This window comes from Rutidosis leptorrhynchoides, chromosome 3 (assembly GCF_046630445.1).
Source record: "Rutidosis leptorrhynchoides isolate AG116_Rl617_1_P2 chromosome 3, CSIRO_AGI_Rlap_v1, whole genome shotgun sequence".
Lineage (NCBI taxonomy): Eukaryota > Viridiplantae > Streptophyta > Magnoliopsida > Asterales > Asteraceae > Rutidosis > Rutidosis leptorrhynchoides.
This window is the reverse complement of record NC_092335.1, coordinates 69,791,447-69,863,535: the sequence shown is the minus strand read 5'-3', so window position 1 is coordinate 69,863,535 and position 72,089 is coordinate 69,791,447.

The following is a 72,089-nucleotide window of genomic DNA, read 5'->3' as shown; positions in this document are numbered from 1 at the left end:
GTTAACATCCACCCGAACCACTATAAATCCTTGTGTCTATGTTCTTTACATTACTTCATTTATCATTTTGAACATATACACTACACACATCAAGTTTGAGTTGAGTAGGTTGATCAAAGTTGAATTGAATTTGGTGATCAATCGAAAAAGTGTTAAAAACGTATTAAGTAACTATTCACCCCCTAGTTACTTACAATGTGGGTTAACTAATTAGATACTACAACTTCATAACACCAACAACACCAAAATGTAGAAGATCACATTCACACACCAACACACCAAAACTCAATATAACACCTGATATCACATATTTAATACACATTTTCCTTAGCGATATCGATCACATTTTAGTCCTTTCGGATACGATTTGGCGTTTATTTTGATAAGTGAAAATAAGTTCGAGTTCTAAGACCAAGAAGATGAAATTTGAAGATTATTTGATGGTTTTAGTGATTTTCTATGCAAACGAGTGAAAGAAAGTTGGTTTGATTCGAGTTCGGTTTAGTTACCGAGTTTTCAGCTCCAAATTTAGCAAATTAAGCATTGAGCGCCGCTCAGATACATGGAGCGCCGCTCCATTAGGCGTGAAAATGAGTTCGAGAGTTTTAAAAGTTCACAGATCAGGTTAACAGCATATTGAGCGCCGCTCAACTTATGGAGCGCCGCTCCATTTCCAGCCGGCTTCAGAATCTTGGTATTTAAAGCACGAATTTTTACCCTAATTATCGTATTCTATTCCCAGACGAATTGCAGCAGCTTTTTGACAAAAAAGGTGATTTTTGGGGAATCCCAAGATCATTCTAACGCTTCAATCATTACGGGAACGTGCTTCGATTTTCATCGTTCAAGATTCAATCATCTATTAGGTTAATCTCTTTGTTTCAAACAATGAATTCTTCTATTATTTTGATTGTGATTTTGGTTTTTGCCATGATTGTTGGCTAAGTTCTTTAATGTTTGTCTAGATTGAATATTCGTATGTGTTTGGATGATACTTAAACGTTTAATTTGATTAATACATGATAATTATGAGTTTTGATTAAGAACCATTCTTATAGGATTTGATATTTGTTACTTGGATTGATTAGTGATCTTGTTTGAACAAAGGCAACCCTGTTTGAATTTAGTGAACTAATTTCCAATTGATTTGTCTTAATCAATTGGGTGCTTACTGGACCAAGGGGGTAAACCGGGTAACATAGATTGAACAAAATAGGGGTGAATTGTGAGGAGCGAACGCGTAACCAATTAAATCTTAATCTTATAATTAGTTAATTACTAAGTCACAAATGAAAGAGGTCTTTGGTGAAAGGGAACCCTAAGCCAATAAATCCTAGTTTGACATGTTTGCTAAAAGAGAACTCTGGGTAAACTGACTATGTAGTTGCATGTATTGATAAATTGAACTAGTGCTTAATAAAAAATCATCCGACACTGCGAATAGGATATCTAGGCGAACATTCTTTTATCTATTAAATTCAATTATCTTTATTTTTCGTTGAGTCTGCAATTTGATTTATTTAAACTTAAAAACTAAAAATATTGTCTTTTACTTTTGATCTATCCTTGATTTGGCTAATCGTTAAATAGCCACAAACCAATTATATCGTACTTTCAATTTTAATAGATTAACTTAGTTTATTTTCATTAGCTGCAATCTTAATTCTCACTTTAAACTGTCCTTAGAACGATTTCGGAATTACCAACTTTATACTATTACACGATCGGGTACACTGCCCATTAGTGTGTAGCAATCTTTTAAACCAACATTTTCCAGAGATAATTTATATACTAGATTTTACACATCAAGTTTTTGGCGCCGCTGCCGGGGACAGTTGTGTCAGAAATTAAGATTGTTATCTAATTGTTCTTAGTTTAGCTTAATTGTAGTTTATTCTTATTTTTCTTATATCTTAGTTATTTCTTGAGTCGGTGCATTTAATCGTTTTATCGTTTGTGTTTTGCAAGATAGCAGGTAGTGCATGCCACAGACGCGTTCTTCAGATTCTCCGATTCTTCAACCATTTGACGAACCTGAAAGAGAGTTATTTAGAGTGTTAAGTCAAGAGCAACAATCTACAGTGAATTCACCCGTTTCTTCGAGTGATAATATAATTCATTTGGGTAGTAGTTCTGAGATTGTGGTGCCCGATACACCACCTGAAATCAACGAAGAGGAAGACACTTACGTTTCATTAGATATTTTTTAGACTGAAGAGATGGCTGATCAACCACCTCATCCTTAGACTATGGCAGAAAAGTTGAAGGCCACCTGAGCTGGTCAAGGAAATTCGATTACTCAACGAAACATCACTCAGCCTTTCCAAATCACAGGTCCGATTCTGAGTTTGATTTCTTCTGATTGCCAATTTCATGGTAAGGATAGTGAGGATGCTATCGAGCATCTCCGTGTTTTCAATGATGTTTGCAACTTATTTAAGCTGAATGAGGTTGCTGATACTTCGATCAAGACAAGGCTTTTTCCATGGAATCTTAAGGGAGAAACTAAGATATGGTTAGATAAGCACCCCGAGGGTACGTTTACCTCTTGGGATGTTTGGTAGATAAGTTCTTATCAAAAATTTTCCCTGCATCTCGAGCTGCTAGACCTCAAGCAGAAATTTCCCAATTCAGGCAAAAGAGCAGTGAGACATTATTTGATGCTTGGGACCATTATCCTAATATGTTACGCTCGTGTCTGCAACACGGGTTGAATGATTTACAAAAGGTTCAGATTTTCTACAAAGGTTGTGACATACCAACTCGCAAGATTATTGATCAAGCAGCAGGAGGTACTTTGATGGATAAGACATAAGAGGAAGCATTAGAGATTATTGAAAAGCAAGCTGCCTACACTCATGAGTGGCATCAAGATCATGAGTTACCCCGTTCAGCTTCCGTAAAGAGGACCGAAACCACTGGTGCTTATGATGATTATGGGTCTATAAATGCTAAGTTAGATAAATTTGGTAGGCATTTAGAGAAGTTGGATAAGGATATTCATGGTATGAAGGTTGGATGTGAATATTGTGGGGGATTACATTTAGCAAAAGATTGTGATGCGGGTTTGACTATGAATCAGAAAGAAGAGATCGCTTTTATTAGTCAACAGAACAACAATCAGTTTCAGGGACGTGCTCAGTTTAATAGGAATTTCAACAATCCTTATAATCCTCAAGGTAATCAAGGTTCGAGGTTCCAGCCAGGATCTAGTGGAGGTTATCAACAGCAAGCTCCCGGATATTTTCAGAAGCCCCAAGCCGAAGAGAAAAAGTCCAACCTTGAAGCGATGATCGAAAAGCTTGTGATATCTCAATCCCAGATTGTTACCACTGTCACCCAAAACAATGAGGAGAATGATAAAATGTTTCGAAATCAACAAGCAGCTATTCAGAATTTGGAGAAGCAAATTGGTCAACTAGCTAATCAGAGTAATGAGAGGAAACTGGGGGAATTACCGAGTAAAATGGATACTAACCCGAAGAATGGGCACGTTAATGTTATCACCACCCGAAGTGGTTTAGCATATGATCCACCGAGGAAGCCCAATAAGTATGATTTGCGAGTGTCGTTAGCGTAGGATAGTGAGCCGGTTGTGGTTAGTGAACAAGAGGGGGAAAAGGAGCCAGAACAGATGATTGAGAAGGTTGTGAGAGGGCCAGAAACCGTTACTACGAAACTGGTAGTTAAAGAGTATCAACCACCACTCCCATTTCCGAGGAAGCAGATATTGGAGAAGTTAGAGGTAGAAAAGTCCAAGTTCATGGACTTGATTAAAAAAGTTAACATAAATATGCCTTTTATTGATGTGATTGCAGGTATGCCAAAGTATGCAGGGTTTCTTAAGGATTTGCTAACTAACATGAAGAAGCTGGAGAACGTGTCTTCAGTCAGGTTGAATGGCGCATGCTCAGCGGTAGTGGAAAATAAGCTTCCCGAGAAGCTTGAGGATCCTGGGAGTTTCACCATTCCTTGTTTACTTGGTAATTTGGACTGTGTGATGGCGTTAGCGGATTTGGGGGCTAGCATAAATTTAATGCCTTATTCTATTTATTTACAGCTAGACCCCGGAGAGTTGAAACCCACACGTATGGCTATTCAGCTAGTTGACTGCTCTATTAAATTCCCTCGTGGAATTATAGAGAATATGCTAGTTAAGACCGGGTCATTGGTTTTCCCGGCTGATTTCGTGGTTTTGGATATGGAAGTGGATGAAAGGATTCCACTTATTTTAGGTCGGCCATTTTTTAATACTGCTAGGTGTATCATCGATGTTTATGGCCAAAAGTTGACCCTTAGGATAGATGACTTGAGTGCAACATTTTCAATCGACCATGCTTTAAAATACCCTGCCTACACTGATGATACATGTTATTTTCTTAACACTGTGGATGTCCAGTCTGAGTTTTTGCAGGAATTCCTAGAGTTACAGGGTTCAGGAGAATGCTCATTGGTTGAATTTGATGAAGAGTTGCAGGTTGAGGAGGTGGACATTTTAACCGCCTTGATGGAAAACGGCTATGACCCGACTGAGGAGGAGTTCAAGGAACTCGATCGTGATGATGATTACCGGAGCAAGTTTTTAATTGAAGAACCTCCCGAGTTAGAATTGAAGCCACTTCCAGATCACTTGGAATACGCTTACTTGCAAGAGGAATCTAAGCTCCCGGTAATTATTTCTTCTTCTCTTACTATAGGTCAGAAAACTGAGCTTGTAACCATGCATAAGGCCCATAAACTGGCCATTGCGTGGAAATTCATGACATCAAGGGTATTAGTCCCTCCTATTGCACCCACAAAATCCTAATGGAGGATAACTCCAAACCTGTGGTGCAAAGTCAAAGGAGGTTGAACCCGCACATGCAAGATGTCGTGAAGAAAGAGATCTTGAAACTCCTCAACGCATATCTGATTTAGCCGATTTCTGATAGTCCGTGGATTAGCCCGGTACACTGTGTACCTAAGAAAGGTGGTATGACTGTTACCACCAATGATAAAAATGAGTTAATTTCCACTCGGACTGTCACGGGGTGACGTGTTTGTATTGACTATCGTAAGTTGAACGACGCCACGCAAAGACCACTTCCCGTTACCTTTCATGGATCAAATGCCATATTCTAGGAGCCCAAACTATGTGATTGAATAAATCCTCCTCTATCTGTTGCTGGAGAGAGGTTAGCGGGAAACAGCTTTTATTGTTTTCTTGATGGTTTTTCGGGCTATTTCCAAATTCCTATCTCACCCGATAACCAGGAGAAAACCACTTTCAGGTGCCCGTATGGCACATTCTCATACCATCGCATGCCTTTTGGCCTTTGTAATGCTCCGTCCACTTTTCAAAGGTGCATGATGGCCATATTTCATGATATGATAGAAGATTGCATGGAGGTGTTCATGGATGACTTTTCGGTTTTCGGTGACACTTTCGATTCATGCCTTCTTAATTTAGAGCGGATGTTGGTAAGGTGTGAGAAATCTAATCTTGTGCTCAATTGGGAAAAGTGCCATTTCATGTCCAAGGGGGTATAGTTCTCGGGCACAAGATTTCTAGGAACAGTATTGAGGTGGATCCCGCAAAGGTAACTACTATTAAGAACCTTCCACCTCCCACAGATGTTAAGGGTGTTCGGAGTTTTCTCGGGCACGCCGATTTTTATCGGCGGTTCATTAAGGATTTTTCCAAAATCGCTAACCCGACGAACAAACTCCTCGAAAAGGACACACCTTGGAACTTCTCCGAAGAGTGCCAAAAGGCATTTGAACTTCTTAAGGAGAAACTCATCAATGCACCTATCATAATTGCTCCGAATTGGTCCTTTCCGTTCGAGCTTATGTGTGCTGCATCCGATTTTGCGGTTGGCTATGTTTTGGGCCAAAGAGTCGAGAAACATTTCCGACCCATTTATTATGCAAGCAAGACCTTGCAGGGAGCACAGTTGAATTACACCACCACTGAAAAAGAGCTCCTTGCGGTGGTTTTTTCGTTTGACAAGTTCCGGTCCAACTTAGTCTTATCTAAGACTATTGTCTTTACGGACCATTCTGCTTTAAAGTACCTTTTTGCCAAACCGGATGCCAAACCTCGACTGCTTAGATGGTTCTTGCTTTTACAAGAATTCGATATCGAGATCCAGGATAAGAAGGGTGCTGAAAATCTCGCGGCCGACCACTTATCTAGACTCGAGAATCCAAATCTCGAAGTCCTTCATGAGTCGAGTATCCATGATGATTTTCCTGATGAGTATCTCATGAAGATGGATAAGGTGGACGAGCCATGGTATGTGGACATTGCTAATTATCTCGTTGGGAAATTCTTGGAAAAAGGGTGGTCATATCAAAAGAGGAAGAAATTCTTTAGTGACTTTAAGTACTATTTCTGGGAGGATCCCTATCTTTTTCATTGTTGTCCCGATGGGGTTATCTGCCGGTGTGTTTCTGGTGAAGAGTGTATGCGAATTTTAACTAAGTGCCATAGTGGGCCTATCGGTGGGCATTTTGAACCCCAAATCACGGGGCGTAAGGTCTATGATGCCGGTTTTTTTTTGCCGACAATCTTCAAAGATGCCCACATGATTTGTAAATCGTGCGATTCTTATCAAAGGACGGGTAAAGTCACCAAACGGGATGAGATGCCTCAACAAAGCATCTAAGTATGCGAAGTATTTGACGTTTGGGGAATTGACTTTATGGGGCCATTTCCGAAATCTCATAATTATAGTTACATACTCGTTGCCATTGACTACGTGTCTAAATGGGCCGAGGCGCAAGCTTTATCCACAAACAATGCACGAGTTGTGATTTCTTTCCTTCAGCGTTTATTCTCTCGATTTGGAACTCCTAAAGCATTAATTAGCGATAGGGGTACTCATTTTTGTAACGCCCAAATAGAGAAGGTATTGAAGCGATATGGAGTTCTCCATAAAATTTCTACTTCATACCATCCCCAAACAAGCGGACAAGTTGAGAATACCAATCGAGCTCTTAAAGGAATTCTTGAGAAAACTGTGGGGTCGAATCTGAAGGAGTGGGCGAATAAGCTTGATGAAGCTTTGTGGGCGTTTCGAACCGCCTACAAAACACCGATTGGTACCACTCCTTATCGGTTGGTTTATGAAAAAGCATGCCATCTCCCGTTAGAGATTGAGCATAAGGCGATGTGGGCACTTAAAAAGTGCAATTTGGATTTAAAGGAAGCCGGACGCCTAAGGGCGGGGCAATTGAATGAGCTTGGTGAATTACGCCTTGATGCGTATGAAAATTCGTTGATTTATAAAAAACCAAGCAATGGCATGATAGAAGGTTAAAGGGTCCGAAAGAGTTTAATGAGGGCGATCGAGTGCTTTTGTTTAACTCTAGATTGAAGCTTTTACAGGGAAAACTTAAGTCCCGATGGACGGGACCATTTGAGGTCGTTAAGGTGTATCCATACGGTACGATTGAGTTGAAAAATGCTAGTGGTACTACCATTAAGGTTAACAGACATCGAGTTAAGAAATATTTCGATGGTCCATTTAAGATTATGACGGGGTTCACGTTGAACCCAATCCTAATGTCACTTGAAGTTGGGGACGAGTCGTGTGAATGACTCGGTAATAAACTTCACATTGTTGTAGAGTTTGTGTCTTTTTGTGTTTGTTTGATAATATGTGCAATGTGATCTTGCTCGGCTTTTTGTGTTTGTACCCGAGCGCGAAGCTCGTTGACTTCTTCTATTACTCCGGGATGATCGGTGGTTCGGACGAGCGGATGAATAAGATCTATAATTTGAGATAATATGTAGTCATGATGAGACACTCTGGAAATGAGAGAGAAAATGGTGTCTCGGACAGGTTCGCTGGTAAGTGCTTCAGGTTCTTCACCAAGAGGGCAATGTGGTGGATGGAAGGGATCGCCTTCTTCTTGTCTCCAATGATTAAGTAGGCTATGAACTCATCCCTAATTCATCCAGAATAGATGATGACTAACTGGTTGATCCATTCCGGTCACACTGCTTTTGGAGCTCGAATGAAACTCCATATCAGAATCCGATGAACTTGAACTAGTCGAGGTATCCATCTCGTATGATCAGGGAAATGAATTTTGATATGTAATAGATTATAGGATTTAGTTTGGTATTCTTCAATACATATTGTACATATGTATATATAATACCAAGATCCCATTAGTTACGGAGAAATTTTCGAAAGATGTCAGACAGAGTTTACTGTAATAGATATGTAAAGATATGAATTTGTCTATACACTATCTATGCAATGAATGCAGTAAGACGCGTCTAGACTTAAGATGATAAGCAGTTAATTTCCAACAAAAATGATAAGCAAAACTTTTGATATGCAGACACGGTCGAAGTCCAGACTCACTAATGCATCTTAATAACTATCAGTTAGACACACTAATGCAAGACTTGGTTCGCTAAGACCACTGTTTTGATACCACATGTCAATACAGTGGGGACGTATCCCACTCAGTGCCTTCCCAGTTAACCGTCTGGTGACCACTGAGCGTACGTCAGACACTGATTTTACAGCCCTGCCTCTCGGCAAAGCCAACCATATTCGGACCGCGAGGAGTAAGAGCCAATGCTTCGTCACAGGTAACACTGTGAGAACCCCCTCTATGATTAAGCCGATGAGACAGCTTAAACCAGCTCTGATACCACATGAAGCGACCCGTCCTAATCCATAAGGACTAATACAATAACATATGGTTACATTGCGAGGTATTTGACCTCTATATGATACATTTTACAAACATTGCATTCGTTTTAAAAGACAAACTTTCATTTCATCGAAAGTTGACAGGCATGCATACCATTTCATAATATCCAAACTATGAATGACCTAATCTGTCATTTACTTAATAATAATCTTTATTGAACTCAACGACTTAAATGCAACGTCTTTTGAAATATGCCATGAATGACTCCAAGTAATATCTTTAAAATGAGCGAATGCACAGCGGAAGATTTCTTTAATACCTGAGAATAAACATGCTTTCAAGTGTCAACCAAAAGGTTGGTGAGTTCATTAGTTTATCATAAACATTCATTTCCATCATTTTAATAGACCACAAGATTTCCAGATATTTAATTGTACACGTAACCCGAGTACAAAAATAATACGCGTAACCCGCGAATTAAAAAGCATTCATATGGTAAACACCTGGTAACCGACATTAACAAAAATGCATCTAGAATATCCCCATCATTTCGGGACTCTCATCGGACATGATAAAATCGAAGTACTAAAGCATCCGTATCCCGGATGGGGTTTGTTAGGCCCAATAGATCTATCTTTAGGATTCGCGTCAATTAGGGTTTCTGTTCTCTAATTCTTAGATTACCAGACTAAAAAGGGTGATATTCGGTTTAATAATCCAACAATAGAATGTAGTTTTGAGTACTTGTGTCTATTTCGTCAAACATTTATAAAAACAGCGCATGTATTCTCAGTCCCAAAAATATATATTGCAAAAGCATTTAAAAAGGGAGCAAATGAAACTCACAATACGATATTTTATAGTAAAAATATTCATACGACAAAACTGGACAATGCAAGGTTGGCCTCAGATTCACGAACCTAGATCATTCATATATATATATATATATATATATATATATATATATATATATATATATATATATATATATATATATATATATATATATATATATATTAAAACATATAATCATAATCGAACAAATTTATATATTATTATTAATGATGTAATTTATATATTTAGTATTTTATAAGTTTTATTATTTATTTACATATTTTCATTTCATATATATAAATATTAATATAGTTAAGTTATGCGTATTAAATATACTTATATACAAATATCATTTATTTGTTAAATTAATGATAATATCAAAATAATGATAATAATACTATTAATTAGATTTAATAATGAAGTTGAAAATAATTATTTTGATAATATCATTAGTCACTTTATTAGTAGTGATATTGATAATGATAATTGATGTCTTAGCGTGGGAGTACGAAATATATATATATATATATATATATATATATATATATATATATATATATATATATATATATATATATATATATATATATATATATATATATATATATATATATATATATATATATATTTACTAGGAAATACTATTAAATATGCTACAATTTTAGACAAGTTTTAATTATTTATTTACAAATGGGATATACCTAAACCTTGCTACAACACTATAGGCAGTGTACCTAATCGTAGAGTAGTATAGTTTTTAGTAAGTCCGGTTCGTTCCACAGGGAGCGGGCTTATTGCACACTATATTTTTAAACAACTATATTTGTACAAAATACATATAATTATATAGAATAATATATAAAAGGGGGTTTACCATTTAATGACCGGTTTGTCGATTTATATTTTAAGCGAAGCGTATAGTAAATGACAGTATTTAAATAACAATATAAAATAAATAACAATAATTAAAATGACAATAAATAAAAGTACGAGAAAAAATGAAATATATTATGCTTATTTAAACTTCCGTAATCATGATGTTTGACGTGTTGATTTTAAGTTTTATGCCCATGGGTTAATTGTCCTTTGTCCTGGATTATTTAATATGTCCGTCTAGTTTTTATCCATAACAGTCCATCGGTCATAAATTTAAAGTGCGAGTGTCCTCGTCAAATTATCCTTATACCCGAAGTCAAATATTCCAACTAATTGGGGACTTAAACTGTAACAAGGTTTTAATACTTTGTTTAATAATTACACCAGGTTATCGACTGCATGTAACCCAAGGTTTTAATACTTTGTTATCAATTATGCCAAGTGTCCTTGTACATAATTTCACCCCTGTTTTAATAATTCCATAGACTATTAATCCATTCCCGTATCCGGTTAAATGAACGATTATTCGTACATATAAATATCCCGCCCATCGTGTCCGATCGAGTGTATGTGGTTATTTATAGGTACGTCCAATTCTAAATCTTTATATTAAAATTAACAAACTATCATTTAGTTAAACAAATATAAAGCCCATTAATAGCCCATAGTCTAATTTCCACAAGTGTCGTTCTTTTGTCCAAACCCCAATTATGGTACAAAGCCCAATTACCCCGTCTTTAATATTTAGTCCAACATCATGATTACTTTGGCTCAAATAAGCATAATAATAACTTAAGTACGAGACATTAATTTAAAAAGGAGAACATAACTTACATTGAGTATTTATCGCGTAGTGTTACACGGACAGAATTTCGACTTCAAAAACCCGTAAAAATAACTTTTACATAACCCGAACTAATCTAATATAACACTAATCTATATTATATATATATATATATATATATATATATATATATATATATATATATATATATATATATATATATATATATATATATATATATATATATATTTATTTATATTATACTAGGGAGTATTATTATTATTCTGTTATTTTTACTCGCAGAATTCGTGACCTTTTATAGGAGTTTTGATTTCTGACAGCTCCGCGAGTCGTGGAGTTTTTAGCCTTCAAACTCCGCGAGTCGTGGAGTTTGAAAATCCAGCTCAGGATCATTTGTCTCATAGCTTGTCGACATAATTTTTAAATATATATAATATATAAATAATTTATATAATTATTTAAATATTATATTATATTCTTGTGCATAGTTGACTTGTAATTTTTGGTCCATTGCGTCGGGCGTTGATAGTTGACTCATGTCCCGGTTCCGGATTTTCGAACGTCCTTGCGTACAATTTAATATCTTGTACTTTGCGTTTTGTAACTTGTACTCTTGTCATTTTTAGACGTTTTTCATCAATAAATTGAACCTTTTGAATTGTATCTTGAACATTTGAGCTTTTTGGACGTTTGTGTCTTCAAATCTTCGTTTTCGCCTTTTGTCTTCGCACTTATTTATTTAAACAATTACAATGAAAATATATGCAATTACATATGAAAACCTATTATTTAGGAGGGATATTGCTATGAAATATATGTTCCTTTTTAGCCTTATCAAACATCCCCACACTTGAGCGTTGCTTGTCCTCAAGCAATACAGAACTTGAAATAAAAACATACATGAATCACTTTTTTATTCATCACACTTTGTACATCAGTGATTATGATATGGTGGTATAAACAATGATAGTAACGATAGAACCATGGTTAAAGGTGGGTGTGTCATCCACAGTTGCCTCGGGTTTAGGTCAACGACACTTGCAATCAAATAGCCGATTTACTTTCGGTTTCCAAAGCAAAGTGCACATTTGAAAGGCGGTTTACAGTCCCACATGACTATGAAAATTTAGATCCGTTAGGAAATTGGATCTTTATGAAAACATTTGATCTTTTGAAAATTCAATCTAGCTTTTACCCTAGACAAGTTTTCCGGAATAACCCTTCACCGGTGTTGCAAAATATTTTTGTGGGTTTTGTGGGTTTCAGATTTGAAAATTTTAGCTCAACACTTGTGGTTTTGTGTTACCCACTTGCTAACCTTGTATTAGGAAAGCAACACGTCCAGTTTACTTGTCCCGTATTTTACCTTTCGGCAAACTACCGTCCGGTTGTAAAGGAAAGCGATGAACAAGCAACTGTTAAGGCAATGTCCCGTGACATGCTTTTGATTATGGTCTATAACGTGTCGGACGCAATTACTATCCTTTGTAGGAGCAATAGTAAAGCTCACCCTTATAATTTTTTGGTCTGGCACAAGGTCCTATCTTCGACCATGCTATGCAACCACCGTTCTTACGGTTGACACCCAATTTGGTTCAGGTGACCTAATGAATTCTAGGTGAATTCCTAGGATTTTACATTCAATGGTAATGAACGCATTGAAAATAGGTTTTCAGAAAACAAATCGGTTTTAATTTTGATCAAAATATTTTGTCGTTCAAGCTCGAGTTTAGATATCATTGAATTCCATGAGTTTGTAATTCTCAATCTTTAAAGTCAATCTCAAGAATTGAGTAATATCAGTCTTAAAAGCTGATTTTTAATCTTTAAAAGGAGATTATCCTTTCTGGGGGTCTGATTCATTAGTCTTATCAAGCTAATTTGCACGGCGTCCTCCCCATTTTACGAGACAGATCCTCTCATGGTTAGGATAAGTCTGACCACTTGGCGACCCTGTTTGATGCTGAGGTCCGTGGATTTCCTGCTGATTTTAATGATAACTTTTCTAGATTTTTCGTCAACCTACAGCTGGTCTGGACGACAACTTCCTGACCTAAATCAAGAAGCGCGTGTCTTTTTCGGAAGACTTTACTTCCTTTTAATGATGGAATTGATTCATCGTGTAGATCCATCTTTTCTTTCAAATATATTACAGTAAATCGGGTAAAACAGTTAATTTAGTCCAAAACAAAAGCACCTGCAATAACTTTACAGAAACATGTGATATATAGTTTTTAATTGAATAACTTGGTACATTCTCCCCACACTTAGTTTCTTTCTTTGCCTTTTTATTCTCCTTTATTCCATTTTAAATGAATTCAATCGTTTTAGGGTGTTTCTCAATTTATGTCCTTTCCGAGGTAATGATAATTTCGGTATTAACACCTAGTTTTCACCGTTCATAAATATATATAAACATGATTTTAAATTCATTTAGTTGAATTTTTTTTTAAAATTTTCACAAAATTTGGCAAATAAAACCAAGTGTAAACCCGAGAGAATTTATAACCCTTCCCCACACTTAAGATCATGCAATGCCCTCATTTGCATGAAATCAGACTATAATTATAAATTCATGAGGGTGATTAGTGTAGAAAGTAGTTAAAGATAACATAAAATTGCAGGATGATAGATGGTGCACCTCATCGTTCATTCCTTCTTGTTTTATCACACATGTTTTTCTTCAAAAACGGTTGCTTTTCTGAACTGTTTGATAATTTTTGAAAATGCGTCTTTTACCCTAATCGTGCATTTTTATTAACGAGTTATGCACTAACCCGAACCCCTAATTTAATGTTAAGTGGGGTTAAACTTCCCCACTCTTAGCTGACGACATGTGAAGTCGGTAGAATAAGTTCCACGAATTAGAGTAGTGAGCCAGTTATTTACATCTCGGGTGGTGTATAATATATCAATGGGTTTAAAGTTTAGACTCGCCCGATTGTCACTACTTAATTCTTTTTTAAGTGTAGCTTTTAGTAAATGGATATGTCTCTTTTCTGGTTCTTGGTCAAATGGATCGATATACACCGACATACATATTTCTATAAGGTGGACAATTCCTAACATTTCCTTCCGTTTATTCTCAGGATCAAAGTTTTCACCTCTATTACCCATTTGGGTGAAATCCGAGGTGTCATTATTTATTAAAGCTCGTAGTTCATCTTTGGTAAATGACTCGTCTATTGAGAATATTGGATTGGAAGGTTGTTGAATAGTGAATTTCGGGATCGAAGCAAATTCTTCTTCATTAATCGGTCCCACCATTTTGGTCTCGGGGGTAAAATTTTCAACGTTATCGTTTTTTCAAGAGTACCAATTTGTCACCCTTACTTCTTCTTTATCCATTGATGGATCGATGATTTCGTCAGTAGAGGCTAATGTGTCGATATGTTGTGAAATTGGTAAGACTGAATAAAAAGTATCATCGGGATAGTTGGTGATTTCGGAGCTCTCGAATTCATCAAAATTCTATGATATGAGATTTTCTTGCACACGACTCCTCAGATCAACAGGTGTGTAGTCTGATAGAGTTTCAGCTTGCCGGTTTACAAACTCTCTCATTTGTTCATTTTGAGCATTGAGTTCTTCGAGTTTGATTTTCATATTGTCTAATAAATTTTCAGACACGTAATTTTCCTCGTCTACTGGTTGTTGAGTTTGGATATATTCTTGGGAATAATCCCAATTTGAATTGTATTCTTCATAATCATTCCATTCAGGTTCCGTGGGTGCGTAATTTTTCATAGGAACGTAATAATAACATTCCCATGTTGAGTGATAATCTCCACAGATTTCACAACCAGTTATTGTTTCGTCATTCGTGATCCAAGATTGACCGAACGAATTGTCATAAACACTCGTTTGAGAGTATTGATTTAATTAATTTTGGATATCAAAAAGAGTTTCCATAGCCTTGTTTTCAAAATTTTCTATTTTATTGCGATGGCCAAATTTTAGCTACAATGTGGTGCATTTACTAATTATCCTATTAGTTATAAAAATAGAAAAACTTATATAAGTTGTCCAATTAATAGACTTTTCTGCTTTTGCTCACGTTTCGAAAAGCCAAAAGATGCAGCAGGGAGCCAGAACCCTTTAAATCGGAAGCTCACAACTCAGCCACTAACAAATCCAACTATTACTACGAAGCAGAAAATTATCAACGTCCATTAATTTAACCACTTAAATAATTTTTCTTTCTGTTTGAGATATTAGATAAGAAATAGAGAAAATTTCTAAGTCCTAAAAACTAAAGCGTCGAGAAATAAGAAAGAAAAAGAATGCGCGTCAAAAAACGTCGAAAAATAAAAATAAGAAAATAGCGCGTCGTAACTTAAAAAGGAATGAAAAACTAAGAATTAAAAGTTGCGTCTAAAAATATTAAAGCTTAAAAGAAAAACTATATCCCAAATGGTAATAACTTAAAAAGGTACTAAAATATAAAAACGGCGTCGCAAAATTCTAAAGCACCTAAATCTCAGTCTAAAGAAAAAGCACTTAAGGGATTTTACGGCAAAGCCTAAAAATCTAGAAGTAAAAATAACTATGGCAAAAACTAAGTTTAAAACTAAATATGATCTAAAAATACAAATATTACGCTAAAACGATTAAAAAAGGACAAAATATAAAAATATACAAAAAGTTGTAAAAAGTACAATTTTTATAAAAATATTATTTTTATATTATTTATTTATTAAAACTATTAATTTTACATATAATAAAACTAATTAAAATTTAAAATACAATTTAATTAAAAAAAACTTAAACTAATTATAATAATTAAACTAATTAGGGTTTATTAATAATAATAATAATAATAAAATCCGTAATTAATGTGAAATTAGGGTTCTGTCACGTGTGTCAGAGTGTCTCCGCGAGTCGCGGTATTTCAAGCAGCAAACCCCGCGAGTCGCGGGGTTCCAAAATTCAACTCTGGTACAGTTTTTAATTCGACCTGTTTTTTTTTTTTTTTTTTAAATTTGATATTGTTTTTCTAAAAATATATTTATACAAATATATATTAAAAATATAGCGTTTCGCCAAGTCCCCGGCAGCGGCGCCAAAAACTTGATGTCGTAGCGTGGGAGTACGAAATATATATATATATATATATATATATATATTTACTAGGAAATACTATTAAATATGCTACAATTTTAGACAAGTTTTAATTATTTATTTACAAATGGGATATACCTAAACCTTGCTACAACACTATAGGCAGTGTACCTAATCGTAGAGTAGTATAGTTTTTAGTAAGTCCGGTTCGTTCCACAGGGAGCGGGCTTATTGCACACTATATTTTTAAACAACTATATTTGTACAAAATACATATAATTATATAGAATAATATATAAAAGGGGGTTTACCATTTAATGACCGGTTTGTCGATTTATATTTTAAGCGAAGCGTATAGTAAATGACAGTATTTAAATAACAATATAAAATAAATAACAATAATTAAAATGACAATAAATAAAAGTACGAGAAAAAATGAAATATATTATGCTTATTTAAACTTCCGTAATCATGATGTTTGACGTGTTGATTTTAAGTTTTATGCCCATGGGTTAATTGTCCTTTGTCCTGGATTATTTAATATGTCCGTCTGGTTTTTGTCCATAACAGTCCATCGGTCATAAATTTAAAGTGCGAGTGTCCTCGTCAAATTATCCTTATACCCGAAGTCAAATATTCCAACTAATTGGGGACTTAAACTGTAACAAGGTTTTAATACTTTGTTTAATAATTACACCAGGTTATCGACTGCGTGTAACCCAAGGTTTTAATACTTTGTTATCAATTATGCCAAGTGTCCTTGTACATAATTTCACCCCTGTTTTAATAATTCCATAGACTATTAATCCATTCCCGTATCCGGTTAAATGAACGATTATTCGTACATATAAATATCCCGCCCATCGTGTCCGATCGAGTGTATGTGGTTATTTATAGGTACGTCCAATTCTAAATCTTTATATTAAAATTAACAAACTATCATTTAGTTAAACAAATATAAAGCCCATTAATAGCCCATAGTCTAATTTCCACAAGTGTCGTTCTTTTGTCCAAACCCCAATTATGGTACAAAGCCCAATTACCCCGTCTTTAATATTTAGTCCAACATCATGATTACTTTGGCTCAAATAAGCATAATAATAACTTAAGTACGAGACATTAATTTAAAAAGGAGAACATAACTTACATTGAGTATTTATCGCGTAGTGTTACACGGACAGAATTTCGACTTCAAAAACCCGTAAAAATAACTTTTACATAACCCGAACTAATCTAATATAACACTAATCTATATTTTATATATATATATATATATATATATATATATATATATATATATATATATATATATATATATTATATATTTATTTATATTATACTAGGGAGTATTATTATTATTCTGTTATTTTTACTCGCAGAATTCGTGACCTTTTATAGGAGTTTTGATTTCTGACAGCTCCGCGAGTCGTGGAGTTTTTAGCCTTCAAACTCCGCGAGTCGTGGAGTTTGAAAATCCAGCTCAGGATCATTTGTCTCATAGCTTGTCGACATAATTTTTAAATATATATAATATATAAATAATTTATATAATTATTTAAATATTATATTATATTCTTGTGCATAGTTGACTTGTAATTTTTGGTCCATTGCGTCGGGCGTTGATAGTTGACTCATGTCCCGGTTCCGGATTTTCGAACGTCCTTGCGTACAATTTAATATCTTGTACTTTGCGTTTTGTAACTTGTACTCTTGTCATTTTTAGACGTTTTTCATCAATAAATTGAACCTTTTGAATTGTATCTTGAACATTTGAGCTTTTTGGACGTTTGTGTCTTCAAATCTTCGTTTTCGCCTTTTGTCTTCGCACTTATTTATTTAAACAATTACAATGAAAATATATGCAATTACATATGAAAACCTATTATTTAGGAGGGATATTGCTATGAAATATATGTTCCTTTTTAGCCTTATCAATAATAGTAATATTAATATAATAATAATAAAAATGAAAAATTTTAGATTGATTGGTTTTTAATAAAACTGACCATGATAATTTCTAATAAAAATGTTACTTTAAATAACAATACTAATTATTAATGAAAATTTTGATAATAACAATAATCTTAATAATAATGATAATAATACTAAAATAATGATTTAATCATAATGGTATTATATTTTAACCTTAATGGTAATACTAATAATACTAATAATAATAATAGTACTTATAATAATAATAACTAAAATAATAATTTTACTGCTAGTGATAGTTATGATAATAATATTAGTAATAACAATAATAATAATAATAATCATAATTGTAATTATAATCATGGTAATAATAATAACTGATAACTAATACTTATTTTAGTAACAATAATAACAATTATAATACTAAATGATAATACTAATAATAACAATATCGATAATATTACTAATTAGATTAATGATAATAATAATCATTTTATTATTGTTTGTAATAATAATAATTAACATAATAATAACAATAATTAATAATAATAAAAAAAATGTTAGAGAGGCTACCTTAATGTATCAGCTCTTAAAAAAAAATAAAGGCCCCTACCCGGGCTCGAGCCCGAGACCTCTCAGTTACACAAAACACTCTCAACCAACTGAACTATTCTGTTTTTCCTGCTTATCACCATACTTAAATCTATTTAACACTTTATCTGTTTACTTCTTTTTTTCTCCAAAAATACTTCGATCAGAGTACACACCATTATCACAACAGCGAGCTTATGATTTGATTTAGGATGTATAATTTAAACAGAAACGACTGGAATGTTGGTGGCAACGTGATTGACAGAAAAGAACAACAAATAAAAAAAATTAGCAGCAATAACTTCACGAACAACTCCATATGAACTCAAACACAAATTTTAAATCTGAAACCGTTTTAGACCACAATTCCTACATGAGATTGGTTGTAAATCACTCTTAGAAACTTTGTGAATCCTTAATTGCTCCAGAAACAACATACAGAAATTGAATTTCTTGATGAACAAAAAGGTTGACTTTTTAAAGTTAGACTTTGACTCGAAAATTTCGTACTCAATATAAAGAATTGAAACCTGAGATTTTGCAGAAAGATTGAGTAAAAGATTCCTAACACTTCTGTATTTCTAGATTTTCAAAATTTATTCGAAATTGACCTTTTGTTAATCTGAGTTCAAGAACAGAGCTGAAGGTGTCGTCTTTCTTAATTTTTTTTCTGTTTAATTCTTTGAATTGAAGGAAGCAGAGAAATTGTATGATTAACGAAATGATTGAAATAGCATTTATAATTCAATCAAGGTTGTCTTGTAGCCTAATATGGTCGACAGAATCAAATCAAGAGCAGAAGCAGAAGATAAAAAAAATATAAAATAACGTAGATGACAAAATTCGTACAATTAATAGATAATGAAAGCTAACAAATTTTGTTTATATTGTGAATGGATTTTGACATATAACATATCAGAGACAGGAAACAAATTTGCCAACAGGAGATGAAGAAAAATTTGGATCAGATTGCGATGGTTAACAGGTTTGCATAATATATCTGTTGTTATAATTTATATTTTCTATTAATAATTAATAAATATAAACATATTAATAGTAATAATAATAATAATTTTAATTTTAATTTTTAATAACTAATAAATATAAATACATTTATTAATAATAATGCTGTAATACTAATAATAATAATAATAATAATAATAATAATAATAATAATAATGATAATAATAATAATAATAATACTAATACAGTTAATATTAATAATAATTATCATAATAATAATACTATATTAATAACAATGATAATAATAATTGTTAATAATAATGTTAATAGTAATATTATTAATTATAGTATTAATAAATTATATTACTTTTATAATAATGATAATCTATAATAATAATAATAATAATGATTCCAAATGATAATATCTAATAATAATACTAGTAATAATAAGTTATATGTTTCAATTTCTATATCTATATATATTCAATATTCATAAACACGTTTTAAATACATATTGCGAGTTATTTATATAATTAATTCTATTAATTAATATCATATTGCATATATTCTAATTATGTTATTTGAACAAAAACTTTTTATTAATCAAATTTTATTGAATTGAAAAACATTTTCCGTACAATTGAAAATATATCAATCGAATATTATGAAATTTAGTTTTCCACTAACTATTGTGTAGCTTTTATTATTTGACACTTTGTTCCTACTTGCAGATAACTTTACCAATTATTCCGAATACCGTTAAAAGAAAAAGATTTCTCAAATCAATGTGGACCTCACAACCGAGACCCCAAATCATATCACAATGTATCTGATAATTCAATTATTTGATATTATCTTTTAATTCCGTCATTAATTATATTAAACATATATCGAAACGAATACATTCATGTAAAGTATTATATATTTAATACTTTATTAACGTCTTTAATTAATATTTATATATAATTATATATGCACATCAAGTTAAATATAATTATTCGTGAATCGTTGGGAATAGTCGAAGGGTAATTGAATATATGAACACAGTTCAAAATTTTTGAGACTTCAACATTAAAGACTTTACTTATCGTGTCGAAAACATATTAGATTAAGTTTAAATTTGGTCGAAAATTTCTGGGTCGTCACATTTTATGCTTTGAATTCATGATTAATTTTGTGATTTTAGAAGTTTCACTTGAATCTAAGGTTGTGTGTTTGAAGATTCAAATGTATATGTGGTGGAAGAGTTAATTGCTTTAATTGTTCTTGCTCTTGAATTGTTGATGGGTTTTTGAGCTAGTGTGGGGTTGTGTTCATATGGGCGGGTCATGTTGGTTTGAATGACTTGTGCTATATTGGGTTTATTTATGTATGATGTCATGCTAGAGAGGATATAACATGTGTTTTTGAGTTGTGATGAGTATTTTGGTTAGTAGTAATTTGAATTGGTTAAAGTCAGCAAACATGATGAACATTTCTAGTTTGTGGATATTAAAAAGAGTTATGTGTAGTCATGTTTGTCATATTTTGGTTGTGATGTTATGTGAGTAACGTTGGTATGTTGCTATGTTTTAAAAGACAATGTGATGTGCGTTAGATTTGAGGTCTTGGCATATTTTACATGTGTTACTTGTGACTTGGTGATTGTTATTAAGGTGGATTAACATGCAACATGGTTTGGTTGTGATGGTATTTGGTGCTTATTATTTTGACTAACACTAACTTTTAAGTTTGGTGTTTTGTTTTCTTTATTTGTTTCATGTGTGTAGAGAACGAGAGGCAACCTGGAACAACCACGACAACCACCAAACAATCCAGAACTTTGGTTATCACAGATTGCTAATGATGAGGACTTTGAGGAACGATTCACGATAATCAGCGCACGTCCAATTGAGAGAACATTTTACTTGGAATGGACGCAACTTACGGCGTTGGGTAATAATATTGCTAGAAGGTTGCGTGGTTATTTATGGTTAACATATGCGGGTCAAGAGTTGAGGCCATATGAGAAGTTGTTTGAAATCCGTGAGGATATCTATGAGCAGTTGACTTTAGAGTTCTTTTCGAAGGTCAGTTGTCGACCAGGAGCTTCTCCGACCGAGGAGGATTTCTTGACGTTTAGGTTAGGCAGACTGGTTCAAGGCATGAGTAAGATTGGGTTAGCTCGGGCATTGGCTTTGTATCCCAAGTTGAATGACAATGATTTGAAGTGGTTTTTGATACAGTGTAAGGTGTTTGGGCAAGAAGCTTTTAGTGAGAGTGAGTTTTGGCCAACTGTGGCTAAGGACACCGCGGGTGCTTTTAGTGCAAGTAGAAGTGTTGGGTCAATGTTTCGATTACCGGAGGACCGTATTATTTTCAAAATGAATTCACATATGTTCATGGCACGTGGGAATGCGAATAAAGTTCAGCGAAGGGATCTTTGGATTCTATAACAAATTAAATTACGAGAACAAATTGATGTGCCTTGTATGGTAGGAGTTTGGTTGCAGGAAGTTGGTACGAATAAGCGCATGAAATGCGCTTTGTTAGGTGGGCATTTAGTTACTCGAATTGCTCGGGCATTTTCGGTTCCTACTAGTAGGTGTAATAGGTTGGATATTGAGGAGATGCCTACTAATCTTTTATTTTTCTCAAGGGACGAAATTATTAAGAGAAGTCAAGGAGGTTGGGTGATATGGGTTGGAGAACAACAACAACAACAACAACAAGGTGATGGTGCTGGTCGTGGTCGCGGGCGTGGTGCTAGTCGATCAACTTATGAGGCAGGTAGTTCGAGTGCTGCAAACGTACCGGGTACGTGGGCACTTAGTGAAGAAAGTTGGGATTCTTTGGTTAACAGTGCAGATGGGATGCATTTGAAGTTTCGAGATAGTCGGTCAGCGTATGATGCTCAGGTGGAGCATAATCAGAGGATGTTGGAGGAACAGTGAAAGCATAATGAAGATTTGATGGCTTGGCATCGAAATAGTTATGGGTCGATTAACACAGCGTTGGGACAGTTTGGAATGGAGGTTGGTCACTTGTGTGAGCGAGTTGATAGGGTTGAGTATAATGTGATGGGGATTCAGGCTCATAATCAGTGGAAGATTCATCAGCGGCAGATACAGAGACAGATGCATCAGACACCGGAGGCTTATATTCCGATGCGTACTACGATCCCTGATTATACAGCAGTTACTCCCCCGAGGCCGGATCCATCGTATGACCCGTATCAGGCTTGCCAGGACACTTATGGTGTGGCTTGGGACCCCTTCAGAGATTTATGGCCGAGTGAATGATTTGTCGGTGCGCATGATGTTGTTGTAATTTGTTTAAAACTATTTCTTTTCCTTCGGTCTGTATTTAAATAATTATGTATTATGCTTCTGTACTTTGAAAACTTATTTTAGGGGCAAGTCGTTTCGGCATCGGGTGATGCCACCTTGTCCGGTTTATGTAGTTTTTTTTAATAGGTTTGTCGGTGAAAAGAATTTTCAAGTCTGGCATTAAGTTCAGCAAAACTACATGATTGATGATATTTGTGTGATGATCGAGAATGGACGATGTTCTTATTCTGGCAGTCAGTTCAGCACCATCCATCACTGGCATTCCGCGATCAGTGGTTAAGCTCGATAAGTTTTTATATTTTCTTTCTCACATAACCCTTTCGATTTTAATCTATTTTTGATCTCAAGTGATGGGGACATTACTTGATCTCAAGTGTAACGACCCGACCAAAACCGTTATTGACGGCGCCGTTAACTTAGGTCCCGTTGCGTGGTCGTAGTCCCTATATGAGACTCGTTTGACCAAAATTATGTCGCATTCATTTGAAAGGTACAAGACTTGCAAGTTTAGTTTACAAAACCGTTCGACAACAAGTCTAAGTTTACAAAAGTCATAAAGTATAAATGAAATAACTTGTGACATAATTAGTTTAAAAACACAGTTGCTATAAATAGCGTAAGTATGTAAACAAAAGTCAATTTCAACGTGCATAGTGTATGTTCTAACACTATATTCAAAATTCAGAGGGAAGATTCAGTTAAGCTTTGGTAATTGGATGCTCGCAATGCAAACTACATTCTTCGGAATAAATACGATTTGGATAATCATCTATACAAACTATTGTGGTTCAAAATATACTTTTACAAATACATTTATGATCTCACCAACGTTTTTCGTTGACAGTTTTCTACATGTTTTCTCAGGTTCATACTTGGCTACTTGATACATGCTTCCGCACTCTTTGATTACTTGATTGGAGTCAACCATGCATGCATACGCTAGGGATAGCACTTTTGGATTCAAACTTTTGTTTACATACTTACGCTATTTATAGCAACTGTGTTTTTAAACTAATTATGTCGCAAGTTATTTCATTTATACTTTATGACTTTTGTAAACTTAGACTTGTTGTCAAACGGTTTTGTAAACTAAACTTGCAAGTCTTGTACCTTTCAAATGAATGCGACATAATTTTGGTCAAACGAGTCTCATATAGGGACTACGACCACGCAACGGGACCTAAGTTAACGGCGCCGTCAATAACGGTTTTGGTCGGGTCGTTACATCAAGTGTGGGTGAGGGATGTAAAATCTCTCGGGTTGGTTGTTATGATAATGCTAAAAATGAACATATATTTCATAGCATTATTCCTCAAGAAAGACAAGCTTTTAGTTGTAATTGTTCTATTTACAAGTGATATTCGTTTAAATAATAAAAGGTGAAGACAAAAGACAGATTCGACGAATTGAAGACGCAAACGACCAAAAAGCTCAAAAGTACAAAATACAATCAAAGAGGTTCCAATTATTGATAAGAAACGTCTCGAAATTACAAGAGTACAAGATTCAAAACGCAAAGTACAAGATATTAAATTGTACGCAAGGACGTTCGAAAATCCGGAACCGGGACCAGAGTCAACTCTCAACGCTCGACGCAATGGACTAAAAATTACAAGTCAACTATACACATAAATATAATATAATATTTAAATAATTACTAAAATTATTTATATATTATATTTATTTATATAATCCGTCGGCAAAGAAGATCCAAACTTGTGCGAGCTGTAAAATCAAACTCCGCGACTTGCGGAGTTTGAAGTCCAAAAAGGCCGCGACTCGTGGAGCCCCAATTTCTGAAACTGCCTATAAAATCCAGCGCAATTCGACGTTTTAAATATCCAAAAATTCTATCTATCTCTCTATACGTAAATATATATATAAATATATATATATATATATATATATATATATATATATATATATATATATATATATATATATATATATATATATATATATATATATATATATATATATAATTTATATTTTAATTTTAATTTTAATTTTAAATCCTAATAATAAGGGTATGTTAGCGAATGTTGTAAGGGTGTAAGTCGAAATTCTGTCCGTGTAACGCTACGCTATTTTTAATCATTGTAAGTTATGTTTATATTATTTTCATTAATGTCTAGTAGCTAAGTTATTATTATGCTTATTTAATACCGAAGTAATCATGATGTTGGGCTAAAAATATTAAAATTGGGTAATTGGGCTTTGTACCATAATTGGAGTTTGGATAAAAGAACGACACTTGTGGAAATTAGACTATGGGCTATTAATGGGTTTTATATTAACTAAACAATACCTTGTTAATTTAATATACAAACTTATAATTTGACGTACTTATATATAACCACATACGCTTGACTGGGTACGGTGGGCGGGATATCTATAAATACCAATAATTATTCATTTTACCGGACACGGAACTGGATTAATAGTTAATAGACTTGTTGAAACAGGGGTAAATTACATTCAAGGGTAATTGGTGTAATTGTTAACAAAGTAGTAAAACCTTGGTTTACATGCAGTCGATAACCTGGTGTATTCATTAAACAAAGTATTAAAACCTTGTTACAATTCGAATCCCCAATTAGTTGGAATATTTGACTTCGGGAATAAGAATAATTTGACGAAGGCTTTCGCTCTTTATATTTATGACTGATGGACTATTATGGACAAATCCGTATGGACATATTAAATAATCCAGGACAAAGAACAATTAACCCATGGGAATATACTAAAATCAACACGTCAAACATCATGATTACGGAAGTTTAAATAAGCATAATTATTTTATTTCATATTTAATTTCCTTTATTTTATATTTAATTGCACTTCTAATTATCGTACTTTTATTTATTGTTATTGTATTTAATTGCACTTTTAATTATCGTACTTTTTAATTATCGCAATTTTATTTTATCGCACTTTTATTTATCATAATTTCATTATCGTTATTTACTTTACGCTTTAAATTAAGTTATATTTATTTTTATTATTTTACATTAGGTTTTAACTGCGACTAAAGTTTTAAAAATCGACAAACCGATCATTAAACGGTAAAAACCACCCTTTATAATAATAATATTACTTATATATATATTTGTTTTTTTTATAAAGTAAAACTAATATAGCGTTAAGCTTTGTTTAAAAGATTCCCTGTGGATGAACCGGACTTACTAAAAACTACACTACTATACGATTAGGTACACTGCCTATAAGTGTTATAGCAAGGTTTAAGTATATCCATTCTATAAATAAATAAATATCTTGTGTAAAATTGTATCGTATTTAATAGTTTTTCCTAGTAAAAAATATAAGCAGTATTTTATACCCCTTAGCTTTAAACATCAAGTATTTTTAGCGCCGCTGCTGGGGAGTTTTAATCTAGCTTAAAAGCCGGAAGCGCAACGCTAATAAAAAAAAGGATTTTTATTTTTAGTTTACTTTTATAAAAATACGTTTTTGTAAAAATACGTTTTAAATATTCGAAAATATAAAAAGAAAAACAAAAATATAAATATTTTTAAGAGTTTGTTAAATATTTAAGTTTTATAAAGTTTCTTTATTTTTATTTTATAAAAATATAAGTTTTATTTAAATATTTTATGTTTATTTAAAACATAAAATCAAAAACCGAAAAAAAATATTTATAAATTTATTTTTAAGTTTTTTATAAAATTATAAGTATCTTTATTTTTATTTTAGTTTTTAAAATATAAGTTTTATTTATATTTTAATTAAATTAAAAACAGAAAAATAAAAAAAATATAAATATTAAAAACCGAAACCTGTCAAACGAAAGCACCTTATCTGAAATTTCAAACCCCGCGACTCGCGGAGTTTGTTGCCAGGTGGAACCGCAACTCGTGGAGCCACCATGACACCGACAGAAACCCTAATTTCGCAATTAATACGGAGTTTATTATTATTATTATTATTTAAAACCCTAATTAAGTTTTTAGTTTTTAATTAGTTAATTTAAGTTATTATTTTGTTTAATTAGTTTAATTAGTTTATAAAATTAATAGTTTTATAAATAAATATTATAAAAATAATATTTTTATAAAAATTGTACATTTTTACAACTTTTAGTGTATTTTTATATTTTGTCCCTTTTTATTCGTTTTAGCGTAACTTTTGTATTTTTCGCTCGTATTTAATTTTAAGTCATAGTTTTTGCCATAGTTATTTTTATTTCTAGATTTTTAGGCCTTGCCGTAAAATCCCTTAAGTGCTTTTTCTTTAGACTAAGATTTAGGTGCTTTAGAATTTTGCGACGCCTTTTTAAGTTTTAGTACCTTTTTAAGATATTGTCATTTGGGATATAGTTTTTCTTGTAAGCTTTAATATTTTTAGACCCAACTTTTATTTTTTTAGTTTTTAGTTCCATTTTAAGTTTTGACGCACTACTTTCTTATTTTTATTTTTTGACGCCTTTTACCTATGTATCAATTATCACTCTAATTAGTAATCTCAATTTGCAATTTTAATTTTAAGTTAGTGATAGTAATAAGGTTGGGTTAGTCGAGTGTTTTTAAGTTTTATAGTCACTCTTTTTCTTTCTTATTTTTCGACGCCTTTTATTTTTCAACCCTTTTCTTTTTCGACCTTTTTCGACGCGCTCTTTTTCTTTCTTATTTCTCGCCATTCTAGTTTTTAGGACATAGATTTTTATTCTACTTCTTATCTAAATTTCTTAAAATTATGAAAATTTATTTTAAGTGGTTAAATTGATAGACATCAAAATTTTCTGGTTCGTAGTAATAGTTGGATTTGTACGTGGACCGGGTTATTGGAGCCAAACAGTACTCAATTATATTGAGACCAAACGAATCCTGCCCCTCTGCTGCATCTTTTGGCTATTCGAAACGTGGGCAAAATCAGAAAAGTCTATTAATTGGATAACTTATATAATTTTTCTTTCCTTTTAAAAACTAATAGGATATTCAGTGAATGCACCGAGCAAGACGTTCACCACCTTTTGTACGTTCACCACCTGTAACTCGATCAAGACATCTAGCAAATATTGTCGCCGTTGATTTTTCTTTAGAATCGTCATCCAGTCGACCAAGTACTCCAATTCAAATTTCCGATAATCCATTTTTTGAACCCGACCTCCCAATTGAGAATCCGGAGAATATTCAGGGACGATTCATAGATCCTGAACCATTAATTTTTCCTCCGGAACCACCAATCATTCAAACAAAGATTGTTGAGGAACGAACCATTAAATCAGAATCCTCTAGTGATTCAGATTCAACAAATTCAATTATGGAAAATCTGGAACCTCTAAGTATGGAAGACCGAATGAGAGCTAAACGCACAGGCCAAGGTCACGCAATTACTCATCCTGACATTAATGCGCCAGATTATGAAATCAAAGAACAAATTCTACATATGGTGACTAATCAATGCCAATTTAGTGGTGCGCCGAAGGAAGATCCAAATGAACATCTTCGTACCTTTAATAGGATCTGCACACTATTTAAAATCCGAGAAGTTGAGGATGAACAGATATATCTCATGTTATTTCCCTGGACTTTAAAGGGAGAAGCCAAAGATTGGTTGGAATCATTACCTGAAGGGGCGATTGATACATGGGACGTTTTAGTTGAAAAATTTCTTAAACAATTCTTTCCGGCATCTAAAGTCGTAAGACTTCAAGGAGAAATTGTTACGTTCACACAGAAACCAAATGAAACTCTATATGAGGCGTGGACAAGATTTGGAAAGTTATTGAGAGGATGTCCGCAACATGGTTTAGACACCTGTCAAATAGTACAAATATTCTACCAAGTATGCGACATCACTACAAGAAAAGACATAGATATAGCAGCTGGTGGCTCTATTATGAAGAAAATAGAAACTGATGCTTACAAAATTATTGATAACACTGCTTCCCACTCACATGAGTGGCACCAAGAAAAAGATATCGTTAGATCATCTAAAGCAGCTAGAGCCGATTCTAGCCATGACTTAGATTCCATTTCCGCAAAGATAGATGTTGTCGAGAGACGAATGGAAAATATGACTAAAGATATCCACTCAATACGAATTAGTTGTGAGCAGTGTGGAGGACCACATTTGACAAAAGATTGTCTCAGTATTGAGCTAACAATGAAACAAAGAGAGAATGTTTCATATCTAAACCAAAGGCCTGGAAATAATTATCAGAATAATTATCAACCGCCAAGACCAATTTACAATCAAAACCAGAACTATAACCGAAATATTCCATACAACAATCAACAAGGTCCTAGCAATCAACAAGTATCCAATAATACTTACAATCATCAAAGACCTAATTTTCAAAACAAACCACCACAAACCGATGATAAAAAGCCAAATTTAGAAGATATGATGACAAAGCTAGTTGAAACTCAAACACAGTTTTTCACATCTCAGAAACAAACTAATGAACAAAATGCTCAAGCATTTAGAAATCAACAAGCTTCTATTCAAAATTTGGAACAAGAAGTAAGTAACCTAGCAAGGTTAATAGGTGAAAGAAAACTGAGAAGTTTACCTAGTGATACAAATGCTAACCCCCGGAATGAAACAGCTAAAGCCATTACCACAAGAAGTGGTATTACACTTAAACCACCTGAAATACCTGTAATTTCTGATGAAGCTATTCCTACTCCACAAGAACCACAACCTGAGCAAGATAAGGAAAAAGAACCGGTAGTTGAAAAGGTTAATGAAGATAACACAGTTAAGGCTAAACCTTATGTTAAACCATACCAACCACCACTTCCTTACCCGAGTAAAATGAAAAAAGAGAGACTTGAAGCCGAGCAATCCAAATTCTTGGATATGTTTAAACAGATAAATGTAAATCTTCCTTTCATTGATGTGATTTCAGGAATGCCTAGATATGCTAAATTCTTGAAAGATCTGATCACGGATAGAAAGAAAATGGAAGAACTCTCGGCTGTTACTATGAATGCTAATTGTTCAGCAGTGCTGTTGAATAAGATACCAGAAAAACTATCTGATCCAGAAAGTTTCACAATTCCATGTTTTCTGGGTAGTCTTAGTTCAATAGAAGCATTAGCAGACTTAGGTGCTAGTATAAATTTAATGCCATATTCACTATACACTAAACTAGACCTTGGAGAATTGAAACCAACACGAATAAGCATACAACTAGCCGATCGATCAATAAAATATCCTAGAGGGATAATGGAGAACATGCTAATTAAAGTTGGTACTTTAGTATTTCCAGTAGATTTTGTTGTTCTGGACATGGAAGAAGATTCTCAAGTTCCTCTCATATTAGGAAGACCATTCTTAAACACGGCTAAAGCAATGATAGACGTGTTTGGTAAGAAACTGACCCTAAGTATAGAGGACGAGAGTGTTACCTTTTCAGTTGATAGAGCAATGCAACAACCACAATCTGCAGATGATACATGTTATTATATTCAAACTATATATTCACATGCAGAATTGTTAGAAGAATTTCCAGAATTACAAGGAACGGGAGAATGTTCTTTAGGAGAAGGTAATGAACCAATTGATGAAACTGAAATGTTAGCTACACTAATAGCTAATGGATATGAACCAACAACAGAAAAAATTCAAATGCTAAAAGAAGAAGACAGATATCGATATAAATCATCGATAGAAGAACCTCCGACATTAGAGTTAAAGCTACTTCCAAACCATTTGGAATACGCTTATTTACATGGTGAATCTGAATTACCTGTAATAATATCATCTTCTCTTACTGAAAATGAGAAATCACAACTCATTTCTATGTTGAAAGCTCATAAACCAGCCATTGCATGGAAGATTCATGATATAAAAGGAATAAGTCCTTCGTATTGCACACATAAAATCCTTATGGAAGAAGGTCATAAAACGTATGTGCAACGCCAACGAAGGCTAAATCCTAATATGCAAGATGTAGTTAAGAAATAAATTATTAAACTGCTAGATGCAGGTTTAATTTATCCAATTTCTGATAGTCCATGGGTAAGCCCAGTTCAATGCGTGCCTAAGAAGGGTGGCATGACTGTCATTACAAATGAGAAAAATGAGCTTATTCCTACTAGGACTGTAACAGGATGGCGTGTTTGTATTGATTATAGAAAATTAAATGACGCCACCAGAAAAGATCACTTTCCCTTACCTTTCATTGATCAAATGTTGGAAAGGTTAGCCGGAAACAGTTACTATTGTTTTCTTGATGGTTTTTCCGAATACTTTCAAATTCCAATAGCACCCGAGGACCAAGATAAAACCACGTTCATGTGCCCTTATGGTACTTTTGCTTACAAACGCATGCCATTTGGACTTTGTAACGCCCCTGCAACCTTTCAAAGGTGCATGATGGCAATTTTTCACGACATGATAGAAGAATGCATGGAAGTTTTCATGGATGACTTTTCAGTCTTCGGTGATACTTTTGAAACACGTCTAGCTAATCTTGAACGAATGCTTATTAGATGCGAACAATCAAATCTAGTTCTTAATTGGGAGAAATGCCATTTCATGGTTAAAGAAGGCATCGTTCTTGGACATAAAATTTCAAAGGAAGGAATTGAAGTGGATAGAGCTAAAGTAGATGTAATTGCTAAACTTCCACATCCCACTAATGTTAGAGGAGTTAGGAGTTTTCTAGGGCATGCCGGTTTTTACCGACGTTTTATAAAAGATTTTTCTAAAATTGCCACTCCTATAAATAAACTCCTAGAAAATGATGCTCCATTCATCTTTTCAGATGAATGTATCAAATCTTTTAATATTCTTAAAGAGAAACTCACTAATGTGCCGATCATGATAACACCAAATTGGAATCTACCGTTTAAACTTATGTGCGATGCAAGTGATTTTGCAATGGGAGCCGTTTTAGGACAAAGGATTGAAAAACGATTTCAACCTATATATTATGCTAGTAAGACGTTACAAGGAGCACAAACGAACTACACAACTACTGAAAAAGAACTCCTTGCTATTGTCTTTGCTTTTGACAAATTTCGTTCATATCTCGTTCTAGCAAAAACGGTGGTCAATACCGACCATTCTGCTCTTAGATACCTATTTTCGAAACAAGATGCCAAACCAAGATTAATCCGTTGGATCTTACTATTACAAGAGTTTGATATTGAAATCCGAGATAAAAGAGGAGCAGAAAATCTCGCCGCTGATCATCTTTCTCGTCTTAAAATCCTGAATTAGAAGTTCTAAATGAATCGGCCATACAAGATAACTTTCCTGATGAATATCTATTGAAGATAGATTATAATGAAATTCCATGGTTTGCAGACTATGCAAACTACTTAGTATGTGGATTCCTTGAAAAAGGATTATCGTACCAAAAACGAAAGAAATTCTTTAGTGATATAAAACACTATTTCTGGGAAGATCCACATTTGTTTAAAAGTTGTCCCGATGGAATAATACGTCGATGTGTATTCGGAGATGAAGCTAGTAAAATCTTAAACCATTGTCACACAGGATCAACAGGAGGGCATTATGGGCCTCAACTTACAGCAAGAAAAGTTTATGATGCTGGATTCTATTGGCCTACAATTTACAAAGACGCACACCTTCTTTGCAAATCCTGTGATGCATGTCAAAGGGCCGAAAAAATAAGTCAACGTTATGAAATGCCACAAAATGTCATTCAAGTATGTGAAGGATTTGACATTTGGGGTATTGACTTTATGGGTCCATTTCCAAAATCTCATAATAATCTCTACATTCTCGTTGCCATTGATTATGTATCTAAATGGGCGGAAGCACAAGCTCTTCCAACTAACGATGCACGAGTTGTAGTCAATTTTTTAAAACGTCTTTTTGCAAGGTTTGGAACACCGAAAGCTTTAATAAGTGCTCGGGGTACTCATTTCTGTAATAATCAACTTGAGAAAGTTCTCAAAAGATATGGAGTAACTCATAAAATCTCCACCGCATATCATCCACAAACAAGTGGACAAGTTGAAAATACCAACCGAGCATTAAAACGTATTCTAGAGAAAACCGTAGGATCAAATCCGAAGGAATGGTCCATAAAATTGGAGGATGCACTCTGGGCTTTTAGAACAGCCTACAAAACTCCAATTGGAACCACACCTTTTAGACTCGTTTACGGAAAAGCATGTCATCTTCCAGTAGAAATTGAACACAAAGCATTTTGGGCTTTGAAGACATGTAATCTTGATTTACATGAAGCTGGACGTCTACGATTAAGTCAACTAAACGAATTAGAAGAATTAAGACATGAAGCATACGAAAATTCGTTAATCTATAAAGAAAGAACGAAGAAATGACATGATAAAAGAATCAGAAGTTCAAAAGAATCTAAAGAAGGAGACAGAGTTCTTCTTTTCAATTCACGATTCAAGCTATTTCCTGGAAAATTGAAATCAAGATGGTCTGGACCATTCATAGTCAAAAGAGTTTTCCCATACGGAACAGTAGAATTAATAAATTCAAATGGGATTGAATTTAAGGTTAATGGTCACAGAGTTAAACACTACATAGATAGTCCGATGGAAGTTGACAACGAAGTTAATCACAATTTCGATACCACAGCTAACTAAGTGTGGGGAGAATCAAGTCTTTAAAGGATAATATGTATTTCTGTTAGAGTTAGATTTTCTGTTTTCGTGTAGTTTTCGAAAATGGAACCCGAATGGTCTTTCCCTAGCAGACCCTAAAGAACTAGTCTTCTCCCCCCATTCTGAATTTTTATTTTTTTTAGGTTTTTACGAAATGAAGACTTCATGTGAACTAAACCATGGTCTAATACTACACGCTTTGATCACTAAACGTAATAATGACACACTTCCGAGTGAAATAGTATCATTAATCAGAGGTAAATTGGACGGAGTAAGAAAAGAATCCAGATGCGAAGATAATAAGTTACAATTTGGTAAAGGAAAATCAAAATCCGCAGCGAAAAGGAGAGCACGACACCTTGAAAAATGTCACAAATGCGGAAAATGGTCACACGAAGGTAAATGTTCAAATAATCAAACCTATTCAAACACCGAATTTGTTACTTTATGCAGAGACGGACCGTTCATATGTTTAGAAGAAAAAACATTAAATGCTCGAGGTTACGCCTATGTAGCCATGGAAAACCAATTAGTCCGACTATCTTATGAGTGGGCTAGAGCATATCACTAAGAAATATATATCACAGGTAAGTTTGTACAGTTTTTATTTTTATTTTTATTTTTAACCTTTTGATAATAAACGCTAATTTGTTGGCTATAAAGTATTAAATTGGTATTCAATAAAATTAGGTCTTGCGACCGAAATTATTGATATCATACAAAAATTTATTACATCACTGCGAAATTTAACGTTTATTCTTAAGGTATAAATATCTTTGATCAATCAACACAAAATATTTCAAAAATTCATCAAGAGTTAAATTAGGTCATGGAACCTAAATTACTTTACCGAAAAGATGGGCGCATATTTTTGATAATATTTGATTGATTAAAGTGGGATAAAAGCCAAAAAAAATTTTAATTTTATTTTTACCATGTTTTTAAAATTAATATATAAATCTTAAATTGATATTGTAAACTTTTTAAATCAATATATTTAAAAATTGTAAATATTTGAAAAATTAATATTTTTATAAAAACAAAAATATAATATAAGTTTGATGTAAAGTTTTTATTAATATGAATTTTTAAATTTTATGCATTTTAAATTTAAGTTTGGTGTGAATTTAAAAACAAAAATTTACTTTATTTCGCTAAGTAAAAAATATGATTTTTAAAATTCATCGTGAGTTGAAGACTAGGTCTTTGAACCGAAATTGCTTTACCCAAGGGAGGGACGAGAACCTTTATTATCATTATTTTTAATCTTATTGAATTAAAGTATGCCAAAAACATAAAAAAAAACCCAAAAATCTTTGCTTTTAAAATCGCGCTATAAATTGACAAATTTTAAAATTTTGTCGAGGGACGGACTAGGACATCATTCCGAAACGACCTCGTCCTAAATAACAAGGGAAACAAAATTTTAAATTTATTTTATATTTGTTTTATAAGTTAAAGATTATAAAAAAAAGAGAGAGAGAGCCGCGACTCGCGGAGTTTGAAAGAGGTAAACACCGCGACTCGCGGAGCATAAAAATTCCAGAAAAAAAATATAAGCTGATCGAACAGCTCAGTATCCAAACCCAACTCAAAAAACTGCGAAAATTCACACACAAACACATCACAAAATCGAATTTTTTCACCATTTTTCATCAAATCTTTCACAAAATCATGTTGAGAAGGATGCTATCAAGGAATTACTCAAGAAAAACGGTAAATTTCTACACCTAAACACCATTTAATCCGAAAATTAGTGTTCTTGAGCAATTTTATACCCAATTCGATTTTGATGCTTTTTAGTGTACTTATGCTTAAATTGCTTATGTATTATGCTTGTATAACCTAGATTGATGCTATTTAACATGATTAGAAGCCTTAAACTTCAAATTTTGAGTAATCTAGGGTTTGTGTTCTTGAGCAAATTTTGAGTAATCTAGACTTGAGTAAACTTCAGGTTATGGCCGATTTTTGTCATGAATTATTGCTAAATTAAGTAGTGTAACATGTTTAGGTAGTTAAATGATCCAAACTTTGAGCCTAAACATGATTTTTGAGAATTAAAGTGGAATTTTTCAAGTCTAAAATTCATGAACTTGATTTTTGAGAGATAATGCTATTTGAAACTTGTTTAATTGCTAATAATGATTATTTTGACATGTTATTTGAGTTGAATGCTTATGAACTTGGCGAACATTTTCGTATCTGCTTATTTGAAAAAGTGTAGATTTGATAAAAATATGAAAATGAGCATAAGTTTGATATAAATTGAACATGTCAAATGACTAGCCATCACCGATTTAAAGGGGGAAATTACTCTTATTTGGATATAGATAGAGCTGAGTTAAGAGTAATTCATAGGTTTCTAGCGAACTCGATTACACAGCGAGGTAAAAATAAGGAAAAGGTAAATGAGCAAGATTTATTTTACCACATGTGTATTCGAGACCCACAAAGCGCTGTAAGTATAACTTATTGTGTGGGTTATTATTTATCAGCTATGGTTAGGGGGATGAGACCGCATAGTATAATAGGAGGTGGTATATTTATTACATTAATTGCTGAGTATCTCAATGTGGATATAAGTCGGGGGGATTATTAATCGAAGAACCAGAACCCCACGATACAATTGGTTTAAATGTATATCATGGTGCTAAGGTTTTGAAGAGGCGAAATAACGCCGCAGTAAGATATAATGGAAGACATCCACAGGTTGAGAGAAATCAACAGCCAGGTAATGTGGGAGGGGGAAATGAAATGACAAAAATGCAAAGGTTTATAGCTTCACAAGAGTATGAAAATGCTAGACATCGAGCATTTGAAGATTGGCAAGTTCATCAAAACCACATCATAGCTCATTGCCAACATATAGGTAGAAACTATATTCCTACTCCAAAGCCCGTATTTCCTCCCTGGTCTATAGAGATCCAACCACCGTATCCTACTTATAACCCAGCTGAAGCATTCTATAACACATACGGTTATGCATGGAACCCCTACTGGTATCAGTAACAACCCTAGTTTATTTAGTTTTATTTATTTTATTTTTGTAATGTTACTACATTTAGCACTTATGTTGATATTGTAATAGTTTTTATAATTTTCTAACTTTTATTATTAGATTTTAATAATTTTTGAATGTGGGGTAATATACCAAACTTCAAAAATATGTATATATGTTTGCAGTTTATCTTATGTACACAACAGGGTAAAACAACGCATTTTCAAAGACTGGCATTAAGTTCAGCAAAAGCAACTAATTTTGACGACAAGATGCAAAATATATGTGAAATAACAACAAGACGGAATGAACAAATGATGTGCACCATTTATCATTCAACACAAACAACAATATGTTTGGAAACTTTGGTAAAATTTAATCATTTTTCTACGCTAATCACCCTCAATAATTTAAATTGTTACTGATTTCTTGCAAATGAAGGCATTACAAGATCTTAAGTGTGGGAAGGGGTTAAATTCTTTCAGATTTTAAAATTTTTACTTTATACACTTGGTTACCATTAGAAATACTAGTAAAGCAGTAGTTGTATTAGAATCTAGTGCTCTCTGATAATAAAGAACAGCCCTAGTCTTATATACTGACTACCCAATTCTAGTAAAAATTTTCAAAATTTTCAATTAAATGAACTCAAAATCATGTTTATACATATTTATGAACGATAAAACTAGGTGTTAACACCGAAATTATTGTTACCTTGGAAAGGACATAAATTGAGAAACAACCCAAAATGTTAGAATTCATTTAAAATGGAATAGAGGACAATAAAAAGGAAAATAAAAGCCAAGTGTGGGAAAATTTACCAAGTTATTTAAAACATATGTCACATATTTCTGTAACAAATAATTAAAGATACTTTTGCTTTGAACTAAACTAAACAGTTTTACCCGATTTACTGTAAGAAAGATGGATCTACATGATGAATCAATTCCATCATTAAAAGGAAGTAAAGTCTTCCGAAAAAGAAACGCGCTTCTTGATTTAGGTCATGAAGTTGTCGTCCAGACCAGCTGTAGGTTGACGAAAAACCTAGAAAAGTCATCTCTAAAATCAGCAGGAAATCCACGGACCTCAGCATAAAACAGGGTCGCCAAGTGGTCAGATTTATCCTAACCATGAGAAGGATTTATCTCGTACAATGGGGGGCACCGTGCAAATTAGCTTGATAAGACTAATGAATCAGATCCCCAGAAAGGATAATCTCCTTAAAAGATCAAAAATCAGCTTTTAAGACTGATATTACTCAATCCTTGAGATTGACCTTAAAGATTGAGAATTCAAACTCATGGAATTCGATGATATCTAAACTCCAGCTTGAACGAGAAAATATTTTGATCAAAATTACAAACCGATTTGTTTTCTAAAAACCCATTTTCAATGCGTTCATTACCATTGAACGTAAAATCCTAGGAATTCACCTGGAATTCATTAGGTCACCTGAACCAAATCGGGTGTCAACCGTAAGAACGGTGGTTGCATAGCATGGTCAAAGACAGGACCTTGTGCCAGATCAGAAAATTATAAGGGTGAGCTTTACTATTGCTCCTACCAAGGATAGTAATTGCGTCCGACACGTTATAGACCATAATTAAAAGCATGTCAGGGGACATTGCCTTAACAGTTGCTTGTTCAACGCTTTCCTTTACAACCGGACGGTAGTTTATCGAAAGGTAATATACGGAGCAAGTATACTGGACGTGTTGCTTTCCCAATACAAGGTTAGCAAGTGGGTGACACAAAACCACAAGTTTTGAGCTACAAATTTCAAATATGAAACCCACCAAACCCACAAAAAGAATTTGCAAACACCGGTGAAGGGTTATTTCGGAAAACTTATCTAGGGTAAAAGCTAGATTTAATTTTCAAAAGATCAAATGTTTTCATAAAGATCCAATTTCCTTAATGGATCTAAATTTTCATAAGTCATGTGAGACTGTAAACCACATCGTTACTACCATTGTTTATACCGCCATATAGAAATCACTGATGTACAAAGTGTAAAGAATAAAGAAGTGATTCTAGTATTTCAAGACTATATTGCTTGAGGACAAGCAACACTCAAGTGTGGGAATATTTGATAATGCTAAAAACGAACATATATTTCATAGCATTATTCCTCAAGAAAGACAAGCTTTTAGTTGCAATTGTTCTATTTACAAGTGATATTCGTTTAAATAATAAAAGGTGAAGACAAAATACAGATTCGAAGAATTGAAGACGCAAACGACCAAAAAGCTCAAAAGTACAAAATACAATCAAAGAGGTTCCAATTATTGATAAGAAACGTCTCGAAATTACAAGAGTACAAGATTCAAAACGCAAAGTACAAGATATTAAATTGTACGCAAGGACGTTCGAAAATCCGGAACCGGGACCAGAGTCAACTCTCAACGCTCGACGCAACGGACTAAAAATTACAAGTCAACTATGCACTTAAATATAATATAATATTTAAATAATTACTAAAATTATTTATATATTATATTTATTTATATAATCCGTCAGCAAAGAAGATCCAAACTTGTGTGAGCTGTAAAATCAAACTCCGCGACTTGCGGAGTTTGAAGTCCAAAAAGGCCGCGACTCGCGGAGCCCCAATTTCTGAAACTGCCTATAAAAGCCAGCGCAATTCGACGTTTTAAATATCCAAAAATTCTATCTATCTCTCTATACGTAAATATATATATATATATATATATAATTTATATTTTAATTTTAATTTTAATTTTAAATCCTAATAATAAGGGTATGTTAGTGAATGTTGTAAGGGTGTAAGTCAAAATTCTGTCCGTGTAACGCTACGCTATTTTTAATCATTGTAAGTTATGTTTATATTATTTTCATTAATGTCTCGTAGCTAAGTTATTATCATGCTTATTTAATACCGAAGTAATCATGATGTTGGGCTAAAAATATTAAAATTAGGTAATTGGGCTTTGTACCATAATTGGGGTTTGGATAAAAGAACGACACTTGTGGAAATTAGACTATGGGCTATTAATGGGTTTTATATTAACTAAACAATACCTTGTTAATTTAATATACAAACTTATAATTTGACGTACTTATATATAACCACATACGCTTGACTGGGTACGGTGGGCGGGATATCTATAAATACCAATAATTATTCATTTTACCGGACACGGAACTGGATTAATAGTTAATAGACTTGTTGAAGCAGGGGTGAATTACATTCAAGGGTAATTGGTGTAATTGTTAACAAAGTAGTAAAACCTTGGTTTACACGCAGTCGATAACCTGGTGTATTCATTAAACAAAGTATTAAAACCTTGTTACAATTCGAATCCCCAATTAGTTGGAATATTTGACTTCGGGAATAAGAATAATTTGACGAAGGCTTTCGCTCTTTATATTTATGACTAATGGACTATTATGGACAAATTCGTATTTACATATTAAATAATCCAGGATAAAGAACAATTAACCCATGGGAATAAACTAAAATCAACACGTCAAACATCATGATTACGGAAGTTTAAATAAGCATAATTATTTTATTTCATATTTAATTTCCTTTATTTTATATTTAATTGCACTTCTAATTATCGTACTTTTATTTATTGTTATTGTATTTAATTACACTTTTAATTATCGTACTTTTTAATTATCGCAATTTTATTTTATCGCACTTTTATTTATCGCAATTTCATTATCGTTATTTACTTTACGCTTTAAATTAAGTTATATTTATTTTTATTATTTTACATTAGGTTTTAACTGCGACTAAAGTTTTAAAAATCGACAAACCGGTCATTAAACGGTAAAAACCCCCCTTTATAATAATAATATTACTTATATATATTTGTATTTTTATAAAGTAAAACTAATATAGCGTTAAGCTTTGTTTAAAAGATTCACTGTGTACGAACCAGACTTACTAAAAACTACACTACTATACGATTAGGTACACTGCCTAATAGTGTTGTAGCAAGGTTTAAGTATATCCATTCTATAAATAAATAAATATCTTGTGTAAAATTGTATCGTATTTAATAGTATTTTCTTGTAAAATTTAATAGTATTTTATACCCCTTAGCTTTAAACATCATGTTAATTGAGTCATCGTCATATTAGTTTTGATATAAAAAGACTTGACAGTTTCACAGGTTTTGGTCGAAAAAAAAAAAAATTGAAAAATTAGGGAAAAATATAAAAAAATTCAAAAAGTTAGTTTAAAAATAAATAAAAAAAGTAGAAAAACAATTGAAAATTCGGCCAAAACCTTTGTTATGAAAATTGGTTTTGATATGGCTTGGTATTTTATGGCATATTTCATGATTTCAAAGAAGCCAAAATTGTTCCACATGTTCATTTTCTTGGACATGAAATCCTACGAGTTCGGGGAACTCAATAGTAGGTCACCTGTATCAAAATGGGTGTAAACTGTGAGAGAGCGGTGATTGCATAGCGTGATTGTGAACGAATCACGTGCCAGATCAAAAACTGTCGGTTACTTGGTATAGCAGACTTCCGAAACTATACCATTTTATTATTATATCATCTAATGGTGTGATACTATGGGAAGAGGAGCCTTGAGCTTCACCAGTGTTGTCCTTTTTAGGAACAATAGCTACGTGCTTGTGTTTGTTTAGACAACACAACCCATAGCCAAAAGCTATGGCACCCAAAGGTTTTTGGGATTTATCGGAAGAGTAGTATCTACTTCCTACCTTTCTTAAAACAAGCAGAAAAGCTTGTCATGTGGGAAGTAGGCAACTAGGAAGTAAAGTCTTCCAACCGTTTCACTTGGTACGTATACCTCTTAAGCTGTACCATTTCATTACCCATCATTTCACGGTGAGGTACTGTTAGAGGTGAAAGTCTTGAACTTTCAAAACATGTTCATTATTTTGAATGTGAAATCCTACATGAACATAAAAATTCATACGTAGGTCACCTGCACCAAGGCGGGTGTCAACCGTATGAACGGTGATTGTATCATTTGGTCGAAACTGGACCATGCGCTAGATTGAAAACTTTAATAGGGCGATCCTCATTGTTTCTCCTAACAAGAACAATGTTGCACCCGACCACTTTGTATAACCCTAGGAGTAAAGTCTCCAAATCGACACGCTTGCTGATTTATTTCAGGAGTTGTAGTCCAGACCAGTTGTAGGGTGACGAAAAATCTTGAAAAGTCATTTCTAACATCGACTGGAAATCTACCAGGCCTCAACATCAAACAGGGAAACTGGTAGTCAGACTTATCTCGATGAGGGAGATCTGTCTCGTCAAATGGGGAGCGCACCATGATACACAAATCTGTGATTGATCAGATCCCTAGTTGGATAACCTCCGGAAAGGTAAGATATCAGCTTTTAAGACTGATGAACCTCAATCTTTATGATTGACTTAACGAATTAGATGATTACCTCATGATTATCGATGATATCCGGACATAATGTGTATCCTTCTAAACACATTATTTTCTTACCGACATCGCACGATGTTAGGTAGTGTGGGAGGCATTGGCTTGACCAATTGCGGGGTAGCCCGTGCATTTTTTTTTTTTTTGCACACATGTTCGATTGCTATATTTTTGGTGCTCGGTTCCCACTTAATTCCCGGTTTCTTTGAAGACTTATATTATGGTTCAAGATTCTCTACCTCATTATTATGGTACGCTATTCGAGACTATATTTAGATACTTTGTTCATATTAATTGCTTGAGGTTTGGGAAGTTAATTTCGGGGGAATGCAAGTGGGAGGTATGGTTGATATTTACTCCAAAATCGTGCCCGCGCTAGATGTTGGTTTTTCGTTTGGTTCTACATATACTTTTGAAGATGTTATTTTATGGTAGAAGATTATATTCAAGTTCGATTGCTTGAGGACAAGCAAAACTCTAGTGTGAGGTTGTTTGATATCGCATATTTAATACACGCTTTCCTTAGCAATATCGATCACATTTTAGTCCTTTCGGATACGATTTGGCGTTTATTTCGATAAGTGAAAATAAGTTCGAGTTCTAAGACCAAGAAGATGAAATTTGAAGATTATTTGATGGTTTTAGTGATTTTCTATGCAAACGAGTGAAAGAAAGTTGGTTTGATTCGAGTTCGGTTCAGTTACTGAGTTTTCAGCTCCAAATTCAGCAAATTAGGTATTGAGCGCCGCTCAGATGCATGGAGCGCCACTCCATTAGGCGTGAAAATGAGTTCGAGAGTTTTAAAAGTTCACAGATCAGGTTAACAGCATATTGAGCGCCGCTCAACTTATGGAGCGCCGCTCCATTTCCAGCCGGCTTCAGAATCTTGGTATTTAAAGAACGAATTTTTACCCTAATTATCATATTCTATTCCTAGACGAATTGCAGCAGCTTTTTGACGAAAAGGTGATTTTTGGGGAATCCCAAGATCATTCTAACGCTTCAATCATTACGAGAACGTGCTTCGATTCATTCATCGTTCAAGTTCGATCATCTATTAGGTTAATCTCTTTGTTTCAAACAATGAATTCTTCTATTATTTTGATTGTGATTTTGGTTTTAGCCATGATTGTTGGCTAAGTTCTTTAATGTTTGTCTAGATTGAATATTTGTATGTGTTTGGATGATACTTAAACGTTTAATTTGATTAATACATGATAATTATGAGTTTTGATTAAGAACCATTCTTATGGGATTTGATATTTGTTACTTGGATTGATTAGTGATCTTGTTTGAACAAAGGGAACCCTGTTTCAATTTAGTGAACTAATTTCCAATTGATTTATCTTAATCAGTTGGGTGCTTACTGGACCAAGGGGGTAAACCGGGTAACATAGATTGAACAAAATAGGGGTGAATTGTGTGGAGTGAACGCGTAACCAATTAAATCTTAATTTTATAATTAGTTAATTACTAAGTCACAAACGAAAAAGGTCTTTGGTGAAAGGGAACCCTAAGCCAATAAATCCTAGTTTGACGTGTTTGTTAAAAGAGAACTCTGGGTAAACCGACTCTGTAGTTGCATGTATTGATAAATTGAACTAGTGCTTAATAACAAATCATCCAACACTGCGAATAGGAGATCTAGGCGAACATTCTTTTATCTATTGAATTCAATTATCTTTATTTTTCGTTGAGTCTGCAATTTGATTTATTTAAACTTAAAAACTAAAAATATTGTCTTTTACTTTGATCTATCCTTGATTTGGCTAATCGTTAAATAGCCACAAACCAATTATCTCGTACTTTCAATTTTAATAGATTAACTTAGTTTATTTTCATTAGCTGCAATCTTAATTCTCACTTTAAACTTTCCTTGGAACGATTTTGGAATTACCAACTTTATACTATTACACGATCGATTACACTGCCCGTTAGTGTGTAGTAATCTTTTAAACCAGCATTTTCAGAGATAATTTATATACTAGATTTTACACATCAACACCCACCTCACCGGAAACCATAACCGCATTGTATAAATCCGTCTCAATCAACGTAACAAACAACAACTTAGTAACGCGTCCCGCGGCAAAGTGCGAGCCTAAACTACTCGTTAACTTACATTATATGAGTATGATCAAGCATATTTTCACAGGGTTAGGGTGAACTTATGCTTGAGTGCAATAACTAAGGTTTAAGGACAAACGATATTCGAACCTCCGACGACAGTCGTGGATAACCCGTACCGGAGCTAGTATGATCCCGGTGGGGTAGCCAATCGTGAGTCCACCAACAAGCTAGCATACAAGGTTGAGTGGCCTTCAAGACATGAAGGATTCTGTGATGCCACGTCCAAAACCATCGTGGTACGGATCTTAATAACAGGTCCATTACACGGTATAACACTATATGCTGTTTTAAAGCAAAGTTTTGCATTCATAAAAAGATAACGTTTTTACATACGTCGAATGTTTTACAAAAGATAACGTGCTTCTACGAATAGAAGGCATTAACATACGTACGTGATGCTAAGGTCATTACAAAACCATAGTTCGAAAATAACATAAGTAACGAATGCAAAGTAAAAAGTTCCATGATTGAGACATCTCTAACAATGCAGCGGAAGTCTAACACAGCAAGTCTATAACAGCGGAAGCAACAAACGTCTAAGCACCTGAGAAATAACATGCTTTAAAAGTCAACACCAATGTTGGTGAGCTATAGTTTTATTGTAAACAACAATGTAATGTAGACCACGAGATTCGTATTCAAAACAGTATGAAAAGTATATGTTTAACCGTGGGCACTTGGTAACTAACTTAACGTAAAATAATATATCACCCCCTAAAAGTACACTTAGCGAGTGCGTTAAAACATGAAGTATTAAACACCCGTTAAATGCTAGCTCGACTAGCCCGAGTGGGGATGTCAAACTCTATGGATCCATATCTAAGATTCGCGTTCACCGGTTCATAAACCAATGACTAAACGTTACCGAGCTAAGGAGAAAATTTGTGCCGTTATGTCACCCACACATATATAAAGTTTAAGTACTCATGTCTAGTATGTAAAACATAAAAAGCGCATGTATTCTCAGTCCCAAAAATAGTTAAAGTAAAAAGGGAGCTATAACTCACAGTGAATGTGCGGTAAAGTCGATACGAAAATGTAAGCAAGTAGTAAGTTGGTCTGAAAGGTCCTCAACCTAAGTCAAAGGTTACTAAGTCAGTAAATCGTCCCAAAAGTTTTTAAAAGTAAATAGGTTAAGTACTAAGCATCATCATTATCATCATACGTAAAAGATAAAGTAAATTTTCAACAAGAATAGAGGTCTAAACGAAAGGCTGAATTCGATCAGTTGCTACGACCTCTATACAAACTGAAATGACGCGGGTCAGTGGCCAAGGCTTCGTTTGTGAGTCCTCTTACTGCTGTCCAATTTGCAGATCCTAACTCGATGTCCTTTGACCGTGGCGACGGTTCAAGCGCGAGTAGGTCAGAAATTTTAGCACGTCGTTACGAAGGCGTAGTAATTTTCGAAAGGCTATAAATCCTAAACCGTATATCGGATTTAGGCAAGTCTTAAACGAAAAGTCATATACTCGAACTGAACTATCTGGAAATCAACTTTCCAGAAGCCTCAGGAGTCTGATCAGACTCTAAAAAATAGAAACAAGTGTTCCGGTGGGTTTCTTGGTGCCTGATGCATATCACGGTTCTCATCCTTGATGCGTATAAGCCTCAAGTATACAACTCTTTGATGTTTTAGCATCATTTTGACCAAGTTTTAACCATCAACACACAATGTCAAAACCACAGGGACTAAACCAGCATTTTGATACAAACCACAAGGACCATTTCAGCAATTTTGTCTAAATAAGACTTATAATATAAATAATGAATTTCATTATTAATAAATTACTTATGATATAAAAAGTAATTATTTCAATTTAAGACTTATGATATATATATTTATTATATCATTTATTAATTAATTATGATTTAATTAAACATTTAATTAAACTTATGATTAATAATACTTTTATTATTAATGAAAAATACTTTTGGTAAGTATTAAACTTATATTATGAGATTATTATAATAATACTTATAATAAGGATTAATTAATTATTTAATTATTATAAGGCTTAGTTATTATTTAATTATAATTTAATTATTAAATACTTATGATTTAATAATTACAATTAGAAACTTATGATATGATTAATAATTCATTATTAATTAATAATACTTATGACATGATTAAAATTTATTATTAATTAATAATACTTATATTATGATTAATATTTAATTAATTAATTAAATACTTATGTTATATTAATTATATCATTTAAACTTATGTTAACTTTAATAATTCAATTTAATTTAATTAAACTTATGTTATGACATAATTATACATTTATGACTTTAAATAACATTATAACCTATATTATTATTATAACCTATACTTTAAAAATCAATGTTGACTATGTTTGACCAAGGTTGACTTTTCAGTTTACTTCTGTTGACTTTGAGTTTCAGTTTACTTCTGTTGACTTTCTAATTAAGGAAACTTTTCTAATTTATAAAATTTCTAAAAATAGCAAATTTCTAAATATGGAAACTTTCCAAATATAGAAACTTTCCTAAAATAGAAACTTTCCTAAAATAGAAACTTTCCAAAAATAGAAACTTTCCAAAAATAGAAACTTTCCAAAAATGGAAACCTGCTAAAAATAGAAACTTTCTAAAAATAGAAAGTGTGTGTCCGTACGCTGTTTCGATCAAACCGATGCATGTTGAGTGTTGTTCTATGTCTACTTGCAACATGTACAATAGCTATCATACTAAGACTTGACCTAAGTTAGTTATTTATATCGACCTGCTTTATTTATAGGTCGGCGTTGTGATCATTCCTGATCACTTTATTTCGTTTGATGTTTGCATTTTTGTGTAGTTACTTCATTTGCTTTAAGGTAAGTTATTTTAAATCTTTTGGGATGAGAATACATGCATTTTATTTTTACGTATTGGACACAAGTGGAAGTTGGTTTAAATTATTCATTGTGAGTCGAACGAAAATAATCCCTAATCTGGTAATTGTAATCACTGGTTTCTAATGGTGAACGTGAATCCTATGGATAGATCTATCGGGTTTGACAATCCCATTTCGAGGTAGTCGCGCTAGCAATTTATAATCGGAATGTTTAGTACTTCGTATTTAGTGAAAGATACACTTGTTCGGTGTATATTATTTATTGTATTTGGCAAGGGTAAATAAATGGTTAAGTGGTTACCATGTGGCTCATGGAAAATGAAATAATGTTTTTATATGTTTTCTAGCATATAATTTTGTGGTCCAAAAAGGAGTTTTTATGTTTTCAAACATAAATTTTTTAGGTTTAAATTAAATATTATTTGCAAAATTAAACCTATATTTCACTCAACATTTTTGTTGACAGTTACTCGCATGTTTTATTCTCAGGTTCATGATTGATTGCTTCCGCTGTGCTTAGAGAGTCTGCATATTTATGATGGCAGCTTTTGTTAAACATTAACTTACATTATATTTTGATACATTTAATAGTGGATGTTGTTGACTTGTTTTGGTCAACTTTTGGTTAAGTAATAATGTATGATTTTTCTAAACTTATACATTTTGGTAGGTTTCCTTTATAGGAAATCATTTTTAAATAAAGAATGCAAGGTTATTTATCAAATTCATATAGAGTTATGATCAAGCTGTGGGACCAAGATAACGATGGTCGTCAAGTGTACTTTGACGGGTCATTTCAGTTGGTATCAGAGCCAGGTTGTAGGGAATTAGGCTGCATTGATGTCGTTACCCGAGTCAATAGGGTGCATTAGTGAGTCTAGTTTATAGCCCGGCCTATAATATATTATTATATGTGATTATTTGTATCATATTGGTATGTATATTATTATCATACATACATCTCTATTACGTTCTGAATCCGGGAGGAACTCCCATACCGATTTAAATGTATTCTCCGACTCATGCGAACTTATCCTTATAAGAACACTTCGGGTAGTGAAACTGAGGGATGTCATTCTTGACGTCTGAAATTCTTTACATTTCTATGTCATCTATTATGGTTATGTATATAACGTTTGAGTTATATTACGCGATATGTCATTCTTGACTTCTAAATGCTCGGCATTTCAATGTCAGCTATTATGATTAGGTATATAACATTCTTGTTATATTACGTGCCTTTGTGCCGTTGTGCCTATGTGCTTGGTTTTTGAACCGAAAAACGTCATTCTTGACTTTTAGAGATTTTTGGCACTTCGAAGACATTTCTATGTCATCGTTACTCCTATTCGTTACTTATGATGTTTTGTCTCTTGTGCTATCCTTAGCACATTGTTTAAGAAATTGTTTTAGAGAAATTATGTGGAAATCCGAGGTTGATCGAGTGTCCTGACCTCATGTAGTGCTATTGGAATGGAACTATCAATTAGTGAAATATAATGGCGTCAGGCCAACGTGATTATATTACGTTAATTCATAAAGAAGTCCCAATATTGTGACATGAGGAATAGAAAGCGAGTCAAAGAAAATTTTTACACTACTCATTCAGAAGTTCCGATGTATTACATGGATAGGGAAAATATTCATTATCTTATTTGTTGATATACGAGAAGCTCGTTTTAACCAGATTATGTATCTCATGCTCTATCCTTCATAACTCGCTTGTTAGCAACAGCTTCGCTCGGGAACAGTTTTGGCCCAAGGACTTATGTCCTGATAATAGTCAAAACAACATTTAACTCATTGGTTTTCATGACCTCGTAACATTTGTTGGTCAAATGTTGCACGAAGATTCAAGTCCTTTACTCGATCATCCACGATCTTACTTCAACTTGTAACCTCTGAAATACAGATACTATGTTTATCATCGAGAGTTTTACACATTTGTCTAATTGGGCGGTTCTCACGGGATTATGGGCGAATAGAAGTAATAAAATATTTTGTCATGTATACAATTTATAAAATCATATATGTACGTATGGATTCAAATGAATAAATTTACCCTTACCTATTTTGGCTAGTATATACTAAATCATACCTTTAAAATTATTTTAAAACCACTCATTTATTGAGCTGTTTGACTAAGTCAATTTGCTTTATATAAAATGGTACACATTGTACATGCTTCTAAATTACTAAGAACTTCGTTCCGTTTATGTTGTCACATCAAACGTTTAGAGCTTTTTCAAAACTCCTTTGATCGATTTTATCAAATTTTCGCGTTACTCTACAGAGTGTTTGGATCACAGTTCTTCTCATCCTCAGTTTAAGGATGAAACTTACCATTAAGTTTATTGATAGAAACTCTTACACCACTTTGGATGCCGGTTTTATAAAATTTGTTGGAAAGTCTTTGAACTCATAAAATTTTCCCTCTCATGGTTGGACATGGCCGAAACGCGGACCGATAAATCAGTTTTCTAGGGTACACTCGGTGGCCACCCTGTTCTCAGGGAAGGCACTGTGTGGGTTTCTGCCCCAACTATTGTTATAATTGGTATCACAGATAGATATCACACTAGAACATCTGAGGAGTTTCTACTCTCAATATTCGCTGTCAACCGCAACACCCTCGTAAACATCAATCCTAAGATTCAATACTTTGAGGTACACGAAATTATTTTTGGAGATTCATCTCACCTGGAGTCGACCATTCCTTATAACCCATGAATCGCGTTCTTTTCATTCACACATAAATTTAAGAATACGGATGAATCCTAGATTTCCTCGCTCATTGTACAAGGAAGTTCACTCTCATTGAAATATCACACCTTTCGTACGTCTTCCTTTCGAAAATGTAATGAAAATTTACTTTGAAGACCATGATCCTCGTTATCTCCTTTGAGAGAATTGCCTTATATATATCTATGCTACCAATGTGACTACTCCATATATTTCTTCCTTCATTATTGCAACTATATTTCATTCGTCCCAGTTCGTCCCCTTGGGGAGCTCCTATTTTGTTCGTTAAGAAGAAAGGTTGTTCGTTTCGATTGTGTTTTGATTATCGCGATTTGAACAAGCTTACGGTTAAGAACCGATTACCCTCTTCCGAGAATCGATGATCTGTTCAATCAACTTCAAGGTTCGTCAGTTTATTCTAAGATTGATCTTCGTTCCGGTTATCACCAACTGCGGGCTAAAGAAATTGATATTTCGAAAACCGCTTTCTGTACCCGTTATGGTCATTACAAATTTCTTGTTATGCCGTTCAGATTGACTAACGCACCTGCTGTGTTCATGGACCTCGTGAACCGTGTGTGTAGACCCTATCTGGACAAGTTCGTTATCGTTTTCATCGATGATATTCTTATCTATTCCAAGAGTGATCAAGAACACGAAGAACATTTGAAGTCGGTCCTTGATTTGTTGAGGACGGAAGAGATGTACGCTAAGTTCTCTAAGTGAGAATTCTGGTTGAAAGAAGTTCAATTCCTTGGACACGTTGTTGGTAAGAAGGGAATTCAAGTTGATCCTGCTAAGATTGAGGTGATTGAGAAGTGGGAAATTCCAAAAATTCCTACTCAGATTCGTCAGTTTCTAGGGTTGACAGGTTACTATAGAAGGTTCATTCAAGATTTCTCTCGTATAGCGAAACCTCTAGCTACTTTAACGCACAAGGGGAAGAAGTATGAGTGGAAGGATGAACAAGAGACTGCTTTTCAAACTTTGAAGAAGAAGTTGACTACCACCTCGATATTGTCACTACCTGAGGGTAATGATGATTTTGTTGTTTATTGTGATGCATCGCGTCAGGGCTTTGGTTGTGTTTTGATGCAGCGAAAGAAAGTCATTGCTTACGCGTCACGTCAGTTTAAGATTCATGAACAGAATCATACAACCCATGATTTAGAATTGGGAGCTGTTGGGTTTGCAGTTAAGATTCAGAGACATTACCTATATGGGGTCAAAAGTACAGTGTACACTGATCACAAAAGTCTTCAACATGTTCTTGATCAAAAACAGCTAATTTGAGACAGCGAATATGGATTGAGTTATTGAACGATTATTATTGTGAACTCCTTTATCATCTGGGAAGGGCCAATGTCGTGGCCGATGCTTTAAGTCGAGAATAGAGTTAAACCTCGTAGGTTTAGAGCCTTGAGTATGACCATTCGGACTTACCTCGTAAGGCAGATTCTTGCAGCTCAACAAGAAGCCTTGAAAGAGGAGAATTTTGTAACGGGAAGGTTCGAGGCTTGAGTAAACAGTTAGAGGCACGAACCGATGGTACTCGGTATTTTGCGGGACGCCTTTGGGTTTCGAAGTTTGGTGATTTGCGACAACTTATTCTAGAGGAGGCTCATAAGTCTAGGCACTCTCTTCACCCTGGTTCAGGAAAGATGTATCATGATCTTAAGGAGCTGTATTGGTGGCCTAATTTGAAGGCTGATGTGGCTACATATGTGGCTAAGTGTTTGATCTGTGTTAAGTTTAAAGCTGAACATCGGAAACCGTCAGAACTTTTGGTGCAACCTGAGATTCCCGAATGGAAGTGGGAAGGTATTACGATGGATTTTATTACGAAGTTACCGAGGGTTATGGGTGGTTATGACACCATTTGGGTGATCGTTGACCGACTCACAAAGTTAGCTCATTTCTTGCCGATTAAGGAAACAGATTAGATGGAGAAGCTTACTCATTTGTATTTGAAGGAGATTGTTTCAAGACATGGTGTTCTTGTATCTATTATTTCAGACCGAGACAGTCGATTCATATCGAGGTTTTGGCAATCCTTACAGGAAGCTTTGGGAACTAAGTTGGATATGAGCACTGCTTATCATCCGCAGATGGATGGTCAGAGTGAAAGGACCATTCAAACGTTAGAAGACATGTTATGAGCGTGCGTTATTGATTTTGGTAATGGTTGGGATAGATATTTGCCGCTAGAAAAATTTTCTTATACTAACAGCTATCATGCAAGTATTAAGGCCGCACCATTTGAGGCTCTGTATGGTGGGAAGTGTAGGTCTCCTATATGTTCACATGGGGTTGGGGATGCTCAACTCACAGGCCCAGAAATTTTTCATGAAACTACCGAGAAGATCGTACAGATTAAGGAAAGATTGAGAACCGCCAGAAGCCGGCAAAAGAGCTATGCCAATAAGAGAAGGAACGATATTGAATTTTAGATCGGTGATTGTGTTATGTTGAAAGTATCACTTTGGAAGGGTGTGGTACGATTTGGTAAGAGAGGAAAGTTAAATCCTCGATTTGTTGGACCTTTTGAGATTACAGAAAGAGTTGGGCCCGTGGCTTATCGTTTGAAATTGCCACAAGAACTCAGTGCTATTCATGACATTTTTCATGTGTCGAATTTGAAGAAGTGTTTGGCCGAGGCTGATGAGACGATTCCTCTTGACGAACTTCATATTGATAAGCAACTTCATTTTATTGAGGAACCTGCCGAGATTATAGATCGGGAGGTTAAGACTCTTAAACAAAGTAGAATTCCCATCGTCCGAATGAGAGGGAATGCCAGACGCGGGCCCGAGTTCACTTGGGAGCGTGAAGATCAGATGAGGCAGAAGTACCCGCATTTGTTCCCAGATGTCGAATCAGTCACTGCACCTGCTTAAATTTCGGAACGAAATTTTCGTAACGGGAAGGTACTGTAACGACCCTAATTTTCCGTAATCTTTTACCGTTATTTATTTAACGACCGTTAACTGTTATTCGTGTCATGTCATTTCTATGACCTATATTATTATTTTAGTAATAATATATTAATTATTATGTGTTAAATGAATATTTGTATTCATATTTTAGATCGTACGTTTCTACGTGTCGTGGATTTCTATCCGGCGAATCTTTTCGGTTTTCAAACAAACGGTCAAGCTTTTGGGATTTTTAAATCCAAATTATTTTTAATATGATATTTTAATGTCATATGATTATATATAGTGTTTATATATATTTTTCGTCGCGTATTTGTTATCTCTCCGAATTATTAATCGCGTAGTCGCGTTTTCGCGTTTCGGGTTTCGTTCGGACATTCGGGCCACGAGCAATCCACCAAATAAAAAAATTGGGCCATGGGGCCTACCCCATAACCCACCTTCAGCCGAAACCCCTTAGATGGCGTGGTTTGTGAATTTTGTTCCATTATTTTCATTTCTATTTTATTTACTAGCATTTTTCTCTCAAAACCTAAACTTCCCCATTTCACTTTCTTCCTCCCTTTTTATCCTTGCTAGCTATCACCCAACACCAAGAACATCATCATCATCTTCATCAAATAATACTTGGATCATCAAATCGTTTGCACAATCGGATTCTACACAACATTCTCTACACGTTCATACTAATCAATTCTCGATTAGGGTATAAACCCTAACCCTAGCTTTTTGATTTTACACTTATTTTTCTGTATTTTCATGTTATTATGATAGTATGATGATTATATGTTATTGTATTGTTGATTGTATGCGTAGAAATGCTCGATTATATATGTTTTCGGTTTGATTGTTTTGGGACAACAGTTTTTTTGTTATTTTCTAAGAATATAACTGATATAAAAGTGAAATTAAAGTGTTTAGATGAGTTTCTCTCATCAAGAAATTAATTTTAGACTCCGGATTCATGTTATTTCGATTCCCGGAGCTCTAGATATGATTAAAATTGTGTTTAATTGAAATTGAAATGTAAGAACGAATTGGTACAGGTATGGTCCGAATTTTTGACCACTTTTGGAGTCTTTAGGGTGTAATAGTGTGTTAGGATTGATTATTGGATGAACTTTCATGTTCGGGTCATCGAAATCCGAGCCACGGATCACCCGGTATGACTAAAACATTTTTTTGAACGGATTAAAGCTCCAAGTTGATTAATGGTTGTAGGTCACCACTTAGTGGCTGTTCTTGGGATGTTCTTGAGCACACTAACGTGTCGAGTGGGTTGGTTAGGCGAAGATATATATATATAAGACTCGCCTAAAACTGATTCCCGGGGCTCAAGTTATGACCCGATCAACTTTTAATTAAAACTTATGGTTATTAAATAAGAGACAAAATTGCTGAAATGGTCCCTGTGGTTTGTATCATGTAGAGACCCGTCCTAATCCATAAGGACGAATACAATAACGTATGGTTACATCGCGAGGTATTTGACCTCTATATGATACATTTTACAAACATTGCATTCGTTTTTAAAAGACAAACTTTCTTTGCATCGAAAATTGACAGGCATGCATACCATTTCATAATATCCACTATCCAACTATAATTGACTTAATAATAATCTTGATGAACTCAATGACTCGAATGCAACTTCTTTCGAAATATGCCATGTATGACTCCAATTAAGATCTCTAAAATGAGCTAATGCACAGCGGAAGATCTCTTTAATACCTGAGAATAAACATACTTTAAAGTGTCAACCAAAAGGTTGGTGAGTTCATTAGTTTATCATAAACGATCATTTTCATCATTTTAATAGACCACAAGATTTTCATTTCTCATAAATACACATCTCGTATCAGGCATTTCGCAAACTGCATAGAGATAAAAATCATTCATATGGTGAACACCTGGTAACCGACCTTAACAAGATGCATATAGAATATCCCCATCATTCCGAGACACCCATCGGACATGATAAACTCGAAGTACTAAAGCATTCCAAATTCCAGAATGGGGTTTGTTAGTTCCCGTAGATCTACCTTTAGGATTCGCGTCAATTAGGGGCCAGTTCCCTAATTCTTAGGCTACCAAGCTAAAAGGGGTGATATTCGATTCGATAATCCAACCATAGAATGTAGTTTCGATTACTTGTGTCTATATCATAAATCATTTATAAAAGTAGCGCATGTATTCTCAGTCCCAAAAATATATATTTCAAAGGAATTTAAAAAGGGAGTAATGAAACTCACAAGCCAATATTTTTGTAGTAAAAATATTCATACGACGAAACTGAACAATGCAGGGTTGACCTCGGATTCACGAACCTATATCATTTATATATATATATATATTAATACATATAATCGTAACCGAATAATTTATTTATTAATTGTTATTTTAGTAACTTATATGTTTCATTAATAACTTAATTATCTATATTTATTTTATATACTTTAGATAAATAATTAGTATTTATTACAAAAATATTACTATAGTTATGTTATATGTAATAAATATATTTTTCTATATATATATATATATATATATATATATATATATATATATATATATATATAATATTTATTTAGTAAATTAATAATAATAATCTTAATAATGATAATGAAAATAATAACTTTGATAATAATATGATAATGTAAATAAAATTATATAAAAATCATGTTAATGAAAATAATAATAATGATAGTAATAATTTTAATTATAATGTAATTTTTTTTATTAATGATAATAATAATAACAATAATAATAATAATAATAATAATAATAATAATAATAATAATAATAATAATAATAATAATAATAATAATAATAATAATAATAATAATAATAATAATAATAATAATAATAATAATAATAATAATAATAATAATAATAATAATAATAACTACCTCAAAGGAGTAGCCCTAAAAAAAATGTCAAAGTCCGAGTTTGAACCCGCGACATCCCGCTAACCCATAACATCCATAACCATTACGCTACACTTCCATTTCTATTTTAATAATCCAATCTAAAATATATAACTCGCCTCTACAGTTATTCTTCATCTTCTTCCTAACCCAATCGATCATCGTTATCATTTATCGTATCATTATCATTTTTTACCTTATTCATCATCATACGTCGCCATTGATCACCATCATACTTATGATCATACTCATCATCTTAATCTATTATCAAATACCATAATATCAACATCGACTAGTTCATCATCATGAAATCACGATCTCATCACCATCACTTTATTATCGTAAACGTATATCATTATGTTCGTTCATTACTGATCATCCTTATCATTCGTAACAATCATTATGCATTGATTTGATATGGCCCAACATATCAAACATATTAAAGCCCAACTAACAAGTTAACAAGCCCCATTAACAAGTAAGATTATTAAAACAAGTTTACAAGCCCACTTAATTTTAGTTGTGTTTAAATGGCCCAAGTGGGCAGCCTGCTTGATAGAAATAGAAACGATCAACAATATAGTGAAGTGGGTTCGATGGTTAATCCAAATAGAAAAAGAAACAGCCGGCAGAAACAGCAATAACAGTTTAATCTATGTGGTGGTTGATTTGAGGTTGAAGATGGAAGTGGGTGTTGGTGACGGTTTATAACAGAAACAAAACATAAGCAACATGCAACTGCAGAAAGTCTTCAATGGAGGTTTGTGAAGGTTATTGGTTCGAAAGAAAGTAGAAACAGATGGTTTTCTTGGATGCAACAGTATCGGCCTTCATCGTCGACAACAATGGCGACATCATCATCACCGTACTCTAAACCATCATCATCTAAATTATGTAGCATCAATATCATCATCATCATCTTCACTCGTCATCCTGCATCACCATTCATCATCAAATCGTCATCATCAAGCGAGTAACTAGTGGGTTTGCACGTGGTGAACCAATTCATGGCCCAAGGAAACAGAATCGTATCAGCCGAACAAAAACATGGCCAATAATTTATATAAGTTCACGATCCAATTAATAAATAATAAACGACCCACTTTGCATAAATAATTAGGTCCAAACTCCAAGTCTGATCCAAAAGTATTCTAACGGTTTGATGTGGTATTAATGAATTTCGAACAACATCATCTCTTACATCATAATATACGACTTCTAGATCAAGTGGGTTTATTGTTTAAGGGTTCTCGGCCAACAAAAATAAGTCCTTATCACCTTTCTTCTTTTTATTTGTAAAAATCAAATATCAATCCGTTCATCAATGTTGTTGTATTATGAACGAAATCAGAAATATAGAAGCTTATAATAGCGAGTACTAGAAAGGTGGTGTAATGGTGATTCTTTGGTTTTAGATAAAACAGAAAATGAAAAGAATAAAACTTAATATGGTGGTGATTTTAACGATGGTATAGTAACTCTGGTGGCGTGTGGTGATTGATGGTGATTGAAGTGATAATCGTGGTGGTCGTGAGGTGGTATAAGGTGGTTATGGTTTGTAGTTAAAACAAAATAGTGAACACGAGGTGGTGAGGTTTGAGTGATGAGTCGATCAGGAGAAGACACTAGAGAGTAATAGCACCCATATGGTTATGTTTGGGTGGTTGTAGAAGGCAAGTAGCAGCATACAGACGGCTTGAACATTAATTAGTGTTGGTTTGAAACAAAAAGGCTAACCTTCGTTCGAGTAGTTGTTGATGGTGATCAAAATCGGAGAATACTAGTAGCCGTTAGTCATGGATGATGGTGTTGGGTTCGATCGTGGTTGAGGGTGATGAACCAAGGGTGGTGATCTCCAATTGGTGGGAGTGAGGGTGGAAGCCATGATGAAAGCTCTATGGTGATTGTTGTAGGAAGATGGTGACAGTCGTGGGTGATCGGATAGTGAAGTTGTATTCCTATAACATGCATATCTAGATGTATATATATTATTACATATATCGAGAGAATAGATGGGTTACTATATTTGAGTATAAAGAAGAGAATACTTGGTAAAGATGATGAGCTGGTTTTAGATAGTACATGAAACAGAGGCATACACAAATCATTAGATAAGAGTTAAAAAGAATGGCATATAAAAGTCAAAAAGGATACAGTTCGACACTTGAATTATTAAGTTGGTTCAATTCACTGAATCAATTAAGATCTTGAATATATATAACAATATAGATAATATGATAATAGTAATAAAATATTACTACTCATTTGATTATGAAATGAAGCAGAATCGAATTCAAACAAGCACATTATTCTCAATAATGATTGTAATATAATTTAGGATTTAAATGTGTTAAATTGTTAGCCATCACCATTTACGAATTAAATTTCGTACTCCTTTGTTAATTCAGTGGTGGATAAAAAGTCTTTAGAAAATTTCCATATTTTTAAATTAAATAGTTTTATTTATATTGGTCATTATGGTATAAAATTCAGTCATTAACCATTAAATAAAAATTACATTAACTATTTACTCCCAACCCTAAATAAAATATAGAAAGTTTTAAAATTCAACAAATGGTTCCTAAATACATTTTTAATAAGTCTATAATTTGTAGGACTCATTTTAGGATCACTGTTTATTTTAAAATCACATAAGTTTGAATTTAACTTGCTTAATATCAATTGCAACATCAAACGAGTATTACAATAATTTAATATTTATTTTTAATATACTTTATTTATATATAGAGATATATTTTAAATAATAATTATTATAATATCCTATTTTTATTTTATAAATTTTTAATAACAATAACATATAATACTCCAAATTATATTTCAAATTATTATTTATATATACATACTCACATATCTATTTATAATTAATTGTTCGTGAATCATCGAGAGCAGTCGAAGTCAAATGATTTAAATAAAATAGTTCAAAATTTTTGAGACTCAACATTTCAGACTTTGCTTATCGTATCGAAATCATATAAAGATTAAGTTTAAATTTGGTCGAAAATTTCTGGGTCGTCACAGTACCTACCCGTTAAAGAAATTTCGTCCCGAAATTTGATCGAGGTCGTCATGGCTAACAATAAAAATGTTTTCATGACGAATATGAGTTGATAATTAGAATTTTATCATTATTGGTTAATATAGATAAAACGATTCTATTATGTGAAGCGTACGAGTGAAGCTGTTACAAAAGATAGAGATAGAAATTTAACTTTTGACGTAGTCACGGTGGATTTTTGAAATTTAAGGAAATTAAAGAAAATCTTCGTAATCTATATAAGATCTGATTCTTCGGTGAAAAAGAAAATTAAGATCTCTTTAATTAAATGCGATGATCTGCCTCGATTGCTCGGTCCGGTATTTCCACTATAAATGAACTTCTTCCGTTCCATTACTTCCTACCACTCCCATTTTCTATGTTTTAATTCATACTTTCAAATCATCAGTCTATATGCTTCATCCAGTTTTAGTTCTGGATATATTTCTGACTTTCATATCGATCATTCTCCTTTTTCATCTACCACCGGAGGAATATATTTACTTCTACTTGCTCTTGGGGTTATTGTGTTTATCATACTCCCGTATCTTTATATTGCTTTTCGTATTAATGTACACAGATTGTGATTTCTGTGTTGTTGTCGAGTTTTATATCTTCCCTTATGTTTCGGAGCTCTTTGCCTTTTTTATTCTCTTCTTGACCTCTAGTAAAACGAGTAACAGTTTAGAATTCGTAAGTATGGAGTTTCGAATGAACTTAATGTTCTAAACAAGAAAGATCGTAATAGCATGATTTGATTTGTCAAATTACCAGAATCACTGAGAATGGAACTATCAAGAATATATTTTCTTGATATGTTTAGAAGTTAAGCAGAATGAAAGAGTTATGTAACATGGCACATGATGATGGTATGATCTACTGTGAATCATCATCACGTTTCATTAGAAACTCAGCATGACCTATTGTAATATAATCACGTTGGCCGAGCGTCATTATATTATACTAACTCATGCTTCAATTCCCAACACTTCTCCACAATTCATTCTAATTTATACTTAGATTTTATAGAAGTTTCCAATATAATGGAATACAGAAAACACGAAGAGGTAGATAATTTCGGACAAGAATATTTATGAAAATATCCTAAGAAATATCGAAGATATTTATGATGATATTTTGGAATTTCTAAGTTCGAAGTTTGATGAAGAAAAATTTTCCGCACGATTTTAACATGACTTCGGAGCAAGATATTCTCTAAAGATTTCATCGGATCCAGAATTACCTGGATTCTTTGAATATAGGTTTTGGTCCTTGTATTTGTCCTTGGTCTCCTTCAAGGTTAGCTAAGTCCATTTTTCAGTACCAAATTTTCTATCGAGCGTTCCCAACACTCCATTTTTTATCATCAAACCCTTGGCCATTTAGGCCATCTACAATTTTACTGTTTCCTCTGCATTTAATGCAGCCATATCTGAATCGTCGGTTATCAATCCGAGGTGGTTTCAGGAGAATCGTGTTTTTTTAGATGATTAAACGCTGATTGTAATCGTCAAGATACGAAGGATATTTAAGAGGAAATCAAGTTACAAAGGATGTTTAAGATTAAATCAAGTGGCAACTTGAAGAAATGTTTAGTTTCATATTTTATAATCAATGTTTTAATACCTTTTAATTGTCCAATGTTGGTAGTCCGCAATTAGTATTTCACAGTTAGTAATTCAATAATTCATATATAATATTCGAATTAATTAATACGTATCGTGACCCGTGTACATGTCTCAGACTCGATCACAACTCAAAGTATATATATTATTGTAGAATCAACCTCAACCCTGTATAGAGAACTCGATCATTACTGCATATAGAGTGTCTATGGTTATTCTAAATAATATATATAGATGCGTCGATATGATATGTCAAAACCTTGTATACATGTCCCGATATTTAAAGTGCGTAAAATAAATAACAGAAATTTAATGACGATAAATAAAATTACGATAAATAAATGTAATCTGTTAGCTAGGAACAGTTAGCTGGAAACAGTTAGCGTGAATTCTTAACAAAATTTTCTCATAGTTAATTTGTTTGTTTCTAACAAATTTTATTTTGTCTAATGTTTTCTTCATTAAGCCACTTGTTGGATTCTGATAAGTCAAAATCCAAATATGAAATTGAATGAAAATGATTTCTCTGTGATGAACGGATTCATATATCTGTGGATGTGAGTAGGATAGTAAATGACTGTTGAATCAGATTCGAAGGATGTACATTGTAACATATAAATGTGAAATCTAAATATTCCTTGGGTATTACCTACCCGTTAAAATATTTTCACCATTAACAGTTTGTACAAAAGAATTTTTAATTACAATCTTTATGAAAACATATATACATATATATTTTCTTCAGATGTAATCGTAGATTTAACGAGTTAATATGATATTAATCTCATTTGCTTTTCGGTTTGAGCTAGAATAAGTAATCTCTAAAACTATTAGGAACCACATATTCTTCGCAGAATATTAATGAAGTTATGGATCAATACTTTATCGTTAACTATTAGAAACCACATATTCTTCGCAGAATATTTCTTCAATGAAGTTATGGATCAATACTTCATCGTTCATTGTTGTTGGTACTCCTTGGTATCTATGGTGCGTATGATGTTGATGTTCGAGGTATAGATTGTGATGTTGAGACATGTGATGTGGATGTTGTTGTTAGTGGTACTGGTGCTATCGATACTGATGTTGGTGGTACTGTTGGTGCCAGTGATGCTGCTGGTGCTTGTAAGTTTTGAATCATATTCTCCAGAGCCACTACTCGAACGCGAAGCTCGTTGACTTCTTATATTATTTCGGGATGATTGGCGGTTTGAACAAACGGATGAATAAGGTTTAGAATTGTAGATATTATGTAATCGTTGCAAGCTATCCGGGAAATGAGAGTGAAAATGGTGTTTCGGACTGGTTCGCCGGTAAGGCTTCAGGTTCTTCGCCAAGAGGTAAATTCTGTTGATGGAAAGGATCTCCTTCTTCTTATCTCTATTGATTAAGTCAACTACGAACCCATCCCTAATTCATCCAGAATTAATGATGGCTGATTTATTGATCCATTCTAGTTACACTGCTTTCGGAGCTCGAGTGAAAATCTATATCGGAATAGATGTCGTAAGCCGAGGAGGTTGAACTGGTTGCAGAATTCATCTTGCACGGTTGAATAAAGAATTTTCGATATGAAATGAATTTCGGATATCGGATGATATTATAATTACATAGAATACCTATATATAGTACAAAAGATCCGTAGATTACGGAGGAAATTAAGGAAACGTGTCAGACAAGATCTAAGGTGATGGAAAATAAATTCGTTTGTACACCATCTATGCAATAATTGCAATAAGATGTGTCGAGACTGAAAATGATAAGTAGATATTTTTCGACAAGGAATGATAAGCAAACTTTTGACATGCAGACCAGATTCAAGTGCAGACTTATTAATGTATCCTAAAAACTACTAGGTCGAAGTCCAGACTCATTAATGCATCCTAAAAACTACTAGTTAGACACACTAATGCAAGACCTGGTTCGCTAAGACCACCGCTCTGATACCACCTGTAGAGACCCGTCAAAATCCATAAGGACGAATGCAATAACATATGGTTACATCGTGAGGTATTTGACCTCTATATGATACATTTTACAAACATTGCATTCGTTTTTAAAAGACAAACTTTCTTTGCATCGAAAATTGACAGGCATGCATACCATTTCATAATATCCACTATCCAACAATAATTGACTTAATAATAATCTTGATGAACTCAATGACTCGAATGCAACGTCTTTTGAAATATGCCATTTATGACTCCAATTAAGATCTCTAAAATGAGCTAATGCACTGCGGAAGATCTCTTTAATACATGAGAATAAACATGCTTTAAAGTGTCAACCAAAAGGTTGGTGAGTTCATTAGTTTATCATAAACGATCATTTTCATCATTTTAATAGACCACAAGATTTTCATTTCTCATAAATACACATCTCGTATCAGGCATTTCACAAACTGCATAGAGATAAAAATCATCCATATGGTGAACACCTGGTAACCGACCTTAATAAGATGCATATAGAATATCCACATTATTCTGGGACACCCATCGGACATGATAAACTCGAAGTACTAAAGCATTCCAAATTCCAGAATGGGGTTTGTTAGTTCCCGTAGATCTACTTTTAGGATTCGCGTCAATTAGGGGCCAGTTCCCTAATTCTTAGGCTACCAAGCTAAAAGGGGTGATATTCGATTCGATAATCCAACCATAGAATATAGTTTCGATTACTTGTGTCTATAACGTAAAGCATTTATAAAAGTAGCGCATGTATTCTCAGTCCCAAAAATATATATTGCAAAAGCATTTAAAAAGGGAGTAATGAAACTCACAATCCAATATTTTGTAGTAAAAATATTCATACGACGAAACTGAACAATGCAGGGTTGACCTCGGATTCACGAACCTATATCATTTATATATATATATATATATATATATATATATATATATATATATATATATATATATATATATATATATTAACACATATAATCGTAACCGAATAATTTATTTATTAATTGTTATTTTAGTAACTTATATGTTTCATTAATAACTTAATTATCTATATTTATTTTATATACTTTAGATAAATAATTAGTATTTATTACAAAAATATCACTATAGTTATGTTATATGTAATAAATATATTTTTCTTATATATATAATATTTATTTAGTAAATTAATAATAATTATCTTAATAATGATAATGAAAATAATAACTTTGATAATAATATGATAATGTAAATAAAATTATATAAAAATCATGTTAATGAAAATAATAATAATGATAGTAATAATTTTAATTATAATGTAAATTTTTTTTTATTAATGATAATAACAATAACAACAACAACAACAACAACAACAATAATAATAATAATAATAATAATAATAATAATAATAATAATAATAATAACAATAACAATAATAATAATAACAATAATAATAATAAGAATAATAATAATAATAATAATAATAATAATAATAATAATAATAATAATAATAATAATAATAATAATAATAATAATAATAATAATAATAATAATAATAATAATAATAATAAGAGTATTAGTAATAACTACCTCAAAGGAGTAGCCCTAAAAAAATGCCAAAGTCCGGGTTTGAACCCGCGACGTCCCGCTAACCCGATAATGAAAGTACCCGTTCATATACATTATAAACGATTCACAATAGTTGATTACATCGCGAGGTATTTGACCTCTATATGATACGTTTTACAAACATTGCATTCGTTTTTAAAAGACAAACTTTCTTTACAATGAAAGTTGACGGCATGCACACCATTTCATAATACATCCAACTATAATTGGCTTAATAATAATCTTGATGAACTCAATGACTCGAATGCAACGTCTTTCAAAATATGCCATGAATGACTCCAAGTAATATCCTTAAAATGAGCTAATGCACAGCGGAAGATTTCTTTAATACCTGAGAATAAACATGCTTTAAAGTGTCAACCAAAAGGTTGGTGAGTTCATAGCTTTATCATAACAATCATTTCAATATATTAATAGACCACAAGATTTCCGTTTATAAATATATGTACACTCGCAAGTGTATAAAAGTATTCTATAAGTTGTAGGCACCCGGTAACAAGCCTTAACGTTCATGTTTTACCCTCTGAAGTACACCAGATCAGGTGTGTTTAAAATAACCTCGAAGTACTAAAGCATCCCATAGTCAGGATGGGGTTTGTCAGGCCCAATAGATCTATCTTTAGGATTCGCGCCTACCGTACATAGACAAGTAGTTTAATGTTACCAAGCTAAGGGTATATTTCTGGTTTAAACCCACATAGAATTAGTTTTAGTACTTGTGCCTATTTCGTAAAACATTTATAAAATAGCGCATGTATTCTCAGCCCAAAAATATATATAAAAAGGGAGTAATGAAACTCACAATACTGTATTTCGTAGTAAAAATACATATAATGTCATTTAACAAGTGCAAGGTTGGCCTCGGATTCACGAACGTATCAATATTGAGATTCAATATTGTAGGAAAGTACGTAGACGCAACGGAGATGATAAACACTAGATTGACCTCACGAGCATACCCATGAACCATACCCATCACCTCCATAGCTATAACCCATAATTTCCTTAGCTTCGACTCATTCAAAAAAACTATTTTGAAATCACTCGGACAGCACTCCGTCGTAATATTTTATGTATACTAATAATATCTTGAAATAATACAGAGCAAATATATATATATATATATATATATATATATATATATATATATATATATATATATATATATATAATCGATTGAGAGAGTTTAGAGAAATACATTTTCAAGTTTCTATGAAATAATGAAACCTATTGAATTCTATTTATAATAGATTTTTGAATTATTAAAGTGAATTATTAAAGTATGAATTATTAAAGTGAATTATTAAAGTATGAATTATTAAAGTGAATTATTAAAGTATGAATTATTAAAGTGAATTATTAAAGTATGAATTATTAAAGTGAATTATTAAATTATGAATTATTAAAGTGAATTATTAAAGTATGAATTATTAAAGTGAATTATTAAAGTATGAATTATTAAAGTGAATTATTAAAGTTAAAGTAAAGTAAAAGTAAAGTAAAGGTAAAGTTAAAGTATAGTAAAAGTATAAAAACTATGTATGTATAATACGCGTATAAATATATATAATATTAATTTAAATTGTTATATATATTTAATGAAATAAAATATAAATATCTTTATATTTATTATACTGGTTAAGTAATGAGTTGTCAAAAGTGATTCTAGATATTTATAAAAGTTATATAAGTTTTAATAATAAAGTTCTTTTTAAACTGAAAACGTCTTTGTACGTTTGAAAATAGATTAATAGAATATTATGAAAACCAATTCTCCACTAACTTTTGTCTAACTTTCGTAAATGACACTTTTTGTTTTTATTTATAAATAGCTTTACAAATTATTCTGAATATCGTTAAGAGGAATAGATTTTCTCAAATCATAGTGGACCTCTCAACAGAGACTTGTAATCATAATTCAATATTTCTGATAATTCAATCATTTAATATATTTTTTTTTAATTTCGTCGAAAATCATATTGAAACAAATACGTTCGTGTAAAGTATTATACGTTTAATACTTTATTAATATTCTCAAGTTATAATATATATATACATATACATATCTATTTATATATAACGGTTCGTGAATCGTCAGAATTTGGTCGAGGTTATAATGAATGTATGAACACAGTTTAAAATTCTTGAGATTTAACTTAACAAACTTTTCTTATCGTGTCTGAATAATATAAAGATTAAAGTTTAAATTTGGTCGAAAATTTCCGGGTCGTCACAGTACCTACCCGTTAAAGAAATTTCGTCCCCGAAATTTGATAGAGGTCGTCATGACTAACAATGAGAATGTTATTATAACGATTATAGAGTTTTATCATGTTCAAGAAGAATGGATAAAATAATTCGATTACTCGAAGCGTATGAGTGAAGTTATCGTAAATGAATGAAATAAGATAATAGTGATTCGTCGCATCTTTTGACGTCATCACGATTGATCTCCGAAAAGAAAATCTTTGTAATCTATATTGGATTTGATTATTCGGCGATTAAGGAAATTATGATCCTCTTCGAATTAATGCGATAATCCATTTTGATTTCTCTGTCGGATATTTCACTATAAATCCACCTCATTTGTTTTTTTACAACTCACACCTTCTCAACTCATATTTTAAAGTATTTGTCAATATGCTTCATCCAGTGCTGATTCTTGATATACTCCTCACTTTCATATCTGTCGCTCTTCTTTTTCATCTGCCTCCGGAAGAATCTATTTACTTCTACTATACTCTTAGTTTTATAGTGTTTTTAGTTCTCCCGTGTCTTTATATTGCTATATGCATTGATATATACGGTTTGTGATTTCTGGGTTGTTGTTGGGTTTTATATCTTCCCTTATATTTCAAAGTCCTTGCTTCTTCTATAATCATTGTCATCCACAGTTAATGCTATCTTCTATTTGCTATGATTTATACTCCCATTTCTAGTTCGGAGCTTTGTCCTTTCGTTTCTTCTTCTTGCGATTAAGCACCGCTTGTAATGGTCCAGAATTCGCAGATATAAATTTTGAATGAACATTGTTAATGTTCTAGGAAGGAAATTGTAATGACACGATCTTGACTTGTCAAATTACCAGAATACTTCGGAAAAGGCCGAATCATCAAGAAATATTTTCTTGATATTTAGAGATCAAAGAGAATACAAGAGTCGTGTAACATAGCACATGATGACGTTATGATCTGTGAATCATCATGTTCCATTTAGAAACTCAGAATGAATTACTGTAATATAATCACGTTGATCAAGTGTCATTATATTATACTAACTCATGCTTCAGCTCCCAACACTTCTTCAAGAATATTCCTATTTTAAACTCGAATGTTTCAGAATTTAGAAACTAAAATAGTTTCTTTTATGATATAATACAGATAGCGCGAAGAGGTAAATGATTTCAGATAAGAATAATTATAAAAATATCTTCAGAAGTATGGATGATATTTATAATGAAAGATACGATGATATCTTTGAATGTCTAATATCAGAGGATGATGAAGGATATTGTCCGCAGGGGTTTAGAGTCAGGAGCAAGGTATTCGGTAATGACTTCAGCAAGTACTGAATCATTTGGATTCTTTGAAGGCAGGTTCAGCCTTTGTGATTTGTCCACAGCCTCCTTCATACTTTGCTCAATCCGTTTTCCAGTTCCAAAGCTTCTCTTTTTCTGAGCTTTGCCAATATACTATCGTTTATCATCCAACTTTTTACTGTTAAGGTCGTTTACAGTTTTTGCTGCTTCATTATCATTTTTTCAAAATTTCGAGAACTGGTTCGCAATTTAGGGTGTTTTTCAGAAATTTCTCATTCAAAGAATGTAAGTCTTGGAGGTAGACGTTGTGTGTATATGTAATTGTTGATGTAAACATGCTGCGAGGTTTCAAAATACTGATTGCTGATTCTCAATAATTGGTATGACAATTCTTGTTATAAGGTACGAATGAGTATATGATAGGGTTTCGATAATTATAATGATTTTTTTTTTTTTTGGAAAGTCAAAGATCAGTGAAGTTGTTGGTAAGTTTATTGCTAATGTGGTGAATATAAACGATTCCCCGGTAACGTTGGCGAAATGGCAACGTATCTATCGAGGTTATAATAAGACTGTTTTGATTGAGAAGTCGAAGTTGACTTGCTGGAGCTGTGACAAAAATGTCTATTTTGAAACGGAATTGAAAAGTTATTTTAGCTAGTAAATGCCAAAGGGTCTAACACGGATACGTGTCGAACTATGACTTGGGTTTTGAGAGTTTTTTTTTCAGGTGTAAAACTGTGGGTAACATGTGGTTGGATCATCATCTCGATTGTTCCTTAGTTGAAGTGTCTTCAGGAATTTCGAAGGGTTTGAGCACATATTGTAACCGTTAATACATATGATGTTCTAACACAGTTTTGAAGTCAAAGTATAGCTTTGAAAGATATAGGAATCTAAGAGTGATGATACTGGTTATATTTCGAATTGAATTATGCGATTTCAAAATCAGAATATGTAATTGAATTTGAATGTGTATGATTGTTTTGATTTATATGAAAGAATGGATATTGTTGTGAAAGTAGGGAGTATAGTTGATGATTGCTGAATCAGTTTCGAAAAATGTAATATATTAATTGTGAATTTATATATCTCTCGGGTATTACCTACCCGTTAAAAAAAAATTCACCATTAATATTTTGTACAAAAAGAAGTTTATTACAGTCTTTATGAAAATATATGTGTATATTTTCTTTAGATGTAATATAGATTTAATGAGTTAATATTAAATTAAACTCATTTGTTTTATGGTTGGAACTAGAATTGAGTAATCCCTAAAACTTTATAAATTGCATAAGTATTTCTTCAATAATATTGAAATTATGAATCATTACTTTGTTATTTGTTGGTTTTCGTGAAATTCTTGTGAACTTCGCAAGGTACGAATGATGTTATTTGGAAAGTTTCGAGTACATCGATGATGAAAGTGTAAAACCAAACATATATTCGAATAATACACTTGATTTATTATGAATTGAATTTTTATTGAATTGAGACAGAGATTGTAATTAACGATGGTTAAGTTGCGGACGAAGGACGTACATCATTGCATATTTGTAATATGAATTAACTGAGTAGTTAAGATTCACACATAATAGCTTAGTACGGGAAGATTTATTATGGTTTAAAAATTTATACATATAAATCTTTCGATTGGAAATGAGTTAATACTTCATAACTCGTTGATACAATATATTTGTTGTTGATTCGTAATGATGTCCACAATGATTCTTGAACTGACAGAGTTTGTGATGTTACAGGTACTGTTGATTCTGACGATACTGACGGCACTGACTGTGTTGATGATGCTACGGTCCTGTTGATGCTGTTGGTAAAACAATTCTAGCTTGTAAATCGTACACTATTTTCGATCAAAGTTTCTACTCTACCATCTCCATTCACTCATCCGATTTACGGTCAGAATTAAATAATCTCTAAGATTTTGGAGATTACATAACTGCCGCAGAGATATCTCTTCAATGAAGTTTATGAATTAATACTTCATCGTTTGTTGTTGTTGATATTCCTGGATATTTACAGGGCATATGACGTTGATGTTTGAGATACAGATTGTGATGTTGCGGTGTGGGATGTGGATGTTGTTGTTGGTGGTGGTGGTGGTACTGTTGGTGTTGCTGATGGTGGTACTGTTTATGCTGTTGGTGCTGCTGCTGGTGTTTGTAACCTTTGCACCATATTCTCCAAAGCCACTACCCGAGCGCGAAGCTCGTTGACTTCTTCTATTACACCGGGGTGATTGTCGGTTCGTACGAGCGGATAAATAAAATCTAGAATTTAGTGTAGTATGTAATCGTGACGAGATACTCTAGAAATAAGAGAGAAAATGGTGTTTCGGATAGGTTCGCCGGTAAGTGCTTCAGGTTCTTCGCCAAGAGGGCAATGTGGTGGATGGAAGGGATCACCTTCTTCTCCAATGATTTAGGAGGCTACGAACCCATCCCCAATTCATCCAGAATAGATGATGACTAATTGGTTGATCCATTCCGGTCACACTGCTTTCGGAACTTGAGTGGGATTCCATTTCGGAATTTGAGGGACTTGAACTAATGACGAATTCCATTTCGTACGATTGAATAAAGAATTTTTTTGACATGAAATGATTTTCCAGCTATCGGGTGGTATTCTAATTATATAGAGCAAAAGGTTTCATAGATTACGGAGGAATTTACGGAATATGTCAAGCAAAGTTTACAGTAACAGATACGCTAAGATATGAATTAGCAGATACGCTAAGATATGAAATTTGTCTATACACTATTCATGCAATCAATGCAATAAGATGTGTCTAGACTAAGAATGATAAGCAGGTAATTTCCGACAAAAATGATGAGCAAAACTTTTGACATGCAGACACGGTCGAAGTCCAGACTCACTAATGCATCATAATGACTATCAGTTAGACACACTAATGCAGACCTGGTTCGCTAAGACCACCGCTCTGATACCAACTGAAAGTACCCGTTCATATACATTATAAACGATTCACAATAGTTGATTACATCGCGAGGTATTTGACCTCTATATGATACGTTTTACAAACATTGCATTCGTTTTTAAAAGACAAACTTTCTTTACAATGAAAGTTGACGGCATGCACACCATTTCATAATACATCCAACTATAATTGACTTAATAATAATCTTGATGAACTCAATGACTCGAATGCAACGTCTTTCAAAATATGCCATGAATGACTCCAAGTAATATCCTTAAAATGAGCTAATGCACAGCGGAAGATTTCTTTAATACCTGAGAATAAACATGCTTTAAAGTGTCAACCAAAAGGTTGGTGAGTTCATAGGTTTATCATAACAATCATTTCAATATATTAATAGACCACAAGATTTCCGTTTATAAATATATGTACACTCGCAAGTGTATAAAAGTATTCTATAAGTTGTAGGCACCCGGTAACAAGCCTTAACGTTCATGTTTTACCCTCTGAAGTACACCAGATCAGGTGTGTTTAAAATAACCTCGAAGTACTAAAGCATCCCATAGTCAGGATGGGGTTTGTCAGGCCCAATAGATCTATCTTTAGGATTCGCGCCTACCGTACATAGACAAGTAGTTTAATGTTACCAAGCTAAGGGTATATTTCTGGTTTAAACCCACATAGAATTAGTTTTAGTACTTATGCCTATTTCGTAAAACATTTATAAAATAGCGCATGTATTCTCAGCCCAAAAATATATATAAAAAGGGAGTAATGAAACTCACAATACTGTATTTCGTAGTAAAAATACATATAACGTTATTTAACAAGTGCAAGGTTGGCCTCGGATTCACGAACGTATCAATATTGAGATTCAATATTGTAGGAAAGTACGTAGACGCAACGGAGATGATAAACACTAGATTGACCTCACGAGCATACCCATGAACCATACCCATCACCTCCATAGCTATAACCCATAATTTCCTTAGCTTCGACTCATTCAAAAAAACTATTTTGAAATCACTCGGACAGCACTCCGTCGTAATATTTTATGTATACTAATAATATCTTGAAATAATACAGAGCAAATATATATATATATATATATATATATATATATATATATATATATATATATATATATATATATATATATATATATATATATATATATATAAATCGATTGAGAGAGTTTAGAGAAATATATTTTCAAGTTTCTATGAAATAATGAAACCTATTGAATTCTATTTATAATAGATTTTTGAATTATTAAAGTGAATTATTAAAGTATGAATTATTAAAGTGAATTATTAAAGTATGAATTATTAAAGTGAATTATTAAAGTATGAATTATTAAAGTGAATTATTAAAGTATGAATTATTAAAGTGAATTATTAAATTATGAATTATTAAAGTGAATTATTAAAGTATGAATTATTAAAGTGAATTATTAAAGTATGAATTATTAAAGTGAATTATTAAAGTTAAAGTAAAGTAAAAGTAAAGTAAAGGTAAAGTTAAAGTATAGTAAAAGTATAAAAACTATGTATGTATAATACGCGTATAAATATATATAATATTAATTTAAATTGTTATATATATTTAATGAAATAAAATATAAATATCGTTATATTTATTATACTGGTTAAGTAATGAGTTGTCAAAAGTGATTCTAGATATTTATAAAAGTTATATAAGT